The following is a 72,089-nucleotide window of genomic DNA, read 5'->3' as shown; positions in this document are numbered from 1 at the left end:
TATTTATAAGCTGTACTCCTAGATCAGGCAGATCTACCACTACATTAATCTATTCCCCAGCTATGAGATCCCTTGTTTCTTGTGGCTTCTCCAGGCTATGTGGTTCTGCTCTGCCTTTCTTCCACTTCCTTTCCTCCTTCCTTCTTCCTCTGCTCTCTAAAACCTCCAGCCTCATTTTCCCCTTCCATTCCCCAATCATGTGCTCTAGTCTTTATTTGACCAGTTAAAATGGGAAGAAGGTTCACATGAAATCACCTGAGTCTATGATCCACTCCTAGTTGGGGCAACCCACAAAACTTCCCCCTTATTGTCCAATTAAAAGGCTCTTTTCTCCCAGTCATAAATTGACCACAACCATTACAATTATGTAAATTATAAACTATAAGATACACTTAACACCCAGTACATCATATTTGTCAAATTAGATAAAGCACTCTACCGTCTGTCCTAACTTAAAGAGCTTACAATTCTATACCTAAATTATATTCTGGTTTTAGCTTGTATTACCATCTGAAAACCATTCTTTCAAATCTATATCATGAGAAAGTTCATGACTTAGCTGAGATCCTGGCTATAACAGTCTGAAAGGCTGGATGGGCTAGCTAGCTGTTCTGGAAATGTCCTAGAAGCAAGCCATGAGAGGAAACAGCTTCAATCTGGTTGAGGTAGAATCAAACAAGAAACTAGAATAGAAGGTCCCAGTATCTCAGCATATCAGAGCGTGGATCTTGTCAGGGCTGTCTTTCTTCTTTTTCATTCTGCAATATATAAACCTTACAAGCAACACATGCCTCTGTAAAGACATTTATATGGAGTGTGTAGGGTACACAGAATGAAGATCAATAAAGAAAGACAGCTGCCTTTCTTCATAGGTTAGTTTGATCAAATGTACAATATACATTTCCATTTATATCATCTTAAAGGATGGTATGTAATAACAAATCCTGAGAATTTGTACCCAATAAGTATTATTGGTTGTATTTAGACATTTAAGTCTCAACCGGTTCCAGAGTTGTCTCTGTGTACAGAGACATATACAAAACCGAATATACAGCATCTATCTTGTTGCTCTTGTGAGTCTTCTTCTTCTTGTCCATAGTCAAGGTCTTTAGGGGGTCTCCCTTTGTCATGTATGATTTTTATCAATTTGGAACCACAGTTTTTCTTTTCTTGTGGAAATATAGGCATGACCCCTCTCTCAGCGTAATGTATTTTCCATTTTGATGTCAGAACATCCTTAAAATAAACAGACTGGTTTAGTTTATCAATTTTCTCCACAATCACTGTTGGGATGAGCTTTGAGGTCTCTTATACTCCAGCTCTGCCTAGTATGGTACACAGTTTCTTTATGCTGCCTTCAGATCAAGGTGTAGAACTCTCAGCTCCTCTCTAGCACGAGGCCAGCCTGCATGCTGCCATGATGCTAACGGACTAAACCTCTAAAATTGTAAGCCAGCCCCAAATTCAATGTTTTTCTTTATAGGAGTTGCCATGGTTACGGTCTCTTCACAACAATAAAACCCTAACTAAGACACCATTCCTGGGCCATATACCTAAAGGACCACAGGGGCACTTGCATGGCCATGTTTATTGCTGTTCTATTAATAATAACTGGGAATTGGAAGTGGCCTAGATACCCACCAACTGACCCCTGAATAAGGAAAATGGGGCCCATTTACACAGTGGAATTTTACGCAGCTTTAAGGAAAAATGAACTCATGAAATCTCCAAGAAAGTGGGTAGAACTGGAAAAATTACATTGAGTGAGGTCGTCCAGGCCCAGAAAGACAATGTAGTGTCTTCTCAGTCATATGTGGACTGTGGCTTTGTATCTTTGGATGTAAGGATTAACTTGGAGTATCCAGAGAAAAGCTCAAGGGGTGAGGGGAAGGAGCACTTAAGGGTAGGGGGAGTAGAAGACATGTGATGTGATATGAATCTGGAAGAAGGGGGTGGATACTGAGGGTTAAACATTTAGCTTGAAACGAGGGAGGAGAATGTGGAAAGAAATTCAGGTTAGTTAGCTAAAACTAAGAATGTACGAAAAGGCCTATGGACTACTTTGTAAAAAAAAAAAAAAAATAGAGTGGTTGGGGCTAAGGAGATGGCTCAGGAGTTAAAAGCACTGGCTGCTCTTCCAGAGGACCAGGATTTATTACCAGTACCCACATGACAGCTCACAACTGTACTTCCAGTTCCATGAAACCTGATGTTCTTCTGGCCTCTGTGGACACCAGGCATGCATGTGGTACATAGATGTATATGCAGGTAAAACACCCGTATACATAGAATAAAAAGAGATAAAACTTTTTAAAAATAAAGTTTTAACCAGGGAGGTGGTCTACATGAGCAGACAACGCTGCTCGCAGAACACACAGGCTATTAAATGAAACTCTCAGTGCCAGACACAGGACACTTCCCTATGTATTGCTGCTCAGAGAGACCCCAACGGACCTGGAAGCAACACAGGAGATTACCGTAACTTTTGGCTGCCCACCATAAGGAGGTGGTAAGACTCTATTATGAAAGACACAACACACTTTGTGAGCAAGACATAGAGAAATCAAGCAAAAAATAATTAAAATACTCTGTCTATCTCTGTCTGTCTGTCTCCTGTCTCTGTCTCTCTCTGTCTCTCTCTGTCTCTCTGTCTCTCTCTGTCTCTGTCTCTCTGTCTCTGTCTCTCTGTCTCTCTCTGTCTCTCTCTGTCTCTCTCTCTCTGTCTCTCTCTCTCTGTCTCTCTCTCTCTGTCTCTCTCTCTCTCTCTCTCTCTGTCTCTCTCTGTGTGTGTGTGATTCTAGACTGGAAAAATGTCCAGAATGATCTAACTTATAAAGCCACGGAAGCACATTATCATCCTGAGGAACAATGTTACCATCCTGAGGAACAATGTTACCATCATGAGAAAGATCTTCATCACTTCATAAGGAGAGCTCTCGGGACTCAGGAAGGAAAGTGGAGCAGTTCAGTTTATGATCACAGGCATCAGTCTAGAGGACAGAGAACAGTTTATAAAACTATGCCCTTCCTCCCTCTTTGGAAGAGTCAGCAGAGACCCAGGCCACCTGGGTCTTCTCTCTCCTTCTGCTGGCTTATTCTGCCTTTTTAAAAAGAAAAAAAAAACCCTCAAATTATAGTGAGTTTATCTGTACATTTTACTTCCTGTTTATTGTAAAGTTGATCAGACAGCTGACCATGTAGATGTGGTGCTGGATAACGAGCCAAAAGTTCTACATCTGGATCTGCAAGCAGCAACAAGAGAGAGCGAACCACTAGGCCTGCTTAAACTTCTGAAACTTCAAAGCCTGTCCCCAGTGACATACTTCTCCCAACACAGCTACACCTACTCCAACAAGGTCACACCTCCTATTAGTGCCACTCCCTATGAGCCTATGGAGGCTGTTTTTATTCAAACCACCGCACTGACCTACAAAGAACCACATAGTAAACTTGGAGTTTCAAAGGCTGCAAGGTCTCTGACCCGGCAACACAGACACAACCATAGATATCATGAAAATCGGTGACTGTGGCTTGTTCCAGAAAAAACAGGTAAGACAGATTGCCAGGTTTGACCAACACAGTGTGAGATTTCAGACTCTTCATGGAAGGAGCATCATGAAGAGTTTAAGTTGGACTCATGTTGCCATGACGGGTCCATCATAGCAATGCTTGGAGAGAGTCTGCTCTGTGAGCCATGGCAGGTGGAATGGGCAGAAGACTGTATCATGGAGGATGGGCATATTTGCTTGCGATAGAATCTTGGGTGGGACTGGGACCAGCCCTTTATAACAAAAGCTCTGCTTTATTAGTGGAGTGTGTGACTCCTGGTGTTGGTCTGTCTCCCTCTAGTGGCTGACTAAGGTACAGCAGAGTCCCCTGTGCTCTGTTGAGGAGCTCAGCTCAGAAGTACAGGGCTCTCCCCGGAAGGGGAAAGCTGAGAAGCACTGGAGTCCAACACAGAGGGAGACAAGGACAGATGTTTTCTGGGTTCTTATTTAAAATTAAAAAAAATTGTACTGTGCGGAACTTGGAAGATGGCACAGTTAACATTGTACCTGCTGCTCAAGGATGAGGGCAGGATCCCCAGCAGGAATGCTGGTGACACTCGTGGTCCTAGTGCTGGTGGGGGTCAGGGGAGGCTGATTTCTAGAGGTCTGTGTCAACTAGTCTTGCCAAATCAGTGCTCCAGGCTAGACCCTGTTTTAAAAAAAAAATAGGATGGAGAGAGAAGGGACAATGAAGGAAGACACCCATTAGACTGTGTTGACTGGGGGTCATTGGACTTGTTCATCTGCCCTCCTTCCTACCGTGGCTACACTGAATAAATATCTTTCCTTTGCTTTCCAACATTACTAGTCTCTTTAATCAGGGTGATGGGACAGATGGGTGAGCTTAGCTAGTTGGTGGGGCTGAAGCCCAGGATTTTACCATGAGATATTAGTAACACATGAAGAAGAGTCAAGGATTTGTAACAGCCACAGTGTCTGAGAGCCTGTGTCAGGTAGCATGATTTTTAACTATCCCTAAGATAAGGTTAAATTTGTGAACTAGGGCCCAGCAAGAGATAAATAATATAGCTAACAGTGAATGAGAACAATTATATTCTTAGTGAAAACAGGGAACACGTGAACACCGCTGTGGCCACTGGTGATGGCTGAACTGGAAAATCAAGATGGCTCCCAAGTCTCTAACAGATGACAATGACAGAGCACGGACACACTGGACAAAGGATGGCAGACCCAGAATGGTGAAGAAGGCACAACATCAGCACTACTCGACTTAGGATGGCACCAACATTAAAACATAAAAGTAAGAAGTGATGTCATATGATCCCAGGGCAAGAGAGGCAAGAGGATTGTAAGTTCATAGCCAGCCTGGGATGTACAGCAGGACTGTTTCAAAAACCAAACAACCAACCACCACCACCATCACGAACAAACTTGAATGGTTTTCTTTCTGTCTGGAATTTTCTGTTTAAAACTTTCAGAACACATCTGGCTGTTCACTTATGTGTGACAGAGAATTCATTGTAGTCATTGATTAAAGGGTATCCAACAAGGTGGGGAGCCCCAGTTCAAAGGAGAATTCAAAGTACTGTGTAACAGAAGATATTTAGAAAATGCTGCCCAGTGCAGCTTGTTCACAGGCAGCTGCCATTTTCCCGATATTGTGACTCTGGCTATCTCGAAACACAGGTTCTGGCACCCACGAGATGCCAGCATAGCAGCTGGCTCTGCCAATCCACCACCACGCTGTCCACAATGCTCGGTTGAGCCTAGACCATTCCCGCTATGCTGGTGGTACCCAGTAGAATAAGAAGTCTTAAAGCTTAATGATTATCCAAAGGATTTATATATTTAGAAATGCTCAATTAACAAGATGCCCACACTATTAGAATTGTTACCCAATATCTAATCTTTTGATAAGTAGCTACCCAGGACTGCTCTCAAACCATCCATTCGCCGCCATGACGGATAGCTTTCTTCCTTTTTCTCCTCCCCTTTCCCTTTCCTCCTCTCCTCCCAACTCCTCACCCACCTACCTTTCATACAGCCCAATCACCGAGCCTTATTGCAAATGTAGCGGGAAAATATCCCACTACAGTACTGTGTTAGTAAAGACAACTAATCTGACAGAAGACATTTAAAGGAAGAAGGAACTACTTTGGCAAGTGGCTTAAAGCCTACTGTCCACCAAATAGGATGGCCTGACTGACTTCATGACAACAGGCAGTTGGGACTCCCACACACTGATAGACCTTAGCAAGCAGAGTGTAGACAGGAAGTAGGTTCAGGCTTATGATACCTCCAGACACACTCCAATGACTGACTTCCTCCAGGTAGGCTCTACAACCCCCAAGACATCACCAGCAGCTGGGCCAAATATTCAACCTCAGGAGGCTATGAGACTCAGTGCACTCCCAAACACAAACATCTAGTCAAGAGTGCTGAGCGCAATTGGTTAATAAAGAAAGGAAAAATGTCTTCAGGGAAGGAACCTATTTAATTCTTGGAAGATTCCTCTGTGTGTGTGTGTGTGTGTGTGTGCGCATGTATGTACAAGTGTGTATATTCATGCACATGTGTGCATGTGTTTACATGTGTGTGCACATGTGCATGCATGTATGTACAAGTGTGTATATTCATGCACATGTGTGCATGTGTTTACATGTGTGTGCACATGTGCATGCATGTATGTACAAGTGTGTATATTCATGCACATGTGTGCATGTGTTTACATGTGTGTGCACATGTGTGTGCATGTATGTATGTGTGCACATGTTTGTGCAGGTGTGTGCATATGTATACATGTGTGTGCATCTATTTTCCATGCTGGCACACATGTATGCATGTGAGTGCATACGGGGGCCTGAGGAACCCTAGTTGTCTTTCTGAGGAGGTACTTATTGAACCAGGCTTTCTCGCTGACCTAGAGCTTACCTGCTAGGCTGGCTGGCCAATGAGGCCCAGGAACTCCCACATGCACCTCTCCAGTTCTGGGATTACATGTATGTGTAAGGCCCCCACGAATGGAGGACCTCATCCAAGCCTCGGGAATTTGCAGCCACCCATTAACTGCAAGACACCTAACTTGATGTAATCAGCAAGAGGCATATTTTAAACAGTATACTGAGGTCAAGACCCATAACCCACGCAGGGGCAGTAGGGTCCAACCCCAGGGCTTTGGAGACAGAGAGAATTTAAGGCCCAAAAACCACAACTCAGGTGGGGAAACTACAACCCAGGGGGAGTAAAGGAGCGCTATTGGAGAGCACCTGTGGAAATTCCCATCCCATTTTTCAGTTTGTGACAGGGTACAAGGAACAGGCTATTCTCTAAGAGTCTATACGTCAGCCAAGTTCCTGGTATCCAGGGTGCACAGGCACGTTGAGAACTCCCAACTCAAACCCTATTCAATCTATCTTATGGTCAGTTTTTAGTTCCTGGTACCCATAGCGCTTGGTCAAGCTGTCCTGAAATCCCAGCTCTGAACTCTTATCTTATTTATTTTGTCTTGTGAATAGCTAGTTTCCTAGGACCCAGAGCACAGAACAAGTTGATCTGCACTCTTGACTCCATCTGTGGAAGGTTTAAAAATTTTTAACTCTTTCATATGTACCACGACACCTGGCTTTTATGTGTGGATCCTAGGGAATCAACTCAGATCTTTATGCTTGCAAGGTTAGTTCTTCACCATCTGAGCTATCTATAGCCTGGTTCTCTGGCATATCTATGGACAAAAAAATTCTACACAACAGGTACAGTGTGTAGAGCTATGTAACCCTTTTCAGACAGAAAGGTCTAGAGACTCACCCCAAGCTGTCCTACCCTCCTGGGGTCTGTGTCCTCTTAGGTGTGGAGCAAGCACTGGTCGTCTCACTCAGGATGGTGCTTCTAGTAATTTAGAGGCCAGTCCTTTCTCTAGATGGAGCAAAGATAGAGAGGCTTCCTGATGCCCATCTGTCTACCAGCTGAGTCTTGGCCCTCCAGGTCTCCTTCAGCTGCCCCACTCCTCCTCCTCCTCCTCTTCCTCCTCCTCCTTTTCCTCTTCCTCCTCCTCTTCCTCCTCCTCCTTTTCCTCTTCCTCCTCCTCTTCCTCCTTTTCCTCCTCCTCCTCCTCCTCCTTTTCCTCTTCCTCCTCTTCCTCTTCTTCCTCCTTTTCCTCTTCCTCCTCCTCCTTCTCCTCCTCCTTTTCCTCTTCCTCCTCTTCCTCTTCTTCCTCCTTTTCCTCTTCCTCCTCCTCCTTCTCCTCCTCCTTTTCCTCTTCCTCCTCCTCCTCCTCTTCCTCCTTTTCCTCCTCCTCCTCTTCCTCCTTTTCCTCTTCCTCCTCCTCCTCCTCTTCCTCCTTTTCCTCCTCCTCCTCTTCCTCCTCTTCCTCCTTTTCCTTTTCTTCCTACTTCTCTTTTACCTCCTCTTCCTCCTCCTCTTCTTATTATCCATATTTGTTTTTCTTTTTACTTGAAATAAAGCACTCAGGATGTATGATCTACCATCTTAATACATTCAGTTATCCAATTCAGAAATGTTAAAAAGATGATATGTAAATGCCACGGCCCATCTATAGGGCACCTTTGATCTTCCAAATTGAAATTCTATGCCTACAGAAACATTAATTTTTACCTTTCTCACCCCCAACTTTTGGCTCCCACTTTTCTTTCCGACTGTGAATTTGGCAGTTCTAGGGATCATGAAATGGCTGTTCATTTTGTGTCTGGCTCATTTCACTTTGCATAAAGACCTCATGGTGGTTTGGATGAGAATGGTTGCTGTAGGCTCACATGTTTAAACACTTGGTCCCTAGTTGGTGAGACTATTTGGGAAGTGTGCTCTGAGGCCTCCTCCAGATTTACTACATGTGTGCTGGCTTAAAAAGGCACCAACAAGATTGGGGCATCTCCCTTCTACACAGGCCTCAACAGTAGATCTGATACAATGTCTGCTCAATGGTCTAGCTCTTACTGGACAACCTCCCTCAGTCTTAGCTTCTGTCAGGAAACCTTCATTTCTCCAGCCAGGAAACAGAAGATTCCTACTCTGCTAACCCTGGCTTGGCTCACAGCAGTGTTGGTGAGCAGACACCTCCCTCCAATCAGAAACTAACTCAGAAGGAGATTATGGGACTCACAGGGTTCTCCTGGGGCTTTATAAGCAAGAACCAATTGCTGAGGGAGGGGAGACTCTCTGGTGGAGCTGTCTGCAAGCTGTGTAGAGAACTCCAGGGATTCAGCTCCCCCAAGTCGTCACCCATGTTGGGTGGCTTTATTAGTGATGCAGCTAGTCAACCATGCTTATACAAGCCCAATAAAAATGTCTCTCCCCTTCACTGGGCTTGAAATCACTTAGAAAACACAGTTCTGGGTGGGTTTGGGAGTTTTGAGAGAAGCTTAAGAACAGATTGAAGAACCACCCTGAATGTAATGGCTCCCACAGGTGGCCCATCTCAGGCAGAATGTGAGAGGAACACCTTTCATCTCCCTCTGGTTTGGACCACAGATGCAATGTAACAGGCTACTTCCCACTCCCAACACTGCCTCCCTCTCCCACCTGCATCCTCCTCCCCACCTGCCTCCTATTCACCCCGAACAGCCTCCCAATTGTCCCTACTGCCTCCCTTTCCCCATCTGCCTCCCACTCCTCCCTAGCTGCCTCCCACTCATCCCTATCCTGTCTCCGACTTCCCACCCTGCATTTCCCAACGGGATGGACTTCCAACAAACTATGAGCCAAGATAAACCCTTCCTTTCCATACTTCTAAAATACTTTTATAATCCTACAAAAGCCCCAGGAGAACCCTTTGAGTCATAACCTCCTTCTGAGTTAGTTTCTGATTGGAGGGAGGTGTCTGCTCACCAATCCTGCTGTGAGCCAAGCCAGGGTTAGCAGAGTAGGAATCTGCTGTTTCCTGGCTGGAGAAATGAAGGTTTCCTGACAGAAGCTAAGACTGAGGGAGGCTGTCCAGTAAGAGCTAGACCATTGAGCAGACATTGTATCAGATCTACTGTTGAGGCCTGTGTAGGAGGAAGATGCCCCCACTCTTGATGGTGCCTTCTTAAGCCAGCACACATGAAGTGATTAATTATGGAGCAGGCCTCAGAGGCCTGATCTCCACTCATAAGTCTGCCAACCATTTTATTTCTGTGTGCTGTCTTCAGGGAAACTCATGGCTCAGAGTGAAGGATTAACCCTGATAGGAATAGGCAAGACTTGAACCTGGTACCTATGAAATATTAGTTATTAAACTAATCCCTGATGCTGGAGAGATGGCTTGTTGGCTAAGGGCACTGACTGCTCTTGCAGAGGTTCTGAGTTCAATTGCCAGCAACCATATGGTGGCTCACAACCATCTGTAATGGGATCTGATGCCCTCTTCTGGTGTGTCTGAAGACAGCTAGAGTGTACTCATATAAATAAAATAAATAAATAATTTAAGAATAATGTAAACTTATCCCTGTCTAACTTTAAAAGAATGAGATTTAATCTATGATTTTTTTTTATTAGACTCTGTGCAATTGCTGGGGTACGACCCCTAATCAAAATCTGTAAGTGCTCCACTGCCGGCTGGCTAAACTGTTCTCCACAAATAATTGCTATTTGAAATATACTGGGTTATTTCTGCTCCTGCAGTCTGGCATCCTGGGAAACATATCATTCTAACATGTGCTATTGGCCCATCATGAGTCAGGAGGCCTCCTCTTTTCTCCTGATCTTACACTTCCTATTTTGCCTACTCTTTGTGGAGCCTACCTGTGATGCCTAGCTGAGTAACTCAAAACCCACCTCCCTGTGTTCTCCCAAGCCCTGTAATTGGCTGTTGCCTGTTTTATTTAACCAATAGTTTAAATTGGAGAGATAGTTTACATAACATCACCTGGTGTACATTAGGATCTGCTATGGGGGGCAACAAGTTCTTCAGAGGCTGCAAATAGCATTTCAACACAAGTAGCACCAGACAAGGCCTACAGGTTCCTACTTAAGTCCTCCAGTGCTGGGGAGGAGGTAGCTCCTGTATAATCAGGCTCACCTGCACATTCAACCTTTTCAGATATCCACACTAGTTATCAACAGCCTGGGCCCTAATGAGAGATGACCCACCTGTATCGTCACAGGTGACCTCCATGGTACAGGAAAGAGTGCATTGTGGGAAGCATGGCCAAGCACAGTCGCACACAGGTAGCAATCTGAGAGGGAAAGAGATGGTCCTCTGTACAAGGCCTCCAGAAACATTCCAGCATGACATCTGAGGACACTGACCCCTCTTCCTCAAGCAGGAGGTGTACATGCAGGTACATCACCACTGTTCTGCAGATACTAGGAACATCACCAGCTTCAGGAATACATGCTGGGTCCAGGCATCTCCAGGGTGTGACCTAGTACTCCTCTGTTCTTGTCATTTGTGAAACAGAAACCACCAGACACTCTGTGGACAATGGTATCACTATCAGCAGCTCCAGGTGTCAGGGTGTATTCACATTTGCAGTGAGGGACAAGCATAGGCTTGGCAGGATGGTGTCCAGCATGGTGAACAGGATGGGCAACCCCTATGTGTGCACTTGGAATTCTGTGGACAACACATTTCATCTCACATATACTTTAAGTTTCATTTTAGAAAGTCCTCCAACAGAAATAATGTTTAAATTTATGCTAAGCATCATTGCTATTGTTACATTAAATACCCTAACAAAAGCAATTTGGGAAAGAAAGGGTGACTTTACTTCACAGTTCCTGTCTATGCTTCCTGACTGGATGATGTCACAGTGTCAAGAGCCTGAGACAAGAGTTCCCCCTATCCAGAGTCAAGAGCAAGAAGTGCTCACAGCATGTGGGCTAGTGCATACTTCTCTTCTCCATTGTTATACAATCAGGGTCCCTGCCTAGGGAATGGAGCCACCCTCTGTGGTGACTCCCTTCACCTTAACTAACATAACTATCACAACATCCCACAGATATAGCCAGAGACTAACCTAATTCAGATGATGTCTCCTTGAATCTTTCCTCAGAGGTGGTTCTAGATTGTGCCACGTTGACAATGAAAAGGATCCATCACAGCCTCACCTTTCTTATGGTAGCTGAGACAGACAAATAAAAACATGTTTTTTGGGATGTGGACAACTTGAAGTCCTCGTGCATGGTTGAGGGATCGTGAGAGGATCCCATATCTATAGAAATTGGTATGGTGACTCCTCCCACACCCCCAAAAAACCCAAAAAACTAACAACAGAATTAGCATGGAAGACCACAGTTATGCTTACAAAGAACTGAAAACCAAATGTCAAATGTCATATACATTTCCCCACCCAGGCCCAGCACATCTCTATTCTCAAGAACTGGAAGTAAAAGCAGTCAGAGTTAAGACTTTTTTTTTTTTTTTTTTTTTTTTTTTTTAGATTTTAGAGGATTAAGAACTAAGACAAACATGCTGTGTGCAGACAACAGAATATCAGTAATTACACCTGCCTCAAAGTAGATGAACTCTGAAGTCTCTTGCCCGGAGCCAACCCCTGGCTTGGGGGTAAGAGAGATGCAGCTGCTTCTTCTTTCTTCTCCTTGTCCCACCATCCGGTTCTTCTGGAGGCAGCCCCTATGCTACTGTAGCTGACCTGCAGTCAGCATCCTGGTCCTAAGACCAGCAAGGAGTTAAGTAAATAGCCTTGTACTATCCTAAAAACTTCTGAGGATTAGAGACTGCAGGCTATGGTGATTAACACCTGTAGCCTAACAGCAGAGGATTAGGCAATGTGGCCTTTGTTCTATCTCAGCAGGAACTGCTGGGCTCTAACTTGTGGCTGGGTCCCAGGAAGAAAAGACACTTAGAAAAGTTACTATAGAGTTTATTAAGTGTAAAAAGTATCCTATGAGAACTATCTGAAGGGAAACGTGGAAAGGTCCTGAGTGGGGAAGAAGAGAAGATTCTAACAAAGTAAAAAACCTAAGGGAGAAAAATTCTAGGCAGGGGGAAAGGAAAGGGCGATGGGGTCTAACTAACTGACTAGTCTAACTCACCATTCTAACTGAACTTTCATCTCTTTGTCCTCAGAACTTATACATCTTTCAGAGTACATGGTCACATGTTACAAGGTTCATCACAAGTTCACACCAAAATTCAAGTCATAAATTGAAATAGAAGTTTACAACACAGAATGTTTACATGAATATCCATTAGGAGTAATTATCTAACTAGACATTCATCACCTGTCTAGCTCCACAGGTTCGCAGAAAGTTTGAAACTATAACTTAAGAAATTAGTGAAGTTTTGTATAGATAAACCCAGGCAATATTTTCTCATCTGTCCTGGTACCTATAATAAATTGTGGATTCCCTCTAGTAACCTAGGCTAATTGTTTTATGACCTCTTGGAATGTGCTCTGAGCAGGAGAAGGTCCAGTTACTATCTCTCTTGGGGCAATTAACTGATAACACTCAGGAGACTGGCAGAGTTCTCTTTGCAGTTTCGACTATGCCTGAGGGACTTAATAGCAGTCCCGTTATAAAAGAGCTTAATAATCACTGATATAATTTTAGGAATTCTTATAGGATCATCATTAAGACTTAAGAAGTCATCTATTTGCCTATATAGTATCACTACAAGACAGTACATCTTCGTGGATCTGCAGAGATCTGCTACAAAGGGGAGTGCTATTGCTTAGTGATAGTAGCATATGTATAATAACAATAATAATGGGAAAAGCATATTAATAGCAGGAATCTTTCCTAAAATCAGGTCCACCACGGCCTTGCTAATGGGGCACACTCGTCGCAGATTATATAATAATCCGAGGCAAGCATTTCAGGATGATCATCTGCCCATTATTAGCTTGTCCCATTATGGCCCCTGACAGTCTCTATAGTTTGTGTGTGTGTGTGTGTGTGTGTGTGTGTGTGTGTGATAAAATACAATAGCAAAAGTGAGAAGTTTATTGGAGACTTACACTAGCAGAGTAAGTACAGTAAGAGCTTGTGACCATTGTTGCAGAATATTTGTTCACATGGGGAAATCAGTATGTGAACTGGAAAAACCTTTCTTCTGCTGTGCTTCATCCCTAGCACACTCCTTTAATTCTGAGAGATTTCTGTAAACAGGATTAAATAAACTTGATCATAGGTCAATAGGCAGAGCAAGCTGACAGTCGAGAAAGAATGAATACAGGAAGTGGAAAGGAGAATGAGTTGAAGGGTATTTAAGACAGCTTGGAGTAAGAGAAAGGGCCCTTTACTTCTGTGACATTGGATGAGGAGCATGTTCTGCAGGGTTCTTTCTCTGCCTCTCTGATCCAGAAGGCTTTCATGACATCATTGGCTTCCAGAATCTTCTATGGTATAATTGAATGACTGGGATAGGGATATTGTGTTTAATAAAGGAAACAAGCAAACAAAAAACAATGGACCATCATGGCAGAGAATATGACAATGAGCAGGTTGCATGGTGTTGCAACAGTAGGTAAGAGATTGCACCTTCATCCACAATGAGTAGTTAGGAAAAAACACTCAGGAAGGTTTGAATTTTGCAAACCTCAAAGCCTTCCTGCCCCCAGTGACAAACTTCTTCTAACAAGGCCACACCTGCTAATCCTTCCCAATTTTTCCCACCATCTAGGGACCAAATATTCACACATATGAGTGTATTGCAACAGTTCTCATTCAAACCACCAGGAGGTTCTTATAAAAAGTGGAATGAGCCAGCCACAAATGAATGACAAATGCTTCATGATCCTTAGAGCTGTCAAATACACAGAGGTAAAATTAAGAGGAGGAGCCAAAAGTTGAGTGAGAAAGGTGAAAATTAATGTTTCACTAAACACAGAGGATAAGTTTGGAAGATCAAAGATGCTCTGTAGTTGGGCTGTGGCATTTATACATCATGTTCTGAACTGCTGAACTGGATACTTGACTGTGGTAACATGGTAGATCTTATATCCTGTGCATTTGACTGCAGGTAGAGGCACAGGAGGAACATTATGAGGAACAGGAGGAGAAAAAGGGGGAAACAAGGAGGAGAAAGAGGAAGAAGAGCAGGAGGACAAGTAGGTGGAGGAGAGTAATGGGGATGGAGATTGACGCCAGGTCAGCCAGGACACAGAAGTTAGACAGATAGATGACAAGAGGCAACCCTAACTTTGCTCCATCTGGAGAAAGCACTGGCTTCTAAGTCACTAGAAGCACTATGTTGACTGAGGAGACCAGAACTTGCTCCACACAGAGAGGGCATAGACCGCAGGAGGGCACAACAGTTTGGGATGAGTCTCTGGAGGAAGAGACTTTCTTTCTGTCCGAGGAAGGCTGCATAGGTCGAAAAATTTTCCAGTTGTGTAGAATGGAATGTTGTTCAAAGATATGCAAGTGAACCAGACCATAAGTAGCTGAGAGGAAAAGAATTTACCTTGTCTGACCGTTTGTATATGCTTGGCCCTGGGAGTAGCACTACTAGAAGGTGTGGACCTGATGGAGTAGGTGTGTCAACATGGGCATGAGCTTTAAGACCCTTATCCCAGCTGCCTGGAAGCCAGTGCTCTGCTAGCAGCCTTTAGATGAAGATGTAGAAAACTCAGCTCTTCCTGTACCATGCCTGTCTGGATGCTGCCATGTTCCCTCCTTGATGATAATGGACTAAACCTCTGAACCTGTAAGCCAGCCCCAATTAAATGGTGTCCTTTATAAGACTTGCCTTGCCATGGTGTCTGTTAACATAGTAAGTGTGGGGAGCAGGTGTAGCAGCCAGCTAAAATGGCGCCTAATCTTATCAATGGCACCCGCCTAAGCTTATGAATGACACCCGCCTAAGTTTATAAATGGCACCTGCCAGGTTTTGTGAATGGTGAATGGCGCCCGACTTCCTCACACAACCCGGTCAGAGCCACATCTGCAGAACTACTGCGCAGACTCACTGCCACGCAGAATCAGGCCATTTGACATGTTCCAATGGTGTGTGCCCATGTGGCAGGCTCTGAGTCACCAAGGCATAGGGATAAAAGGGAAAGTGGAACTGGGATCTGGGGCTTCCAGAGAGATATTGTAAAAAGGTTCCTGAGTAAACTGCATTGGGAAAAATCTTGTGTCGTGTTGCTCCTTTCTGTGGGTCAGAACAGGTAGCCATAAGTCGTGGCCCGTACGGGGATTGAATTCAGAACCCAACGCAGTCAGGACAGCTAGCTGGTAAGTTCCCAGGTAAGTGGGACAAAAGAAAGCTCTCGGTTTAGAGACTATAAAGTTCCCATGCAAGTGGGACAAGTTAGGTTCTCGGATAGGAGACGATATAAGTTCCCGGTTTTGGGACGAGTTAAAAGTGAAAAGTGAAAGTATATGAGTTAAAAGTGAAAGTGCTAAAAGCGAAAGGAAAAAGTTCTTACAGGCCGTGGATAAGGTTTCAGTTTCGGGAGAGGACCTTAAGATGGTCGAGGATGGAAATTTTGGTATATTCTTATTTGTGTTTGGCAGCTCTGTGTCTGTGTGTCTGTGTGTGGGGGTGGGGGTTTGGGAGAGAGAGAGAAAGAGAGAGAGAGAGAGGAGAGAGAGAGAGAGAGAGAGAGAGAGAGAGAGAGAGAGAGAGAGAATCTTGACACAGGCAGAAGATGGCGATGAGGCTGCTGACACTACTGTTAGTGTTTAATGGTAGTTTTAATAGTACAATAATAGTTGCTTTTATTTTTATAGTACAATAATAGTTGCTTTTATTCTTTGTGTTGGAATGCCTCTTTATGTCCTTTTGCTCTGATTGCCAGTATGCCTTGCTATATTCCTTGGCCAGTAGAGGCCCGTTCTACAATGACTTTAAGGTGGGCCTTTTATTGCATAATTAAGTTGATCTTGTTGAGGAACAAGTATGGAATTGGCCCAGTTGAGTTGCCAATGGAAATACACAGGACTGTGTGTTATATCTATTCCGTTTCATAATGCAAGCTAACCTCTCCTGGAGTCTTTCTCGATATCTCACAGGAAACTGGTCTGGGGAATTTGACAAACTGATGAGAGAACTGAGGCAGTCATCGTCCACATCACTTCAAGCAATGTCCCACATTGGGGAGTGGGTGGGAACCGGGGAGGTTGCTATGTGCCTGGTCCCCATCAGTTGCCTAGCATTCTGTTGTCTGTGTCGCATGAGAGTTGGACATGCCCGTGATCAAGCTCTGATGGTACAGGCATTTGCAGCAGTAGAGCTGGGACAGTCGCCACAAGTATGGCTACAATATGATTGGACATGGATATATGGTTTGATGAGAAGGATGCTTGCCCAGCAGTTTTGAGGAGGGCTCTGTGTACCAGTAATCACAGGGTGTCAGGTGGCACTGCAAGGGATGTCCTTGAATTATATCAAGGTAGATTCCCTGAGGGATATGACTGATTGCATGGAGGTTGACTCCAAAATCCTTCCCCCATGAAAAGGCGTTGGGACAGGTATGATTAGTGGACCTACTGCACAACGACAGAGGTCTGAAAATCATTACAGTGTCCCATATTTGTCATCCTAATGGGGATCAGGCCTCTACCCCCTCCCCATTAGAAAATGGTAATGAGTACCCTATCCTCTTTTCGTCTGAGGTCGATGAGACTTCTCATCAAATCAATAAAAAAAGAGGAATTTGTGGGGAGGTGTGGCGGCCAGCTAAAATGGCGCCTAAGCTTATGAATGACACCCGTCTAAGTTTATGAATGGCACCTGCTGGGTTTTGTGAATGGTAAATGACGCCTGACTTCCTCACACAACCCGGTCAGAGCCATATCTGCAGAGCTACTGTGCAGACTCGCTGCCATGCAGAATCAGGCCATTTGACATGTTCCAATGGTGTGTGCCCATGTGGCAGGCTCTGAGTGACCAGGCATAGGGATAAAAGGGAAAGTGGAACTGGGATCTGGGGCTTCCAGAGAGATATTGTAAAAAGGTTCCTGAGTAAACTGCATTGGGAAGAATCTCGTGTCGTGTTACTCCTTTCTGTGGGTCGGACAGGTAGCGAAAAGTAAACCCCCAACTAAGACACCTTACAAGCATGAACACCTGAGTTGACCACTAACAACAGGTAAAAGAGTTTGTCCCCAGATAGATATATAAGTCTGCAAGGAGGTCGAGTTCACCTTGAACCTGATAAACTACTGTTTGCGAGGTAGTTGTTATGAATTAGAAGCTGTGAGAAATCTTCATTCTGCTTGCCTTTAAAAGATGCTGAAGAATTCAAGGGAGTATACAGTGGTGCACAGTTCCTCTGCATCCCGTGTCCTGATTCACCCCTACCCAGAAACCCCATTAACCCCAATAGACAATGACAGAGATGAGGAGGTAGAAGGCACGTCCAGAAGAATATAGAGACCCGGGATAATGGAGGCACCCAAGAATCTGTGGAGGTGATCTTAGCTATGAATCACTATATTGCAGAAAATAAAACCTGAAGAGGCCAGAGAGGAACCCCAGTGGAGTCATAGAGACACCAACCCACCCAGTACTTTCAACACACATTTTATTCTGTCTACAAAAAAATGTAGGCATGGGGGTTGTAGCAGAGACTGGGGATATGGCCAAACAATTACTGTCTAAGCTTGAGACCCATCCAATGGTGAAGCACTAATCGCTAACATTATTATTGATACTCTGTTGTACTTTCAGACAGGAGCAAATTGTCCTCTAAGAGGCTCTACCTAGCAGCTGACCAAACAGTTGCAGCAGACCAGCCCTGGTGGGGTCTTCTTTCTTGTAGGTTCTTCTTGAGGCAGTGGAGGGGGAAGAGCATCAGTTGATGCTCTTTGTCTTAAGAGATATTTAGGGTTGCTGTATGACAATAAAAAGTTTACTTATCTAAGTCTAACTTACTATGCTACTGTAGCTGACCTGACTTCTGTGTTCCTCTGAGGCCAGAAACTGCTGTCTCTGGCCTTAGCACCTCATCCTAAATAGCAGGAGATTAAGTAAAGGATTAAGTGCTAGATCCTTTTCCCTTTTTCCAGATGTCTCTTTCTTGTCTCACTAGGGAAAATTTTGGAGCAATAAACTTCTATTGAACTGGGAGAAGTAAATAACACTCACAGAGGGAGAAAGTTTTACATGAGCCAATGCATAAACTCACACAAGTTCATGTACAGATCAACACATGCATATTTATTCATTTCCATTCAAAGCATTTGAGCCCAGCTTGCATGCATTCTCAGAATTACATACGCATACACACACATACACATATGCATACATTCTCACAATTTCATACATACATAGGAACATCCATACTTACATATGCATATGGAACAGTAGATCAGGTACCAGTTCAGAAATAACTCACACATTCTGGATGAAAAGTGTCCTCCAATATTTACTGCATAAAGAAAGAAAAAGCTTCTACCCTTTTAATGGTAAATGACTTAAATCCAAGTTCATAAGAAGTCAGCTTTGTTCCTTTAATTTCTTTTTTCTTTTTCTTTTTTGGTTTTTCGAGACAGGGTTTCTCTGTGTAGTCCTGGCTGTCCTGGAACTCACTCTGTAGACCAGGCTGGCCTCGAACTCAGAAATCCGCCTGCCTCTGCCTCCCAAGTACTGGGATTAAAGGCGTGCGCCACCACTGCCCAGCTTCTTTAATAACTTCTAAGCCTTCCTTATTAGTAAGAAAAAACCTGTTCTGTCCCATGGTAAGAAGAAGCTTGCCTGCTCCTTTTGCTCTCTTTGTAGCTTCTTCTTTTTCCTTTTCCCCTCTGCATTCTTCACCTTGCTGTCTTAGTTTTTTATGTTAACTATATTTTCTGTTATTCCACTCTGCATTGTTTTTGTAATCTTGTTCCCTCCTCTTGCTCTGATGTCACAATAATGGTCTTACTCTCAATTCCTTTTTCTCTCAATGCTATGTGTGTTCTAAGTTCTTCTGGAGTTCAGTTCTATCTAAAATTGTTCTAAAAAGTTCTTCTCAACTCAGTTCCTCTCAGCTCAGTTCTTCTCACCTCAGTTCCGATTTTTCTCTTTGTCCTGCACACTTAAAACATCTTTCAGAATATACAATAACATGTTTAAAAATTCATTACCAGTTTACACATAGAAGCAAAGCATAAATTGAAACAGAAGTTTACAACAGAGAATGTTTATATGCATATCCATTAGGAGTAATTATTTGGCTAAATGTCCGTCACCTATCGTAGCTCCATGGGTTCACTGAACTTTTAAAAGCATAACTAATTTATTAGTGAAGTTTTGTACAGATAACCCAGTGAATATTTTATTGTCTGTCCTAGCACTAATGAAAATAAATCATCAGTTCCCTTTTAATGACCTTTGGTTAACTGATTTACAGCATCTTGGAATGGGTTCTGAGTAGAAGTCTAGTTACTATCTAAGAGGCAATTAACTGGTGATACATGGGAAACTGACAGAGTTTTCACTACAGTCTTGACTATCAGAAAAGGACTGGATATCAGTCATACTATCAAAGAGCTTAATAACCACGGCTATAATGTTATGTAGAAATCCTTATAAAATTATCATTAAGACTTCAGATGTCATATATTTGTATGTATAGCGTTACTATAAGGCATTACATCTTGTAGACCTATAGAGATCTGCTCAAAAGGGGTGGGCTAATAGCTAGTGATTGTAATATATGTTAAGTAATAACAGGAAAAGCATACTAATAGCAGGAATCTTTCCTAAAATAAATTCTCCTGGGCCTTGGCTGTGAGAACGAATCTGTCTCAGATTATATCATAATCTAAAGCAGAATATCTCAGGAAGCTCACCTGATAGTTATTGACTTGTCCTAATATTGTTCTGTGAAGACAGATGCAGAAACCCACAGCCAAGCAGTGGATGGAACTTGGGTACTCTTATTGAAAAATAGGAAGAAGGATTGTGGTCTCTGAATTCCTGGATAGGAATTCTACAGGAGGACCAACAGCATCAACAAACCTGAACCTTTGGGACTCCCAGAGTCTGACCCAGCAACCAAAGAACATATATGTGCTGGACCTAGTCCTCCCAACACATATGTACCACACTTGCAGCTTGTTCTTTCTGTGGGTACTGAACAACTGGGACTGGGCCTACCCAAAAGTTGTTGCCTGTACTTGGGATATATTCTACTACCTGCACTGCCTTTTCTGGCCTCAGTGAAAGGAAGTGACTAGCCTGGCAGAGACGAGAATTGGCAGGGTATGGTAGGGGTACCCATGTGGTCCCACATGCTCAAAGGAAAAAAGGAGGAAAGAGAGGGGAAAAATGAAAGGTCGAGGGAGGGGGTGAATGGGAGGTAGCACTGAGTGGGATATAAAGTGAGTAAGTAAAACAAAAATATTAAATTTAAAAAATAGGATTCTTTGTACAATGGAATACTACACAAATATTTAAAACAAGAATGGCAAATGTATGGAACTATAAATTATCACCCTGTATAAAGTAATACAGTGTAAGCATATGCAGAGTATGTACTCACTTATAAGTGGATCTTACCCACAAAGTACTGGAAAACCAGGGGACAATCCAGAGACCTAAATATGCTAAACTACAAAGAAGGCACAAGGGAGGATAACTGAAACACACTCAGCAGGGGAAATAAGTCTTCAGGAGTGGATGGAGGGAGGAAACTGTGTGGAAGAGGGGAAGGTGAGGAGAATGTACGAAGAACCTGTGTGCCAAGAGAAGGTGGAGAGAGTGAAGGAGAATCAGCAGCAGGTTGGGGAAGGACATTTTTAGGATGTGTCAAAGACATGGAATGGGGAAAGCTCCATGGAGTCTATGATTTTGATTGTAGCTGAGACTCACTTTAAGGAGTGTGTGGTATGGAGCCTGAAGTGATGACACTCCTGTAACCAGGCAGGACCCGCAGTGAAGGAATGATGATACTAACCCATCTACAAGATCTTGCCTATAGGAGGAGCAGGGATAATGAAGGCTTGGTGTCTGAGGGAATTGCCTACCAATGACTGACCCAACTTCAGACATAGCCCATGGACAGGAATCATTCCTTGACACCATAAATGATACTCTGCCATGTTTACAGACAGGAGCCTAGTATAGTGCTCCTCTAAGATTCAGCAGACAACAGCTGTCCAAATGGAAGTTGAGACTCACAGCCAAAAGTTGGAGGGAGCTGGAGGACTCCCATGGAAAGTTTGCAGGGTGGACTGAGTAATGTGAAGGGGAAAAGAACTTCACAAGTAGACCCACAGCGTCAACCGGCTTCAATCCTTAAGGGTTTCCTGAGACTTAACCACAAACCAAAGGTCTTTAATTGGCTGTACCAATGCCACCACCTGGAAACACGCGTAGCATATGTGCAGTTTGGAGCTCGTTATTCAGGAAGTTCTCAAACAACTGGAGCAGAGACAGTCTCTGACTCTGTCGCCTGCCTTTGGAGTCTGTTCTCCTAAGTCTGTTGCTTATTCTTATGGAAATGGCAATAGGAAAAATAAAAAGACTTGCTATCTTACAATCTGAAAGAAAGACAATATTTTACTAATGTAATATTTCAGTTAATTTTATTTCCATGTCAGCAAGATGGCTCAGTCGGAAAGGTCTAGAATATGCAGTGCTGGCAACCTGAACTTTATTACTGTATAAACAAAGTCAAGTAGACCCTACAATGTTGTCATTCAGTCTTCACATATCTTTCTGGCCTTAAAAATCCATAACACATTACACACACACACACACACACACACACACACAGAAATACTTATTAAATCCATGTCATTGCTGTTACATTACTGAGCATCTCTAGATAATCCCCGAAGATGGCATACTCCAAGATGAAGTACCAGATGTAACTAATGGGAACATAAAGAGCTGGCAGGCAGCCTCTACCATCTATCTTTGCCTCTGCTTTCTGAGAGGCCTGTTTCTTTAGACAGCACCTCAGAGCTCAAACTCGTCGAAAAGGCCAGAAACCTTTGAGGAGGGCTCATAATGAATCCTTACTACTCAGGTTGTCTGGGTCAGCTTTGGTGATTTTGCTATGTTTCAGCTCATGCCATGAACCCCAGAATTATGCATGCCAGTTCAACTCACCTTTTGTTCTAGTTGGGAACCTGCAAAGCTTGGTGAGGAACAACATGGCTCCATCAAAACCAGCAATGCTGCTAAGAATACAATTTTCATTAACTCCTAATCTCACATCACAGCAGGTATTTTCCATTTGAGAATCTCCAAATAATTTTTAATACTGAGTTCAATCCTAAAGATGAGACACATTCTGTAGAGTTAGTTGGTTACTGTGCTCTACTATAGGATGCTTTGCAAATGCTATGGATTCTCAAATAAAAGACAAACACACTGAGCTTTATTTAATGTGCCTAAATCAGCTCATTGGCTGGGCCACTCCCCAACTTGCACATTGCTAATGCCTCCCCTGTGATACTCCTGAACTAATACCTACTAAAATCTCTAGCCCACCTCTGCTACCACAGATTCAATAGGAGGAGGGAACACTGGGGACACTCTTTCCTGGCTCTTTCATGGCTGGCACTCTGTCTTTTGCAACTCTCAAGCCTGTATCCAATTCCTTTACTGGCATGGCAATCCTCTTTGGTCTCCTTGCCCTTTAATCCTAAAGTCTTGCCTGTGTCTTCCTACCTAGTCATTGGCTGCTGGCAATTTTTTTTTAACCAATGAGAACCAGCTTGGGGCAGGGAATCTGACACAAGAAGCATTAGAACCAATATAAAACAATTAGGAATAAACAGAAAACAAAACAAAACCCCACTCCTTAAGTACTGCCTTTTTGTTATCATCCTCCATTTAATTACATGGTGAAACTTATGTTCATGCTTCCAGGCATGGGGGAGTTAGGGACTTCCCAACCTGGACCACCATCCTTTACTCATCTTTTTTTCTTGAAAACATCATGACTGTCTCTAACAATGCCTTCTGGTATCCATCTTGTGTTCCTCAAAATATATCACTTGTTCTTTATCACCAAAAAAAGAAAAATCAATGATTGTTTGAACTGTAAAACCCACAATCTATAACAGTTGACACTGTCACCTACATAAACCTCTATCCCTAAATCCTGAATGAAGGGAAAATGTAGTTGTAACTTGGCACAGAAGCTTTTGGTTTTCTCTCCTTATTTTTATAAGTTTCTTTTTTTTTTTTCCTTTTCATTTATTGTCCAATCTTTTTACAATCCAAATTTTATACTCCTCCCAGTCCATCCTCCAACTGATCCTCATCCTATTCCTCCTTCCCCAGTCTCCATTTAGATGTCTGGATGCACAGCCCCCACCCACCAGACCTCCTGACTTCCTGGGGTCCCAAGTATCTAGAGGGTTACTTGCATCTTCTCTGACTGAGTCCAGACCCAGGAGTACTCTACTGTATATCAGGTGGTTTATGATACCTGGTTGGTGACTCAGTGTTTGAGAGATCCCAGGGGTACAGGTTAGTTCAGACTGCTGGTCTTCCTACAGAGTTGCCCATCTTCCTCAAATTCTTCCAGCTTTCCCCTAATTCAACCACAGGGGTTACCAGTTTCTGTCCATTGATTAGATGGAAACATCTGCATCTGACTCTTTCAGTTAACTATACATCCTCTTGGAAGTCAGTCATGACAGGCCTGTTTGTAAGCACACTATAGCATCAGCAATAGTTTCAGACCTTGGGGTATACCACTGAGATGGATCTCAATTTGGGCATGTCACTGGACCTCATTTTGCTCAGGCTCCTCTCCGTTTTTGTTCCTGCAGTTCTTTCAGACAGGAATAATTGTGGGCCAGTTTTTTTTTTTTTTTTTTTTTTTTTTTTTTTTTTTTTGACTCCAGGATGGCAGCTCTATAGGGTTTCTCTTTCATGATGATGAAGACTTGGGAAATTTGAAAAGGTATCACAATATTAAACGTATTCATAAATTCTACACAGTATATATTAGCTTCATGGTGATGAAGAATATAGAAATGTGCGAAGACTTTATCATAATAAATACACTCACAGGTTTTCTGTACATTATGATTTCTTTCCTGTCTTGAATGACTGAAATATGAAAGGTTTACCGCATTGATTACATTTGTAAGGTTTCTCACCTGTATGTCCTCTTTTATGTATTTGAAGATGATTGCAAGGTACAAGGGATTTATCTTATAGGTGACATTCACAGGGTTTCTCTTGAGGGTGTCTTCTTTTATTTACTTGGAGAGTACTGGTACTTGCAAAAGGTTTACCACATTGCTTATATTCATAATGTTTCTCTAGTGTGAATTCTTTGATGTGCTAGGAGATGACTCTTCTGTGCAAAGGCTTTACCACATTAGTTATATTCAGAGGCTTTCTCTCCAGTACCTGTTCTTTTATGTATCTGAAGATGATTGGGATGCAGAAGGGCTTCAGAGCATTGATGGTACTCATAGGGATTATCTCTGTATATGTTCCTTTATATATTTGGAGGACACTGCTTTGTGAAAAATGTTTAAAACCACATTGCTCACATCCAAAAATTTCTCTCCTATATGTGTTCCTTTATGATTTTGTTGACCACTGCATTGTGCAAAAGATTTACCACAATGGTTATACTCAAAGGGTTTCTCTCAACTGTGTGTTATTTTATGGATGTAAAGACTATTGAATTGTGAAAAAGTTTTACCACATTGGTTACATTCATAGGAGTTCTCTCTTGTATGTGTTTTTTCATGATATTCGAGACCACTGCTTCTTATAAAGGCTTTACCACATTTGTTACATTCATAGGGTTTCTCTCCTGTATGGGTTCTTTTATGATATTCGAGACCATTGCTTTGTGCAAAGGCTTTACCACATTGGTTACATTCATAAGGTTTCTCTCCTGTATGTGTTCTTTTATGACATTTGAGATCACTGCTTCTTGTAAAGGCTTTACCACATTGGTTACATTCATAGGGTTTCTCTCCTGTATGTGTTCTTTTATGATATTCGAGACCATTGCTTTTTGCAAAGGCCTTACCACATTGGTTACATTCATAAGGTTTCTCTCCTGTATGTGTTCTTTTATGACATTGGAGGACACTCCTTTTTCCAAAGGCTTTACCACATTGGTTACATTCATAGGGTTTCTCTCCAGTATGTATTCTTTTATGATATTGGAGGTCACTGCTTCCTGCAAAGGCTTTACCACATTGGTTACATTCATAGGGTTTTTCTCCTGTGTGTGTTCTTTTATGACATTGGAGCACACTCTTTCCTGCAAAGGCTTTACCACATTGGTCACATTCATAGGGTTTCTCTCCTGTATGGGTTCTTTTATGATATTCAAGACCACTGCTTTGTGCAAAGGTTCTATCACATTGGTTACATTCATAGGGTTTCTCTCCTGTATGTATTCTTTCATGATATTTGAGAACACTGCTTCGTGCAAAGGCTTTACCACAGTGGTTACATTCATAGGGTTTCTCACCTGTGTGTGTTCGTTTATGTTTTTGGAGGTCATTCTTTACTGCAAAGGCTTTACCACATTGGTTACATTCATAGGGTTTCTCTCCTGTATGGGTTCTTTTATGATATTCGAGACCACTGCTTTGTGCAAAGGCTTTACCACATTGGTTACATTCATAGGGTTTCTCTCCTGTATGTGTTCTTTTATGATATTCAAGACCACTGCTTTGTGCAAAGGTTTTACCACACTGGGTACATTCATAGGGTTTCTCTCCTGTATGTGTTCTTTTATGATATTCGAGACCACCGCTTTGTGCAAAGGCTTTACCACATTGGTTACATTCATAGGGTTTCTCTCCTGTGTGTGTTCTTTTATGACATTGGAGCACACTCCTTCCTGCAAAGGCTTTACCACAGTGGTTACATTCATAGGGTTTTTCTCCTGTGTGTGTTCTTTTATGACATTGGAGCACACTCTTTCCTGCAAAGGCTTTACCACATTGGTCACATTCATAGGGTTTCTCTCCTGTATGTGTTCTTTTATGATATTCAAGACCATTGTTTTGTGTAAAGGTTTTACCACACTGGTTACATTCATAGGGTTTCTCTCCTGTATGTGTTCTTTTATGACATTCGAGACCACTGCTTTGTGTAAAGGCTTTACCACATTGGTTACATTCATAGGGTTTCTCTCCTGTGTGTGTTCTTTTATGACACTGGAGCACACTCCTTCCCGAAAAGGCTTTACCACAGTGGTTACATTCATAGGGTTTTTCCCCTGAATGTGTTCTCTTATGATATTGGAGAACACTGCTTGTTGCAAAGGCTTTACCACATTGGTTACATTCATAGGGTTTCTCTATATTATGAGTTCTTTCATGCCTTTGAATACGACTCTGACATGCAAAAGCTTTACCACATTGAGTAATCTTAGAGGGTTGCTCTCCAGTACAACTTCTTTCATGCCTGCAAATACAATTGGCACATGTGAAAGCTTTCTCACATTGATTATAATAATGAGTATTTTTATCTGTATGAAGTCAAATACAATTTGGTTTAATTGTCACGAGCAATCTAATCTTAACATAATATCACTTTGTTCACATTCAAAGGTGTTCTCCTTCATTATGGGTTGTTTTACATTTTTAAAGGAGTATGGAATTGGAAGAGTATTGATTACCTGACTCACATTTACAGTATATTTTTTATAATAGATTATTTACATATTTGAAGAAAACAGGAAGAACTTGGAGCTTTTGCACACTGAGTGCATTAATAAATTTTGATACGATGTGTGTAATACTACATTTGAAACATGAAACAATGCTTGTGTGTACACACTGGATAGTGACCTTTAAGTTTCACACCTTGCCACTCAGAGCTTTACAGACCCTCCCTGTGAGTCCACACTCAGGAAGGGTCAAAGGACAAGGGCCTCTGCTATGATCACCACATGGAGCAAGAGAACCACACTCTGACCCTCAGTCCCTCTTAGTACCAGCCGATCTGACTCTGATACCTCAGCAGACTTGCTCCTCCTATCCTGGCAATAAAAATGAAATGGCAAACAGAAAAAATCTCTACTTCCGTAATTCTCAGAAAGATGTTCAGCAGTTTGAGTAGGTAAATGTCCTCAGTAATGTTAGAGAACTAATTATTTATAAACTTAAAACATATTTAGTATGTCTACTCAAAGTGGGGTGTACTGCATATCTGCTAATTGTTCTGGAAAAGAGAAAGGTATGTTGCTTCTTTCAATATCCCTATGTTCACATGTTTTGTATCCTTAGTGACCTATGACATCCCTATTAAAAGTAAAATAACAAGTGAAAGGATTCCACATTACATTCACACAGTTTTACTTTTTTTCCTCATAGAGATGTGGTATAGGGATTAAAGTTTCTTGACAAAACCATTCTTGAATCTCATAAACTGTCTGTCTCTCTAAATTTAGCAATGTTATTACAAGTATACCATTATGCACAGAACTACTATGGATTATTTACTTATTACAAATTTTTGGACATATACATATCACCTAATCAATACATTTCCCTTTTACAATAGCTAAGTGGTATGAGACTGAACAGACTGGCGGTTCTGGAGCATGGCTCTACTGGGCTTGATTCAAATAGTGACATGTCTGTAAAGCTCTTGTTTCTGTGTTTTTGAACTTAATGGAATTCCTTGCAAACACAAATTGGATGCCTGCTATCAACATAAACGGTTTTATGAGATTTAATAATCATCCGTAATTTAAAGCAGTGCTAATTTTACCCTATTGCTATACTTTACAACTTGTAGCCCATATTAAACTTTCTTTATAGGCATTATCTTATCAGCTTGCACCTGAAAATTACCTTCCATGTCTTCTAGAACTTGGAAAACCGTCAGCAATTGTATGGTCTTCCCAAACGTAACCTAAAATATGGTACCAGAGAAAGTAGGTTACATTATTGGAAAACAGGCAACATTTAAGTTACTAACTTGAGTGAACTTTAGAACCATCTCTGATTTATTCACCTCATTCTTCCTCATTCTCAACTGAAATTACAAAAATAAATAACAATAACTAAACAGATGTGCCTACATTTTACAAAGTAAAAAAAAAAAATCACTGTATTACCTATGGCTGTGAGATTCCTATAGGTCTCCAACATCACATCTTCATAGAAACTCTTCTGAGAAGGATCCAGCAAAGCCCACTCTTCCAGAGTGAAGTTCACATGCACGTCATCATAGGTCACTACATCCTAAAAGGTCCAGTATATATGTACATAAGAAAGAATGATTCCAGCAACAGTGTAAATGTGTACTTCAAAATGAATAGTTGCTGACTGGCCTGCCCATCCACATAGGACTTTTTATCCAATAAGCAAGCAGTCTTTCACAGTTAAGAAAAACAAAATCATAAATAAATTTAGAAGCAAATAAATGATCTTTGGGAACCTGATGCCTCTATATGAAGAAGTTGGGTATGGAACCATGTAGCGTCCTGCCAGACCATCCTTACTTTCTGTTCCCTAAGACCCAGTACACAAGGGTGCCCTTAGACTGCAGTTTCCTCTCACCTGTCCATGCCTCCTGTAGATGCAAAAGACCATTTCCATCTTCCCTTCTCTTTTTGCCCCGTTTCTGTGTCTGAGCCCTGAACTATGGGCAGAAACCCCCTACTCAACCATAGGCCAGCCCTGCAGAAGACTAAGCAGGCTGTCTAAAGACCCTTCTCACTATCTGTTACCCAAGGCCCATTTCTCACAGTTGCCTAAAGCTCTGCAACACAATATCAGAGAAACCTTCCTCTGCCCATTTCCGGGACCAGTTTTCAAGTCCTCTTCAAAACAACTGAGGGAACTACACCAGGAAAAATGTGAACTTGACCAATGTTACCTGTGCTTGTACACAAATAAAATAAACACAGATTTCATGACTTCTACAAAAATAACTGAAGTGGCCCCTAAAATGTTATATTTCTGACCCTCAAGTTACTACTGATCTGTCTTCCAAACAGAGAGGCCTGATGGTACAGAGTTCTGTCAGTAAATCTAGGTGATCAGAAAGGTGGTCCATGGCTCTGCAGCTCTTCATGAGCCCCAGTGATTTCAGGTAAAACTAGCTCCAGTGAAGTCTAACACAACACAATATTTAATATTAATTTAATATCTCTTTCCTACCACATGGATTATGTTACAAGATGTGGAATCTGTCCTAACCACCTACCCAGCACTATACAAACCTGGGAAACTTCTGTATCTCAGAAACTCCTTTTGTATCCATGAACTGAATTTTTGTGTATCATGCCATGGCTATTGGAGGTAATAGAAAAGTTAACAGATTCTAATTTCTGAAAGATGATTGCTATCACTGCTTTTCTACTAATTTCTAAACTCTTTATAAAATTAGTCACACAAAACTCAATATAGAAGTTTCAAAAATTCTATAAATCCAATCTTCACTTTTGCAATGTTTTCCTACTGCACACCAAAAGCAATGCTTGTGTGTACACACTGGATAGTGACCTTTAAGTTTCACACCTTGCCACTCAGAGCTTTACAGACCCTCCCTGTGAGTCCACACTCAGGAAGGGTCAAAGGACAAGGGCCTCTGCTTTGATCACTACATGGAGCAAGAGTACCACACTCTGACCCACAGTCCCTCTTAGTACCAGCTGATCTGACTCTGATACCTCAGCAGACTTGCTCCTCCTATCCTGGCAATAAAAATGCCCAAAATCACCTGGGCACGGCTTGTTGTCTTCCTCACAGCTTGTAACATATGCATCTGAGGTGAATTCTGTAAAGAAGTTGCAAGCTACCTTCCACTAGTGCTCCTTATTGACAGGCCTGCCAGAGTCCCTCATTAGCTTGGAAAACTCAGCTGGGCATCAGGACAGTAAGTAGCGGTGCCTCTACTTGGGGACCACAGAACAAATGACTCAGACACCTGAAACCATCTAAGCTGTGCTGTTCCACCCTACATGCAGACATAGCCCTAGTCTGGGAAATTTGCATTTAATAGAATGTTCCAGTCTCCCAGAACACTTATTTTCCTTTTTAAAAGCACAAGGTCCTTTCTTTGCATATTCAATTGTACATGCAATGTCCAGTGCAGCCATCTCTGCTTCATACCGGGGAAGACCTGCAGCCAAACTGCAATCAAATTCATAGAGTAACAACAATTAAAAAGAAAAAGTGCCTGTGAATTTTAAAGCTAGGGGTGATTAATGGGCGAAAAAGGGGAAAAAAGAAGAAGAAATAGAAAGGATAAGATTTCACTGCTCCTAGGTATGGTGGAGTAGAAAATTTATTATACACAAAAGAGAGAACATAAGCAGACTCAGTTATATCTGGGATGGTTTACAGTAGACATAACCTTGAACCTTGTACAGAGAGGAAGGAGAGGAGAAGCAAGAGCCAGACCAAGAGATCAGAATGATTAATAAGAGATGAAAAAGACCAGTCCACAAATGGTTGGCTTACAAAAGGAATGGCAGCTGGGAGACTGGCAGCCCTACTCCTGGGCTAGAGGGGGAGGTATGCCATCAATATTCTGTAACAGGTAGGGACTGTGGTCTGATGAGAGAACTAGAGAGCCAGGTTTGCTTTCATTTGTTCAATAGGACCCTCAGGCATTGGTCCCAGGGTTTCAGATTTAGCATTAGGGAGAAGAAGCAGTAAGAAATGATTCAACTATACTCTTAAATATTATTTTTTAAAGTTAAAATACTCAGCAGTGCAGTGGTGGTGCACACCTTTAATCCCAGCACTTGGGAGGCAGAGGCAGGCAGTTTCTGAGTTTGATGGAATCTGGTCTACAGTGTGAGTTCCAGGACAGGACAGTTCAAGGATTACACAAAGAATCCCTGCCTTGACCCCCAGCCCCCCCCCCCCCCCAAATAAGGTACTTTTTATCAAACAATATTTTTCAGGGACTACACATATGCATTAGACAACACAAAGTAGCACTCAAATCTTTTCTCTTACACTGTGTATGTTCCAACAGGGATGATAACATTCCTGTTAGGTACAGCCACACCAATTTGTCTAGATCTTATTTTGTTTCAACTAGTGAAAAATACAGAAATTTGGTTTCTAGATATAAGTTCTGTTCCTCATTTAGATTCCTCATTATCCTGATCTGAGAAGTCAAGATGGCCAGTGTGGAATTTAACTCACTGTCTAAAATTGCTTACTTGACTGCCCATGGCAAATGACAACTACTGCAAAAGCAAAACAGCCTCACCTTCCTTCTTCCTCCTCCTTGTCTGTGCTGCAATTATTCCAGCTTCATCTGTGGTCACTGAACTCAGTTCTTATACAGGTCCCTCTTTATTTGTAATTCCCTCACCCCTAATCCGGGGAGGTTGGACAACACTCATTCCCTGGTGGTTTGTCTCACTGATCAATCAGAAGACAGACTGAAAGGAGTTGTAGGACTGTTTTCCAAGCACTGGGCAGCAGAGGCAGGTTCAGGAGTTCAGAAGTCTTAACTACATGGCATAAGGAAAGCCTGAGCTACAGGGGTTGTTGCTCTAAACAGACAGATAGGAAATCTCTTTAGAAAAAAGAATGACATTCTTAATTTCTGGGAAACATAGGAGAATAGAAACAAGTAAGAGATCAGAGAAAATGAAATTTAAAAACTAATAACAAAAATTGAGTTTTTTAAAAAGATAAATTCAAATAAAAAAACATATTGTGCTTCCCATAATTTTAGCTAACTCAGACATTCCGGATTTCTGACGGGGTTGAAAACTTATAGTCTCATAGCCAATCCTGGCTACTTACCTTGAGAGAAAAGATTTGAGTGGATGGTTTTCAGCTGACATTCATTCTAAAGCCAAGGAAAAAGCTAGGTTCAGAACTAAGTCTTTTATTTAGGAGAGATGACAGAGGTTCTGGTTAGTCAACAAAATGATGGACTGGATATTAGGCTATCTTATACCTCACTGGTACAAATTGGCATAATTATGCTCTAATCGTATTTTGAGAGAAAAGTTTTATTTTAACAGGAAGGGTGATATGTAGGAAGAGCTAATGTGGGAGGAATACCGAGAGGAAGAGAAGGAGTAAGAAGAGGAGGAGAAGAAGCTATGTGATGAGAGAGAGAAAGAGAGAGAAAAAGAGAGAAGGGGGGGGAATATTGAGGCAGATGTTCACGTGTCTCCACCAGTCAAAGATAGTTGATATATCTAGGTTGGGTATTGGGTTACACTTCTGATTGAGCATTACCAAACTTATAAAGCCTTTGATTAACATTTTTAAAAAGTGTATAAAAGCAAAAAGGAAAAGGGGGCATGGGATAGGGGTTTTTGGGGGGGGGGGGAATGGGAAAAGGGGATGGCATCTGAAATGTAAATAAAATATTCAATTAAAAAAAGAGGTTTCCTTCTGGTCTGGTCTGGTCTGGGCCCAGGAACTGAGCAGATACAATACGGCAGCTCTGCCCCCAATCACACAGAACCCAGAGGAAGCGGGGATCCCAGGTGCTCTAACTCAGGCAGCATCTTAGGTAAGCAGACAGCAAGGCCCGCCCCAAACAGGGAGTTACTGGGACCCACAAGGACCCAGGAAGTCACTCCTGGTCCAGAGCACTGGTTCCTTCTGGTTTGGGCCAGAGCACTGAGCAGATCTTGGGTGGCAGCTCTGCCCCCAATCTCTAAGAACCCAGAAAAAACGGGACTCCCAGAACTCTAACCTGGGCAGCATCCTGTCTGTGCTTGAGCACTGAGCAGATTTTGGGCCCCAACTCTAACCCCAGTAGTTACACCCACCCTACAAAATTCTGATACAACCAAGATAATAGGAAAGACAGGCTCCAGTCAGGGACAGGGCAGGTAGCACTAAGGAGACACAGATGGCAAAAGGCAAGCACAAGAACATAAGCATCAGTGACCCAGGGTACTTGGCATCATTAGAACCTAGTTCTCCCACACTAGAAAATCTTGAATTCCCCATATCACCAGGAAAGCAAGATTCAGATTTAAAATCACTTCTAATGATGATGATAGAGGACTTTAAGAAGGACATAAATAACACTCTCAAAGAATTTGAGGAGAACACAGGTAAACAGGTAGAAGCTCTTAAAGAGGAAACACAAAAATCCCTTAAAGAATTACAAGAGAACAAAACCAAACAGGTGAAGGAATTGAACAAAACCATCCAGGTCATAAAAATGGAAGTAGAAACAATCAAGAAATCACAAAGGGAGACTACCCTGGAGATAGAAAACCTAGGAAAGAAATCAGGAGTCATAGACACAAGCATCACCAACAGAACACAAGAGATAGAAGAGAGAATCTCAGGTGCAGAAGATACCATAGAAAATATCAACACAACTGTCAAAGAAAATGCAAAATGCAAAAAGTTCTTAACACAAAATATCCAGGAAATCCAGGACACAATGAGGAGATCAAACCTAAGGATAATAGGTATAGATGAGAGTGAAGATTTCCAACTTAAAGGGCGAATAAATATCTTCAACAAAATTATAGAAGAAAACTTCCCTAATCTAAAGAAAGAGATGCCCATAAACATACAAGAAGCCTATAGAACGCCAAATAGACTAGACCAGAAAAGAAAATACCTCCCGTCACATAATAATCAAAACACCAAGTGCACAAAACAAAGAAAGAATATTAAATGCAGTAAGGGAGAAAGGCCAAGTAACATATAAAGGCAGACCTGTCAGAATTACACCAGACTTCTCACCAGATACTATAAAAGCTAGAAGATGATGGACAGATGTCATACAGACCCTAAGAGAACACAAATGCCAGCCCAGGCTACTATACCCAGCAAAACTCTCAATTGCCATAGATGGAGAAACCAAGATATTCCATGACAAAACCAAATTTACACAATATCTTTCCACAAACCCAGCATCACAAAGGATAATAACAGGAAAGCTCCAATACAAGGAGGGAAATTATACCCTAGAAAGAGCAAGAAAGTAACCCTCTTCCAACAAATCCAAAAGAAGATACCCACACAAAGATAACTTCACCTCTAATAACAAAAATAACAGGAGACAAGGAGACAACAATCACTGTTCCTTAATATCTCTTAACATCAATGGACTCAGTTCCCCAATTAAAAGACATAGGCTAATGGACTGGATACATAAATGGGACCCAGCATTTTGCTGCATACAGGAAACCTACCTCAGTGCAAAGACAGACTCTACCTTAGAGTAAAAGGCTGGAAAACAAATTTTCAAGCAAATGGTCCTAAGAAACAAGCTGGAGTAGCCATTCTAAAATCTCCAGTCCGAGAACACAAAAGGAGGGACTCATGGCTCCACCTGTATAGGTAGTTGAGGATGGCCTTGCCAGGCATCAGTGGACGTGGACAGCTTTGGTATCTGAAAGTTTGGATTCCCTGATGTTTGGAAATTTGAGAGCAGGAAGGCAAAAATGGGAGGATGGTGGAAGCATACCCTCATAGAAACTCCCAGAATTATATGGATTAGACATGACAGAGGCAGGCCACCAGACGACTAGATTCCAGAATTCAAACAAACAATTATCTTGATACTAAAATTTGTTTTGAGAATTGTATATTGCAGAATACATAGCCTTGGTGTATCTACTCATCAGGCAAGCTGAGCACACCTGCTTGAACCTCTGATGTCCTGGAATTCCAGCTGGATGCAGTGAAGACACAGTGTCAGAAGCTTATCAATTTACTCTTCCCCCAACCCCTCTTCTAATATCTCAAAGCCTGTAATCAGCTTGAAGAAGTTAATGAAGAGCAGGCGCCCCTATTCCCTGGGCTTGGGGACTGAGGTGGTTAATATTGGGCTGTCTTTCTAAGGAAAAGTAGTGGTTTTGTTGGAACAGGGAGGATTAGCTAGGATTTATTGCATAGCCATAACCTACTGGTAGAAATATGTATAATTGTTATTAAGATGAAGTTATAATTTCTTAAATGGCACAAAATTTACTTTGATTTCAAATTTAAGGTTTTCATTGGTACGAGCTTCTTATTAATATAAAAGTGAGATGAATATTGTTACTATCATAGGCATTGTGCCTGTATAACACATTTAAGAATACAAGGCTTAGACCCAGTCCTTCTTTAACTTTTCTAACTTATTTGAGATGGGTAGCCTGAGTTAAGGACCTATAGCAAATTCATGGCTTTGAGTTTATTGTTAGGGTGTTTTCTATATTTTCTTTAGAAATAGCTGAGAGGAGTTAACAGATAACAGTCCAGATTGCCTTACACAAATAGTTGGCTTTCTTTCTTTCTTTTTTTTTTTTTTTAAAGAATTATTTGTTTATTTTATGTATATGAGTACACTGTAGCTGTCTTCAGACTCACCAGAAGAGGGCATTGGATTCCATTACAGATGGTTGTGAGCCACCATATGGTTGCTGGGAATAGAACTCAGGACCTCTGGAAGAGCTGTCAGTGCTCTTAACCACTGAGCCATCTCTCCAGCCCCAAATAGTTGGTTTTCAAAACATCAGAAATCCACAGAATTGACATTACAAACATTTCTGTATTAATGTTCATTTTGATTAGAGACCTGTCTGCTCCTGACAGCTTCCTGTCTTGGATTCTAAGAAGAAATTGAGCATCTTTGGATGCTCAATTCCAATTTCTATTTCAATTGTGGTGAGTCAGCCACTAGGCAAGAATTGCCTCTTTCCATCTACAGACAAATTACTGTCCAGAAAAGGACACACATGCAGAATAGTCGACTGATTATGTCTACCAAGACAGAGTCATCAGCCCTTAATAATTCTGCATCACAAGGTCTGTCAGATGAAACTGGGCCAGAAGGCTGAAGATCGGATGCTCCAAAGTTCTGTAGTATAGGGACTGTCCAGGTGTTCAGCGGTCTCTATAAATTGGCTATGTTTTAGAAGCTATGCTTTGTGCTTCCCATAATTTCAGTTAACTCAGTCATTCTGGATTTCTGATGGGGTTGAAAACTTATAGTCTCATAGCCAATCCTTGCTATTTGCTTTGAGAGAAAAGATTTCAGAGGCTGGTTTTCAGCTGACATTTATTCTAAGCCAAGAAAAAAGCCAGGTTCAAAACTAAGTCTTTTATTTAGGAGAGATGACAGAGGTTCTGCTTAGTCAAGAAAATGATGGACTGGGTATTAGGTCTATCTTGCACCTTACTGACATAAATTGGTATAGTTATGCTCTAACTGTATTTTGAGAGAAAAGTTTTATTTTAACAGGAAGGGTGATATGTAGGAGGACCTAAGGTGGGAGGAGTAAGAAGAGGAGGAGGAGAAGGAGAGGAGGAGCTAGGTGATAAGAGAGAAAGAGAGAGGGGGTCCAGACATGGAGGCAGATGTTCACATGTCTCCACCAGTTAAAGGTAGTTGATATATCTAGGTTGGGCATTAGGTTACACTTCTGATTGATATTGAGCATTACCAAATTCATAAAGCCATTGGTTAACATTAAAAAAATTGTATAAAAGCAAAAAGGAGAAGGGGGTATGGGATAGGGGTTTTCTAGGGAGGGGAGATGGGTAAAGGGGATGGTATCTGAAATGTAAATAAAATATCCAACAACAACAACAACAAAAAAAGTGTGGGGAAAAAAATAAAAAGAAAAGAAAAAAAAAAAGAAAAACCATATTGGTATACTCACTTAAAAAAGAGCAGACCCTTCCTGATAAAGGGAACAGCATTAATAAGCTGGTGTTTGACCTTGCTCCTATGTGCCCTGTTAACTATAATGTGACACACACAGCTACATCTAGTGGCATGTGTTTTAAATTTCTGAGCTGACATAAATATGTCAGCTAGGGTTGGTCAGATCTATATAATACTGGTCCTACAAACAAAATTCATTATCCAATGGCTCAAGCTAAGCTGCCCAAATTAAACACTCACCAATATAGTTTAATTTAATCATATGTAATATTAAATATATACTGTGAAATTAAAAAATTATTCACCCTACCTGAATCAGGTCCTACTCCAGAATTCTGACGCCTGCAACTGACTCTCATAAACTTTAGTCTGTGATCCAGCTATTGCCTGGCCTGTGTCACCTGACAGTGAATAAAGTAAACCATTCCTCCTGTTCTCATCTGAAAATGGAAGAAATGGACAGTTCATTATATGATTCAAATGAGCACATTTACAATGCTGTTGTGCTGCATTCTTTTAATTCAAGAATTTATGAATTTTTATCAAGCAAAAAGCAAGGTCATTGAGCAACAGACAGAGATCGAGGCCACCTGAGTCAACAGAGCTTGTCTTAGAAACATCTCTATTAAAAGGAAGAAGATGCAGCTCTCCCAGAATTAATATATCATCCTAGAAAGAAATCACTCCACATACAACATTAACACATTAATCAGGAAAAAAATCTCCTTAATGACAGCAGGAATCCAGCTCTGACTAATGCTCAAAGAGGAGCCAACCAAAAACAGTTTTGGAAACTGTCATCCATAAGTTTGTTTCTGGTTCAGGCCCCAGGTTATTTTGAACAATTTAAATATGGGCTAGAGATTGTAAGTCCTACTTAAGACAGCTATGAGATCTACACAGCAAAGATCCCCAGAATCACTGATTAACTGCATCAGAGCCCTGAAATAGCAGGTCAGTTTTCAGTGATGGGCTCCTGAGTTGGAAGTGGAGATGAGAAAGATAGGAAACGTAGAAGGTAGAATGCACAGCAGCTGTGGTGGGGAGACCTTGCACAAGCTCTGTCTATGTCAAGTAAGCTTCTTAATAGTAGCATCTTGTGTATTACTTACAGGGGATAAAGGGAACAAGATGGAGACTTCTAGGAAGGCAGCAGTGACTATCATACACTGGGACAAACTCAGGAGAAGTGGAATAAAACAACTCTGCACAAGGGAATCCATTACTGACCAAGCACACAGTGGACTTGGGACTGATACCCATATCACCCTATGCTGGAAAAAGTTGGAAGCTCAGGATCTGAAGCTTCTCCTCCCCAAACACCCTGGTTGCAAAGCATCCAACCTCTGCCAACCCTAACCCTGGCTTAGGAGAAACAGCACTGCTTTCTATTCAATACCCCAGGTCCTTAGGTAAAGCTCCTGAAGCTTAAGGCTCCAGGCTGTTAAGGGGATAGACTTTAGGAAGGAGATATGCAATTCTCCATACATTAGGACCAAGACTTATTTGATTGGACCAGCCCAGATCATACAGTGTTGTCCTTTTCAAAGAGATGTCACCAAGTGTAGTTCTGTCCTTGTGTCAAAACTATGCTTTTCCGAAGAAAACTGGATCTTCATGGCATACCAGGCCTTAATGTTGGCTGTGACCCTGTAATGCAGCATTGAGCAGCTTGTCAGGGGCCTGTTCTTTGATATCATCATGAGCCTAATGGCTGACTGTAAATCAGATTTGTCCCCTTTGTTAAGGTTTGGAGACAAGTGTCTGGACAATGCTGGTAGGCAAACATGTATACTACAATACTGAGTTTTAACAGGACTGCAGTTTTAGCATACTACATACCTGTCAGGTGTTTACAGGCAGTGCTTCCTCGGATAAATTCCACTTAGTGTCACTTTATATTCCCTAAATGTTGGTAATTCCTTATATCATCAGTTCCACACTTGTACATCACAGCTTAATATTGGAGTGATACCCAACACACTGAGATTTCTTTTTACAGCCTTCACAATACCAACTCCAAGTGGAACTTACACCTACAACTTCATTGCTAAGAGCAGAACTTAGAGAAGAAACTGGAGAAACCAGGGCTCTCAGGTTTGGCATCATGCCGAGTATATTTCTACACACAAGCCACTGCTGCCCAGTTTTGTGCAGATGCTCCCATAACAAAGTTATTCAGAGGCCACAGCCGGGTACAAGGAGAGACCACAAAGGACCTCACAGGAGGCTGCACGTGTCTGGCTGCTGTTTACCATCCAGACACCGGGAAGACCCACGACACATGCGTACTTTGCTAAGCCGCTTCCGCCTCCCGGTCGTGGGAGATGAGCTTGCACTTACCATGTCTGCAGTTCTGAGCTTGCCGAGCTCCGCTCACAGCACCCAGCAGAGTCACCCAGAAGGTTTCACCCAGAAACACTCAAGCCGGCTGAGTTACATGAAAAAACTTGCAAGCCTGTTAACCGGAAGTGCCGCCTCCTCTTCTGACTGGCAGGTTCATGTGGAGGTTCTGATTCGCTAGCGAGACTTGAGTGAAATGATCACCACCCTTAGAGTTAGAGTGTTTTAAAGAGACAGAGCATAGTGGTTCCAGCTTTGGCCAATCGTTTTCCAGATCTGCAGATTTGAAGTTCAGTAGCACAAGTGCCTCTCCTCCAACAGCTTACTGTCTGTCCTCCCATCAAGCTCCTGGGACAAAGTAAGAGTTCACAACCCTGCATCTCAACTGCCTGCTTCTACCCATGTGGGCAGTCACACTGTGTTCATTGCTTTGCAAATTTGGAGCTTTCCTGAACTCCCATCACAGCACTCAGGAGGTACTTCCACTTCATCCTGGATTCAGGTTGGATGGTTCTAACAGTCAGTAAGTCAGATTACAATGGAGTTACTAATCTGTCCCACAAGTGGACAGGTGCCCAGAATATTAAAAATTCAGAGCGATTTTAGAAAACTTCTTTTTTTTTTTTTTTTTTTTTTTTTTTTCCTTCAGGCTGGGTTCAGGTAAACTGCAAGTACTTTTCACCTGATGTTTATGAGACAGGCCTCAGAGCAAAGCAGGAAATAAGTGACAGACACCTTGGAGCACTCTTCTTCATCAGCTGAAAGTCCTCAGTAAGTCTGTAAAATGAAAATAACAACAACAACAAATCCGCAGCTATATTATATGTAGTAAAGTTTCTCCAGATGAACAGAGCTGATAGAATGAGTCTCCCTTATGTAGGAAATGCATTTATTAGATGGCTAGAGGCTGCAGTTCAACTAGTCTAACAATGACTGTCTACAAATGGAAAGATTAAGAATCCAATAGTGGTTCAGTCCATGTGGCTGGATGTCTCAGCTGGTCTCAGTAAATACCTTAAGTTTGTAATGTAAGTGCTATTGCCAGAAAATAAAACAAATAAACAATAACAACAACAACAACAAAAAGTTGCTAACCAGAGTTAGGGAATAAGACAAAGAGAAAGAGCTACCATCTTCCATGTCCTTCATGTGTGTAGGCTGTCACCACACAAAGTGTCCTAGATTAAAGATGGATTTTATCACCCCAAATGACCCAAATTAAAAATACTTTCCGAAGATTGAAAACTTTAATTACAAAAAATCCTGCACAATACCCAACTCTTTGAGTTTTATTTTATTCCAGATGTGTTCTTTTTGAGTAGCAAAAATAGCTAGCACCACAGACAAGACAGAACTGCTGGGAAAGATTTTTTTTTAATCAGGTAAGGATACCATAGGAGCCATTTCCAAAGCAATGCCTTTCTTCAAGAAAGGGAGCATTGAGATTTTCCTTAGGTGTTCTGCATACATTTACACATAGGTTTGCCTACTCCTATGAATGTTAAGTTAAATCCTTTTCTGAACATGATCAAATGTGAAAGCTGAGATATTTAAGGGCATTCTTACCTCAAAGTCATCCAGAAATATATGTAAACTATAAAAATGGTGGACACAAATGCATCTGGAAAGTTCATCTTATATTAAGATCTTAGCTGAAAATTAAGGGACATCTGATAACTCATATTTTGAACTCCAGATAAGAGGAAGCTAGCAACATGGACATGGTCAGAAGATATTAAATCCTAAAAATGCACCCATGTGTCACCCCTCTTCCAAAAAGGCCACACCTGTGCTGCTTCTCAAATAGTTCCACAAACTAGGAAATTTGTATTTAAACATATGAGTCTATGGGAGCCATATTTATTTAACAGCCACATGTTTCCTGAAACCAACTTTTTATCTGATTTCACTGTACCATATCCTTAAGAAAGACTCTTATGTTTTCAACATACAATGTTAAAAATGAAACAACCCTTACCAGAAAGAATCACAGCATTGTACAGAATGAATAAACCAAACGAGGACAAAATTCAACAGGGATAATATCAAAACTCATAGCTTCTTGTTCAGCAACTTGAGATTATGATGAAATTGCCTTAACCACAAGGTCTTAGGCATTTCCAATCTTCTAGCTCTGTCACCTGAAACACACACAGCTTCATTACCAGAAACTCCACCATCTTCCTGCAGCTTTTCTCAAAGCTGGTCTTTGTATCTCAAGTCTATTATGTGTAGTATTCTCTTTTATTTTATTGAAAGTGGGTGAGTGGACTACAGGGACCATTCAGTTGTTAAGAGCACTGTCCAATCCCGTTCATATCCTCCACTCAAATGGCAGTTCACTAGCTACACTTCTGTTAAATCGTTGGATATAAGCTGGTACCTGGCATTGACTTGGATTGTTACATAAATGATACATCTTCTGTAAGTTCTCACATCTAAATGTAAAAATTAGTGATATCAAAGCAAACCTCTGTTGCCAAGGACCAAGCCTGGGCTTGAAGGGGGGAAGAGAAAAGGAGTATCTGGGAGCAGAAAAACAAAGGACTGGCAGTCACATTGTCAGTTCAAGCTATCCATCTATGCTCTGTGGAGACAGCTTTCCAGCCTCTCCCTATGTTCTGCTTTCTCTATGATCTGTTTGCTCTGGAGAGCTCCAGACAGCTCTCTGTGTATGTTCTGCTAGAGACTGTTCACCAAGCAGTTCTCTCCTGCCATTCTGCAAAACTCACTCCATAGCTCCTCATTTGCATACCATAAAAGCAATCTGTCATTTTCCCTATCACCCCAACAGTTACTCCTTTTATTAGCCTCCCCTGCACACAGGCCCTTAATTCTTAGGAGACAGCAAGCACACCTTTTCTTTTAACTTTGCAAATGCATTCAGTTATCTGCCTGCCTCTGTTAAACACAAATGCTAAGGTGGCTGGGTGGGACCCAGTCCTGAAATTACCATTTCTACCTCACCTGTCCTAAAGTTGCTCTGTCCCAGGCTGATCCTGAAGTCAGTAATCTGTCAGCCTTTCTAAGCATGAAAACAACAACAGCAACAACAACAAAATAACCATTAGTTGAGTGGGTTCTTCTATAAACACCACTCCCCACATCTCTCTCTCTTTTTTTATTAACAGATCTTTCCTCAAGTTTATTTGTAACAGCATAGAACACTAGTCATCTGTGAATAGTGTGTGGGTAGGTGTGTCACAGCAGTCCATCTGTATTCTCGTTGGTAGGAGCCTTTTCTATGGGGCCTTCTCAGGGGCCTGGGCACCTTGGGAAGCCTGGGCTGGAGCAGAAACCTGAGCCTTAGCTGGAACTTTGGCCTCTGCCTTGGTTTGAAGCTTGGGCTTTGGTGGCAGAGCCTGTACCCCTTGGCCATGTAGCTTCGAATCCACTTCCCAAGCTTGGAGTGAGCAATGAGAGCCAGACAGCTGAGTTTGCAGCTTGGGCCCTATGGAATCTTGGGCTTGATGGCTTTCACAAGGGCCTTGATGGCTTCTGCGCATGCACTCACTGCCTTTGCATTGTTGGCCTGCATCTTCTTCAGGCCTTTCTTGTTGTGCTTCTTGGCGAAGTGCATGTTCCCCAGGAACTTGAGGTCAACCACCTCAAGAGATTCATATCTTTGTGTTTCTTGATGCCATTTCTGCACCATTTGTGGGGCTGGTTGTGTGTGGTGTGGTTGTTGGACTTGGCCATGTCTGCTGGTAACCTGTGGCACCTGCAGTGCCTGGGACAGAAGAGCTCCCCACATCTCTTTATCTCCTTCCTCCATGTCTCTCTGAGAAGCTGACTTACAGCACACCTGCTTTTGTTTTTTTATACTCCCGAAGTTCCTCATAATTTATATTACATCATTATTTATTGAGAAAAAATTTTTTGAAGCCATGTCTTCACAGGTCTTTTCCCCAGCTTTAAGGGCTGTCCTGAGGTTGCAGCATTTACCATTTTGATGAGACATTAGCCACACCTTTGCCTGTAGTACTTGTACTGTGTCTGATCCACATGGAGTCATTCATGTTGACATGGAGAACATACGTTAAGGGAGGAACGTAAAATACGTACATTAGTTTGCAAACAAGCCTATGCTCATAGCTGCCATTGACACTCTTGAAGGCCCACATCCACTGGTCCTGTCCCAGTGGCAGGAACCATGTCATTCTGTCCCCACTAAGTCCATGGTGTCCCTGGCACTCTGTCCTAAAAGGGAACATGAAAATATTGTTTGGTGATTACGGTCGTTTAACTGTCAGTTGAAACATGTGATATAAAGAATGAAAGTATATTCTAATAGTATATATAGTCAGGAGAAATAGTCCATTATGGTAGGCAGCTTTGGGGACAATGTTGGGAATCTAGCTTGATAAATGGGTATGAGGTCAAGAATCAGACATGAAATAGAAACATAAGATGGCTATTAAACTTGAGTACTTGGAAGCAATCTATTTCTCAAAGGAGGCTCCATTTCTTATAAGCTGCACACATCTTCAAAATAGTACTGTCATTTTGGGATCCATGATTCTTGAAACACATGGACTCTGGAGGATTGAGTGGTGAAACCTACACCATCTTAGGACTGGCTTCTATCTTAAAGAAAAGACGAAAATCCTGAGAACTTGACCTGCAGTAAAACGCAAGCTGTACCCACATACCAGAAAGGACCTCACAGCTTTTCCTTGGTCAGAGTTGCTCCCTAGCTATTTCCTAGCATCAGTTAATTAAAGATTAGTGTTGTCGTTTGTGATATACTTTCAGATCATTTGTAATTTTATACAATCTTGCTTCAGAGGACCTACCTTTTGGCTCATGTCATTCAATTAAATGGATCACAGGCTGTGGTTCAACTAGTCCAACAATGGCCGTCTATCAATGGAAAGATGAAGAATCCAATAGAGGTTCAGTCCATGTGGCTGGATGTCTGGGATGGTCTTCAGTACATACCTGAATTTTGAAAAATTGGCTCTAATGCCAAAAAATACAATAAAAAACTCAAGCAAACAAACAAACTGACAAATGATAACAAAAAATTCACAGAGGCATAGGTAGGGCAATAAGACAAAGACAACGAACTACCATCTTCAGTGTTCTTTATATATGTAGGTTGTAACCACAAGTCATGGCCTATATTAACATTAAAGGTCGATCGTATCATTCCAAAACTCCCAGATTAAAAATAGTCTACCCTGATCTAAAAGTATGATGAAGAAAAATTCCTCACAGTACCCAACTCTGACTTACGCAGGAGCAGAGGAATTGACAAAGCGCCCTGGGGAGAGGAGCACTTTTAAAGGATAAAACCACAAACCAGGGGGATGAGGGGGTAACCAAGGGAACATACCATAAAAATAGTGGAAAGTCCCAGCCCATAATTCAATCAGTCATGTGGGAAATATCCTGTATACACATTTTTCTCAAGAATGCAATTGCTCAACCATTCATCTTGTGGTCAGCTAGTTCCTGGAACCACCCAGATGGCTTGCATCTTTCTTTATGGTTAGCTAGTTCCTGGAACCACCCAGATGACTTGCGTTTTTATTTGTGGTTAGCTAGTTCTTGGAACCAGCTGGCCTAAATTCTTGGCTCAGCTCTAGGGGACATAGAGAAAACATTTTATACCTTTTAAAGAATTTTCTATACTTTTCATTTCCCACTCCTAATGCATAGTTTTAATCATAAAACTAAACTTCAGTATCATCATAACCCTCATTTTCTGGGCTAGGTAAAGTTTGATATTGTTGGCATAGCATTAAGATCTGGACAGCACTTATTCTTTCTCTAACAAAAGTTACTAATCTATTTAATAAACAGGGGCCTATAGTCAAGAGCAAAAGCAGGATTAAAAGGGGTCCAGCGAGGGAAGATATCAGAGTAGTCATCCACAGAGATCTGTTAAACCAACTTTCAAACCAATTTTGTTGTGCCTCTCTGTCTTTCTGTCTTGGTCTAATCTCTCTCTGAGTTTGTTCATAGAGTCTCTAATCACTCCTGAATGGTCTACATAAAAACAGCATTCTTCTCTAAGAGCTGCACAAACCCTCTATCTTTTAAAATCAGTAAGTCTAAACTCCTCTTAGTCTGTAGAACGACCTCCGAGAAGTCAAGGATTCTTCTAGCTAGAGAGTGACTGTTCTAAGGCTCACAGGTCTTTAACCATAGCGGACCTCAACTGGTGAAAACATTGAGGCACCTGAATGAGGGCAGCGGTTCCAGTACTTATTCTTGCAGCCGCTCCCAAGCCCAAAAATTTGTTGGCTAACCAGAACCTCTGTTGTCTCTCCTAACTAAAACACTTAGTTTTGAACCTGTCTTTTTTCTTGGCTTAGAATAAATGTCAGCTGAAAACCTTCCACTCAGATCTTTTATCTCAAAGTAAATAGCTAGGATTGGCTATGAGACTATAGGTCTTCAACCCCGTCAGAAATCTAGAATGACTGAGTTAACTAAAATTGTGGGAAGCACAAAGCATAGCTTCTAAAACTTAGCTAATTTATAGAGACCTCTGAACACCTGGACAGCCCCTCTACTACAGAACATTGGAGCATCAAATCTTCAGCCTTCTGGCCCAGGATCATCTGACAGACCTTAGTGATGCAGAGTTATTAAGGGCTGATTACTCTGTCTAGGCAGATGTAATCAGTCAACTATTCTGCAAGTGTGTCCTTTTCTGGACAGTAATTTGTCTATAGATGGAAAGAGGCAATTCTTGCCTTATGACTGTCTCTGCACAACTGGAGTAACTCCAAGGATGCTCAATTTCTTCTTAGAATCCAAGACAGGAAGCTGTCAGGAGCAGATAGGTCTCTAATCAAAATGAACATTAACATAGAAATGTTTGTAACGTCAATTCTGTGGACTTCTGACGTTTTGAAAACCAACTATCCATGTAAGGTAACCTGGACTGTTGTCTGTTCACTCCTCTCAGCTATTTCTAAATAAAACATAGAGAACACCCTAACAATAAACTCAAAGCCATGAATTTGTTATAGTCCCTTAACTCACAGGCTAACCAACTCAAATCTGTTAAAAAAAGTTAAAGAAGAACTGGTTCTAAGCCTTGTATCCCTAAATGTGTTATACAGGCACAATGCCCATGAGAGTACCAATATTCATCTCATTTTTATATCAATAAGAAACTCATACCAATGAAAACCTTACATTTGAAATCAAAGTAAATTTTGTACTATTTAAGAAATTATAACTTCATCTTGATACTAATTATACAGATTTCTATCAATAGGTTGTGGCTATGCAATAAATCCTAGCTAATCCTCCCTGTTCCAACAAAACCTCTACTTTTCCCTAGAAAGACAGTCCAATATTAACCACCTTAGTCCCCAAGCCCAGGGAATAGGGGCGTTGACACTTCGTTAACTTCTTCAAGGTGATTACGGGCATTGAGATATTAGAAGAGGAGTGGGGGATGAGTAAATTGATAAGCCTCTGACACTGTGTCTTCACTGCATCCAGGTGGAATTCCAGGACATTGGAGGTTTGAGCAGGTCTGCTCAGTTTGCTTGATGAGTAGAAACACCAAGGCTGTGTATTCTGCAATATACAATTCTCAGAACAAATTTTAGTATCAAGAAAAAACATTTTTTTCCTAGAGGTCTGACTTTTTTTTTTTTTTTAAAGATGTTGGTTCTAACAACTTTTCTTTTTTTCCTTTTTTAAAATTGGTTATAACATTTATGTTTCAAATTCTATTCCCTTATCCCATTCCCCCCACCACCCAGGAGCCCCTTATCCCATCCCCCCTCCTTGTGTTTCTATGAGGGTGTGATTTTCCAGTTTCTATGATGCTGTTTCCATTAACATAAACTGCCTCCTAAATTTCTAAATCCTTCCATTTTTGTTATTAAATCTCCTATTTTTTCTTTCTTTTTTATCTTTTCCCCTTTTTTCTCCTTTTTTTAAATCTCTTTTTAAAAATTGGGTATTATATTTACCTTTCAGATTTTATCCTCTTACTCCACTTCCTCCCACCACCCAGAAACCTCCTATCCCATCCCCCCTCCTCATGCTTTTATGAGGCAGTGCCTGCACCTGCCTCACTACCCCTCCCCACTTTCACTCCCCCCCCCCCACATTCTGTGTTTGTTTTTTATGGGACCAAGAAATTCCTCTCCCACCTATGCCCGACAAGGCCATCCTCCCCTACATATACTGCTGGAGTCCTGGGTCCCTCCCTGTGTGCTCCCAGCCTGGTGGTTTAGACCCTGGGGGCTCTGGTTGTTTGGTATTGTTGCTTTCCTCCTGGGGTCACAAACCCTTTCTGCTCCTTCAGTCCTCTCACTAAGTTCTCCATTGGGAAACCCTTGATCATATCAGTGGTTAACTGTGAGCATCGTCCTCTGTGTGTTAGTCTTTGGCAGACCTCTAAGTAGACAGCTATATCATATTCTTGACAGCATGCACTTCTAGCCATCCACATCAGTGTCTAGCTTAGGTGACTGTACATGGGATGGATACCCAGGTGGAATGGTCTCCTGATGTCTCCTCCTTCAGTTTCTGTTCCATGTTTTGCTCCCTTGAGTATTTTTGTTACTCGTCCTAAGTAGAACTGAGGCATCTCCTCTTGGTCTTCTTCATATGCTTCATGTGGTCTGTGGGTTGAGTCTCCGCTATTCCAAGCTTTTGGGCTAACATCCACTTAACAGTGAGTAAATACCATGTGTGTTCTTTTGTGATTGGGTTAACTCACTCAGGATGATAATTTCTAGATTCATCCATTTGCCAAAAAATTTCTCAAATTCATTATTTTTAATAGCTGAGTAATAATCCATTGTGTAGATATACCACATTTTTTGTATCCATTCCTCTGTTGAGGGACATCTTGGTTCTTTCCAGCTTCTATTATAAATATACATAATATATTTATAATATTATAATATATTTAATATAATATATAATTATATTATTATATATTAATATCTATTAAATATTATTTATTTATTAAATATTTAAATTTATTAAATAAAATATAATAAATTATATAATATATTTAATTATGATATATTATATCATATTTAATTATGAGATAACATATCATAATTAAATATATTATATAAAATATTAATATATAAATAAATAATATGATATATAAATAATATAATAAATTATAAATATATAATATATTATTATGTAATAATAATATAATATATAATGGCTATTATAAATAAGGATGCTATGAACATAGTGGAGCATATATCCTTGTTATATGTTGGAGCATCTTCTGGATATATGCCCAGGAGTGGTATAGCTGGATCCTCAGGTAATGCTATGTCCAGTTTTCTGAGGAAACGCCAGACTGATTTCCAGAGTGGTTGTACCAGCTTGCAATCTCACCAACAATGGAGGAGTGTTCCTCTTTCTCCGCATCCTCGCCAGCATCTACTATCACCTGAGTTTTTGATCTTAGCCATTCTGATTAAAGAATTTTCTATACTTTTCATTACAAAAGAAACCGGCCTTACCAGAGTCAGAGCATAGGAAAAAATGAGTACACCAAACAAGACCAAAATTTAACAGGGAAAACACTAAAACTCATAGTTTCTTGTTCAGTAACTTGAGATTATGAAGAAATCGCCCTGACTCTAAGGTCTTAGTTATTCTCACTCTTCTAGCTCTGTCTCCTGACGCACACAGAGCTTCTTTTCTACAAACTCCACGATCTTCATGCAGATTTCCTCAAAGCTGGTCCTTCTATCTGGAGTATCTTGTGTATAGTATTCTCTTCAATTCTATTGAAAGTGAGTTAGTGGGCTGCAGGCATCATTCAGTTGTTAAGTGTACTCACTGTTCAAACCCTTTCATTTCTTAGCACTCACAAGGCAGTTGACCACAGTCTGTAACTACACTTCCATAAGAACTAACAATCAAAATAGTTGGGTATTAGCTGGGGCCTGGCATTGACTTGGATGGTTACATAAAATAAATTTTATCTATAAGTCCTGACATCTAGCTTTAAAAATCAGTGATATCAAAATATACCTCTGTTGTCAAGGACCAAGCAGGGGTTTTTGAGAGAAGGGGTATCTGGGAATAGTGAAAACAAAGAACTGGCAGTCAAATCATGGGTCTAATTTAGTGGCCAAGGCTCTGCAGGAGACAGCTTTCCAACTTGCTTTCTCTCTGTTCTGCTTTCTTTCTCTTTGATCTGCTTTCTCTGGAAATGTTCAGACAGCCAGCTCTCTCTCTCTCTCTCTCTCTCTCTCTCTCTCTCTCTCTCTCTCTCTCTTTCTCTCTCTCTTCTCTCTCTTCTTCTCTTTCTCTCTCTCCTTCTACCCCCTCTCTGACTTCTCTCTCCACTCTTTCTCTGTTCTTCAAGCAGGTCTCTCTTATTATTCTAAAAATTCTTTGTATAGCTCATCTAGTGGAGGGTACAGATCCAGTCTGTTATTCTACATGTCAAACCAGTCATTTACTCCAAGTTTCTTTTTAATTTTCTTATCAATCAGAATCCCATTATCCAGATGATTAATTCTTAGGAGACAGCAAGTACACCTTCCCTTTTAACGTTGCAAAAGCATTCAGAAATTTGTCTGCCTTTGTTATGTACTGATTCTAAACTAACTGGGTTGGACCATTTTCTGAATTTTCTACAACACTTAGGTTTAACCTTGCTCTGTGCCAGTCTGATCCAGAACTCAGGCATCTGCCTTTCTAAGCATAATCAAAAAATACATTAGCTGAGTGGGATCTCCTGTGATCACCATTCCCTAAAGGTCTTCATCCCTTTTCTTGGTATCTTTCTGAGTAGTTGTCTACAACACACATGCTTTTCTTCTTTTATATTTGTTGAGCCCCTCATAAATCAATTTGCATAATTATTTTTTGTGGATTATATATTTTTGAGCCAATGTTTTAATAGGTGTTTTCCACAGTTTTAGAAAGCAGTCCTGAGTCAGACAGTGGTGGTGCATGCCTTTAATCCCAACACTTGGTAGGCAGAGACAGGCAGATTTCTGAGTTCCAGGCCAGCCTGCTCAATAGAGTGGGTTACAGGACAGCCAGGGCTATACAGAGAAACTGTGTCCTGAAAAAACAAAACAAAACAAAACAAACAAACAATCCTGAAGGTCCCAGCATTTTCCATTTTGCTGAAACATTAGCCACACCTTTCCCTCCTGGACTTGTGAGCAACATGGCATCATTAACATTAACAGGGAGGACATTCCTTAAAGGAATATGTGCATTATTATACAAACAAGCATTATGCCCATGGCAGACAATTTTACTCTTGAAGGCCTGCATTGAGTGGCCTTTGCCCAGGGGCCAGAACCCTGTCATCTAAATTCCAAGAAGGCCACTCAGAATCTGGTACCATGTCCCACAAGAAAACATGAAAAGGCTGTTTACTGATTACTGACTTATGACAGTAACTGACCAGATCTGATATAAAGAATGAAACATATATTCTAGCAGTATATATATCCAGGAGAAATATTCCTTTATGATAGGAAGGATTTGGAGACAGTGTTAGGAATCTAGCTTGATAATTGGTTCTGAGGTCAAGAATCAGAGATCAAATAGAAACATGCAATGGCTATAAAAAAAAAAAAAGCAAGCACAGAAATCCATTTCTCAAAGGAGGCTCCATTTCTAACAGGTTGCAGAACTGCAAAAGAGCACTGTAAGCTTAGGATCCATAATCCTTAATGGTAGACATTTGCTTTAGATGTCCGGGTGCAGCTCAGAAAAGACCACTCCAGACCACATGGTTGGAGGGAGGGTTATTCAGGAAACAGGGCAAAGGTGGGGGGAAGAAGATGGAAGAAGACAGAAGAAGAGAGGAAGAAGAGGGAGGAAGAAGAGAAGTAGAGGCCGGCCATGACCATGTGAAGAGAGGGGGAAGGGAAGGGAGGAGGGGAGAGGGGACAGAGAAGCTAGGGGCAAGAGAGCAAGAGATTAGGAGAGAGTAAGAGGGGGCAAGCAGCCCCTTTTGTAGTGAGCCAGTCCTACCTGGCTGTTGCCAGGTAATTGTGAGGAGGAGCATACCTGGCTGTTGCCAAGTAACTGTGGAGGTGGAGTTTAGGCGGAATACTAACACTTAAAAAATGCCCTGGCCCACCGGGATTCGAGGAGACCCTAGGGAAGTGGGCAAATGAATAAAGGGACAAGAGACACAAAGAATGAGAGCTAGTCTGAGGTTCTGATCAAGCTCTGAAACTTTAATTTCTAGGGCAGGTTATAAAACACAGCAAACCAGGAAGTTTTGGTGAGGGTCATTGCTTAGGATTATCTCACCAAGACTATCCCACTGTCATATCCTTATTGCCCTAGACCATCCCACAGTCCTAACTGGCTCCCAGGGAATGCCAGATGTTCTTTAAGTTCCTGGGACCTAACACCTGCAAATGGTCCTTTCTTAATCTTATATTAACTAGGTTTCCCAGAACAGCAGGTAATTTTCTGGGTTTGGCTCCTGGCATCTGCTCCCTTTTAACAATTTTAAATGAGGCTGGCAGTTGAATGTGGACATTAAGAAATCTCATTGGCAGATAAATGGCCATTGACCAGAGGTGGAAAACATTGATCTGATCCTCCCAGTATCATTTGTAATGGGGTCTTTTTTGGGAGGAGAGTGTTATTTGTCTCCTGGGCTATGTAGGATATCGAGGGTCCTAGCTGGCTGTTTTGAGACACAGGAAATTAACACCAACATCTATGCAATTTGCTTTTCAGGGGACTCAGAAGTGAACAATTTGGGTCGTTCCCCTGTGGTACCTCCTCACACACCCCTTGCAGGTACCCACATTGTGTCCATGCCATTCTGAACCAATGTGCATAGATCTGAGTTCTCTGCAGCTCCTAAAGGAGCTATGTCAATGCAAAACTCAGCCAAGCCTCTATCATCCAGGCCAAGTTTATGATAATGTACTTGTAGAGGTTTAGATGCCGTGGAGTCAATTTGTTGTTTTATAAAGTCAGTGAGTCTGTTAAAGGTCTAAGGGCCGAAAGCCAAAAGGAGAAGGAGACCACTGGACCCAGGTTGTAAGATAAGAAGAGGCAGAGAACCAGTTTTTAAGCCACCCTTCCTCTTGTTCCTGGTGTTTCTTTTGCCATTCTAATCTCTCTCTGATCTTGGCCATAATATCTCTACTTACCCTGGTGTGGTCATTATAAAAACAGCATTCTTCCTTGGGGGTGGCACAGACCCCCCTTCCTGAAGGAAAAGCAGAAAGCAGATGAGTGATTTTTCCAGATTACTGATGCCAATCTCTAGCTGTTTGATGTCCTTGTCAATGGTCTTTCAAGTTTTTCAGTAGTGCAAGTCCAGAGGTCAGCATCGGGATCAAAGATTCTAACAGCTAGCAACACAGGTGATTCATTTTTAATCTGGAAAGGAAAAAAGAAGAGAATTCTCAGGAAGATCTCTTTTCCTGAATCTCAATTGTTTTTCATTTTATCTACAATTGGATCTGGCTTTGTGGAGATACCTATTTGTTTCACCAATCTTTCTGGCACTCATCTAGCCATGCCTTCTTTGGTATCAAACAGACATTTCGACCCTTGGCCCCATATGAGAACTGAGTTTTGGCCATTCCATTTAAAAGTAAGAAGGTCCTTCCACAAAACTGTGGCATAATTTTTATTAGTCTCAGGATGCTAGAGGTGATCAGCAGCAGATTTGCCATAACTGTCAAGATTTAGAAAATTGAGAACAACAAGGCATGATGGAGAATATTTTTTAGGGGACCCTTTCTGGGTTTATAACTCCCACTCCTTTGTTTTTTAAAAGCCAATTTTTGTTCCTTGCAAAACTAAGGCAGAAGCACCAGTTGATGCTCCTCCCACACTCAGAGAGTTATGAAGATATTATTTTAAAGTTCCACAATACCTGTTTCACAATACCTTCTCCTTGAGGATTATAAGGAATCCCAATAACATGTGTAATATTAAATTGCCAACAAAACATCTCAAATGTCTGACTGCAATAGCCAGTGCCATATTATATCTTAATCTATTATGAAACACCATTCAAAGAAAGGTAATGTAGGCAATAACTAATTACATTTTTAGTAGCTTCTCCTGTTAAAGCAGTTGCAACTAGAAAGCATGAAAATGTGTCAAGTCACATGTACATGTTTTAATTTTCTAAAATCAGAATTGAGTAACATCCTCTTGCCATAATTGATTAGGTATAAGTCCTCAAGGATTACCACCATTATGAAAAAAATGAGGATACACAAAACAAGTTTTTGCAGTTTGACTTGCACTTTCTAGAAATATCAAATTATTGTCTCAAAGTATTATTATTTTGATGATGTAAAGAATAAAATTGTATGGCCAATTGTTTCTGTAAGGCTTATACTCTGCCTGGTATACAAATCTGCTGTGCCAAGGACAGACAATAGACAGAAAAAAACAGAACTAAGGATCTCCCCCATAAGAGCCAGAGAGAATGCAGGGTATATCCTGATTTCTTTTCGTGCTCACAGGAGGGCTCTAAAATAGCCTTCTTCTTCTTCTTCTTCTTCTTCTTCTTCTTCTTCTTCTTCTTCTTCTTCTTCTTCTTCTTCTTCTTCTTCTTCTTCTTCTTCTTCTTCTTCTTCTTCGCTAACAAGCTGGAGAGCAGAAAACTGCTTTAGCCCTTTCTTTCCCTCATCCTCAAGGTTTAACTTTTTTATCTCCTCCTTAGGAGGTTTAGCATTTTTCATCAATAATCTCCTTTTGGGGAAACATCAGCAATGAATTTTTTTAAAGATCCTTTTTTTCTTAACCCTTAATCCTCATGTCTTGAGGGACTCCTTGAGACCCTTTAAGGACAAATCATGTTTGCTTATTGCTTGTCCCAATGACTGTGTTGCTCTATATTACCTTAACTGGATCAATTTCACAGCATGGCTATTCTGTGGCTATCACAAAGCAGGATCTTCTCTCTTCACCGGCCTTCATGTTGAAGCCTTTATGGTGAAGCGTTGATCCTATGCCTGATGGATGTCCACATGGGAGCATTGTTCAATTGGACCCCAACCCAAAGGCCACATGTCTGGTGCAAACTGCCCTGGCCTGTGTGGATTATCGAGACCCTGGGGAAGGGGGTGAAAGAATGAAGGGACAAGAGATACAAAGAACGAGAGCTAGTCTGAGGTTCTGATTAAGTTCTGAAACTTTAATTTCAGGGGCAGGTTATAAAGACACAGCAAACCAGGAAGTTTGGGCAAGGGTTATTGTTTAGGGATATCCCAACAAGACTATCCCACTGTCATATCCTTATTGCCTTAGACCACACCGGGTCCTAACTGGCTCCCAGGGAATGCCAGATGTTCTTTAAGTTCCCAGGACCTAAGACCTGCAAATGGTCCTTTCTTAATCTTGAATTGACTAAGTTTCCCAGAACAGCAGGTAGTTTACTGGGTTTGGTTCCTGGAAGAAAATCATGAACTCTGAGTGGATTGAGAAGCCAAAACTACTCCATTTTGTGACAGGCCTCCATCTTAAAGAAAAGAAAAGAAAAGAAAAGAAAAGAAAAGAAAAGAAAAGAAAAGGAAAGGAAAGGAAAGGAAAGGAAAGAAAAGAAAGCCTGAGAACTTGAAGTGCAGCAGATCTCAAGCTACACCCAAGTACCAAAAAGGGCATCATAGCTTGTCCTTGGCAAGATTTACTCCTTGGTTACTTCCTAGCAACAGTTAATTAAAGATTAGTCTGATTTTTTTCAGATGTACTTTCATGTTGTTTATGATTTTATACCATCTTCTTCAGAACAAGTACCTGTTGGCTTATTATTCTATTGGATGCTTAAAAGAGTGGACAACCCCTCCCTCAACCCCCTCACTTGCTCTGATTTTCCTGTAAAAGCTTGTCTTGCTGAGGGTTCCTTCAGGGCTGCTCTGACTTTTCTTCCTGTGCTGCTGTGTCAGGTGGTTTGGAGGAGAGCCTAAGCCAGAGCTTGTAAGAAAGAAAACATAATCATCAGAGACACCATCTTGGTAGTCTTTTGGGGTTCACAAAAGCTTGCTGGCCCAATAGGATATTTCAGATTCAAAATAAAAAAAGTTAGTTCTGTAGGCAAATGTCAGTGCTCATGACCTAGTAAAACAGATTAGATTACCACACATCATGCTATTATAAAATAACAGTGTCATTGTGACTTTTTAATTTACAATAATAGAACAAAGGAAAATATGAATTGAAACATTTAAAATATACTAGTGGAAGCTTGACATATGTGTGCTACATCAAACTGGGGAAAACCCTCTTATACACTTCAGAGTGGACGTCATGACCATGTTAGTCTCTCTATGGGTGAACACTAAAGTAGAATGTCCATGGGGACTATGATCTTCTTATGAGTTATACAGATCTCAGGACACACAACTTTCAATGTCATCATGGAGTTCAATGTTTCCTTACTTCTTTGTTGGCTTGGCTCACTTGTAAATGGAAAGATCATGTGAATGGATTACGCTTTATATTAGTGACAAATAAATAATTTCTTTTCTATTTTAGAAAGGAAGTCTAGGTGGAAAATTATTTTTTAACCAGGGTAACATCAGTACTTGTTCCCTTAATTGGTGGCCAGAACGTTATGTAGAAAAAGAGGAAGGCACTTTATTTTTATGTTATCTATATCACATTATAATCAGTGGATATGATTATAGCCAATTTAGATTGTGGCAAGATTAAAGGGGTGATTCCCTGTGAATTTAACAGACATATTTCAAACACACTAGATGACTTTTTAAAATTATCTTTAATCTTATTTTACACTCCAGTCATTATCACACTCCCATTCTTCCCTCTGAAAATTCCTCATTCAATTCTCCCTCCTACATCTCCAGGAGGATGTGCCCACACACACATCACAGCATCCCTCCAGTCCTCCTTAATCCCTGCAACCTTGAATCCCTCAAGGATTAGGTGTGCCTTCTCTCATTGAGACCAGACCATGCAGTCCTCTACTGTATATATGTTGGGGTCCTTGGACAAGCTAATGTATGCTACCGGGTTGTTGGCTCGCTGTCTGAGAGTCCTTCAGGGTCCAGTTTTCTTCAGGCTCCTGGTGTTCCTATGGGTCTACCTTCTCATCCTTTTCCAGCGTTTCCCTGATTCAACCACAGGGGTCCCTGACTTCAAACCATTGGTTGGGTGTAAGTATCTGCTTCTCTCTCAGTCAGCAGCTTGTTGGGCCTCTTGGGAGGCATTCTTGCTAGGCTTCTGGCTGTACACTCACTGCAGAATCAGTCAGTGTCAGGTGTTGGAGCCTCCTCTTGAGATGGGTCCCAATTTGTGATGGTCAGTGGACCTCCTTTCCCTCAATCTCTTTTCCTTATTTTCCCTGCAGTTCTAATATATAGGAACAATTCTAGGTCAGAGTTTTTGACTGTTGCATGGCAATCCCATCCCTCTGCTTGATGCCCTCTCATTCTACTGAAGGTGGATGCTTTTTACAAGTTCCCACTCCCCACTGTAGGTCATTTCATCTATGGTTTCTTCTTTTGAGTCTCGATATTCTCTCAGCTCTATCAGATCTCTGGTACATTCTAGAATGTCAAGCTTCCTTGATTATGGTGAATGATCATTGTGATGTGTTGTAAAATGCTTATTCTAACTGCCTTTTCTTATATACAGCACAACCTTTGCATTGTGGAAGGTTCTATATGTGGTTAATGCATCTTCTCCAATTTTGATGAGAGAAGGAAGCAACACAAATACTTTTGATAATCATACATATTCTTCTGCCTCTATGATTCATTTTGAGCAAAAAAGTTTGATCATTGTATTTGCTTTAAAAATACTTTAGAGAATTCCTTTACAATACAATTATTTGAACAAATGTTAGCATACAGTTGGTGGTATTTGATCAAAATAAAGCACTGAAAATAAAATATCATGAGCTGGGTCATGTGGTAGTACCATTTTGAGTTTTCTGAGAAACCACAAAAATGATTTCCAGAGTGGTTTTAACAGTTTGCGATCCCAACAACAATGGATATTTGCCCTCTATCATATGTAGGGTTGGTGTAGATACTGTCTGAATCTCTGGCCTGTAGATTTGTCCTATTGACAGTGTCTGACGCATTACAGAATCTTTTGATTTTCATGAGGTCCCCTAATAATTATTGATTTTGGAACCTGAGTTATAGGTGTTTTTCTCAGGAAATTGTCTCATGTACCAATGTTTTCAAGAGTATTTCCCACTTTCTCTTCTATGAGATATAGTGTGTCTGGTTTTAGGTTTTCCTTCATCCACTTAGACTTGAGTTTTGAATAGGGTGATACGTATGGATCTATTTTCATTTTTCTACCTTTAGTTACATCAGCATCCTTTATTGAAGATGCTTTTATTTTATGGTTTTGCCTTCCATATCAAAATCAATTGTCCATATGCGTGTGGGTTTATTTCTGGATTTTCAGTTGAATCCATTGATCAACAAGTCTGTTCCTGTACCAATAGCATGCAGTTTTAAAAAATAACTATTGCTGTTTAGTAAATACAGCTTGAGGTCAGGGATGGTGATTTCTCGCAACATTTTATTATTCAGGATTCTTTTGGCTAACCTGGGTATTTTGTTTTTCCATATGAAGCTGAGAATTGTTCTTTTAAGTTCTATAAAAAATTTTGTTGGAGTTTTAATGTGGATTGAGTTGAATCTGTAAATTAGTTTTGGTAAGATAACCATTTTTATCATGTTAATACTACAGATCCATTAGCATGGAAAATATTTTCATCTTCTGATATCTTCTTCAACTTTTTCTCAGGACTTGAAGTTCTTCTTATGCAAATTTCACTTGCTTGTTTAGAGTTACACCAAGATATTTTGTATTATTTGTAGCTATTATAAAGAGTGAGGTTTCCCTAATTACTTGACCCTTTTATCATTTATATAAAGGAGAGATACTGATTTTTTTTTTTAAGTTAATTTTGTATGCAGCCAGTTTCTGGAGGTGTTTAACAGCTCTAGGATTTCTCTGGGAAATTTTTTTTTGGAGTCCTTATATATGGTATCATGTCATTTGTGGGTAGTGATATTTGACTTCTTTTTTTCTAATTAGTATCCCCTTTAGTTCTTTTATTGCTCTAGCCAGAACCTCAATTACTATATTGAATAGATACAGAGAAAATGGGCAGCTTTGTTTTGTCCCTTATTATAATTCTCTAATTTTCTCTTTAATTTTATGTTGGGAATTGGCTTGCTGTATATTGCTTTGATTATGTTTATGTATGTGCTCTGTATCCTCTATTTCTCTAATATTTTCAACATGATGAGGAGATTTTATCAAAGGTTTTTAAGAGTCAAATGAGACAATCATGTGGGGTTTTTTGCAGTGTTTTTATGTGGTGTATTATGTAGATGGATTTTTGTTTATTAAAGAGTACTGCATTCCTGGGATGAAGCCTGTTTGTTCATGATGAATGATCTTTTTGATATGCTTTGAATTCAGTTTGCAAGCATTTTGTTAAGTATTTTTGAATCTATTTTCTTATGAGAAATTGGTCTGAAGTTCTTTTTCTTTGTTGAGTGTCTGTGTGGTTTAAGTATCAGAGTGACTGTGTCCTGACAGAATGAGTTTGACAGTGTTTTTTCTGTTACTACTTTTAGGTTGAGTATTGGAATTAGCTCTTTTTGGAAATTCTGGCAGAATTCTGCACCAAAATCATCTGTCCCCAGGTTTTTATAGATTGGGAGACTTTTAAGGATTGCTGCTTGTATTTCTTTAGGGGTTATATAACAGTTTATATAGTTTACATGATCTTAATTTATCTTTGGTAAGTGATTTCTGTCTTGAAAATTTCCATTTCATTAGGATTTTCCTTTTTTGTGAGGTACAAGGATTTGAAGGAAGACCTAATTATGCTTTGAACTTCTTCAGGGTTAGTTGTTATGTCTCACTTTTCATTACTGACTTTGTTTATTTGGATACTGTTTCTCTGTCATTTGCTGTCTTTGGCTAAGTGTGTGTTTATCTTGTTGATTTTGTCAAACTAGCTCTTGGTTTTGTTGATGTTTTGTATTGTTTTCTTTGTTGCTAATTGATTGATTTCATCTCTGATTTTGATTATTTCATGCCTTTTACTCCTCTTTGGTGTGCTTGCTTCTATTTTCTTTTCTTTTTTATTCTAGAGATTTTAGGTGCACTTTTAAATTGCTGATACAATAACTCTTTTTTTCTTTATGCAGGTACTTAGTGCTATGACCTTTCCTCTTAGGACTGCCTTCATTGTGTCCCATAAATTTGGGTATGTTGTGATTTCATTTGTACTGAATTCTATACACTCTTAATTTCTTTATTTCTTCCCTTCACAGAGATCATTGAGTTGTTCAACCTCCAAGTATGTTTAGGCCTTCAAGATTTGTTGTTGTTGGTCAAATCTAGTTTTAATCCATGGTAATCTGATAAGATATAAAGTATTAGTTGAATTTGCTTGTATCTGTTGATACTTGCTTTGTGGTTGACTACACGGGTCATTTTGGAGAAGAATTCATAATGTGCTGAGAAATTATATTGCTTTGTGTTTGGGAGGAATATCGTATAGATGTTTGTTAAGTCTATTTGATTCATAGTGTCTGTTATTTCATTATCTCTATTTTTTTTTTAATGTTCACATGCATGTAGGAGTCAAGGTTGGGTGCCTTCTTCATTCACACCCCTCCTTCTATATTCAGACACTTCTCTTTCTGAACCTGACTAGACCAGTTTACAGGCAAGCCCTGAGTGTGCTTTTGTGTCTGCCTCTCCAGTGCTGAGATTACATCAAGGGCTGCTGCTCTGAGCTTTTATGCGAATTCTTGGCATCTGAACTTGGGTACCCATGTTGATATTTGAAGTGCAAGAGCTTTATATATTGAGCCATCCAAATAGCTCCAAAATATTCTGTTGTGCATAACGAATGCCTAATCTCTGAGAATACTTCAAGATAAGAAAAAAAAAGCAAAATTCTAAATATCATGTAAAAAAACATAAACAGGGAATTGATAGACAAGAATTGCAAATGTATTTTCACAGGAAAAAATGATCATTTTGTTTATCATGTAAGAAGCTCATGTGCATAGGGAAGTCAGCACGCTCTAATGTGTGGGTGCAGGAAAAGCCAGGATTGTTTGTACAGGTAAAGATATTTGAGATGAAGAAAGGAACTAAAGACTACAGTTAAGTATGGTTTACCCACATATGAATGATTGGCTCTGTGGGGTTTGCATAAGCTTGGCTCAGGAAGTAGCACTGTCAGGAGGCATGACCATGTTGAAAGAAGTGTGTCACTGTGGGGATGGGCTTTGACACCATCCTCCTAGCTGCCTGGGAGACAGTCTTCTTCTGAATAATTTCAGTACAAAATGGGTATCTCCCAGCCCTTTCTCTAGCATCATGTCTGCCTGCATGCTGCCATGCCTCCTGCAATGATGACAGAGGACAGAATCTCTGAACCTGTAAGCCAGCCTCAATTAAATGCTGCCCTTTATAAAAGTTGCCTTGGTCATGGAGCCTCTTCACAGCAATGGACACCATAACTAAGACATCATTTATACTGAATTCATGACACTATCACATTAGGGACTGAGGAGGAGTCTTAGCAACAAATACAAAAAAGGCTTTGACAAAATGAAGCCCATGTTCACACCTGAAAAGAACCATGCGGCACACAGTGAGCAAATGGGAAGGTGCCAACTAAAACACAGGTTTTCATTACTCTGTAAGTAAATGGGAGGCTCCTCAGTTAATAGAACAGAGGACATTTGGGTGTCAATAGGAAAGCCTGGTTACTACTCAGATGGTGTCAGAGATGACAGGCTGCCCACATGCAGGGTGAGGGCATACTGGATATTTTGGAACTCTCTGTGTAGACCAGGCTGTCTTCAGAATCACAGATACCCACCTGTTTATACCTACAGAGTGCTGAGATTAAAGAATGTGGCACCATGCATGGCTGGATGGTTATTTTTATACTACTACAAGAACAGAGAGAGATGGATTGGACAGCAGGATTCAAATGTTTTAATGGATAAAGAAAAGCCCAACAGCACTTCTACTGTCCTACTGCTATTTCATCCCACATGCCCATGATGGCTAGTCTCGGTTGTCAGTTTGACTGACAATGGAATGAAGTATAATCCAGAAATGGAGGGCATACCCGTGATCTAGATCTTGAGACTGGAAGATGCAAGTTTTTGATTGGATCTTGACATGGAGTGCTTGAAATATAGTGGCCAAGAAAACTTTATGCCCTGGAAAAAGAGTGCATGCCTTCAATCAAAGTAGATTGAGGCAAGCAGATCACTGAGGTTTATGGTAGATTCAGGTGTGCTGGTATACCCCTTTAATCTGAGCCACATGTTTTCTGGAGGTCTACATAAAGATATTTTAAGAAGTCTCCCTCTTCTTTACCTACGTGACATCACAGCTGTTTGTTGAGGACCTTGCTGCCAAATGTTGGAACCAGCACTGCCCCAAGCTTTGGGGGCCAAATTGTCAGAGCCCGCACTGCTGCTCTGGTCCACAGGTCAGTGCTCAACAAGAGAGAGAGGGCAGACGTGAAGAATGGAGACCAGATAGCGTGATTTAGTCCCATTTATTCTCAAGTCTCTTTTCTTCTCTCTTTCCAAGTTTCTTGTTCCTAGTCCAAGTCCCAAGTCTTGAGTTCCTAGTCCCTAGTTCCTAGTCCCCAGTCCCCAGTGCTTCCAAGTTCCAAGTTTCCAGTCCCTCTTCTGTCTGCCTCTTGCCTTTTATAAGTCTCACTTCTTAAGTCACACCTTTAAGTTATGCCTTTAAGTCACACATACCCAAGGGAAAATCCTGGGTATATAAACCAAGATGTTATCAGAGTGTGCTCAGCTGTTGTAGGCTGTTGAAAACAAGTCTCTTGTCAGGGTATATGGCTCAAGATGGCTGCAGGATGATAGCTGCCTTCTGTTGGCTCCCCACAGTTGTTCAAACCTACTTCTTTAATATGATAGCATATACAGAATACCAGATAAAACAACTAGCTTTGTGGGACTGAACAAATCAAGTTACCTGTGGTGTTCAAATCTTTCTTTTCTATAGCCAAGATCTTTACAGGGTCTTCTACTGTCAAACTTGATATTTATCACTCTGGAAGGGGTCCAAATCATTTGCTCCTTTCCTGTCAACACAAATATAGAGCCTCTCTCCCAAAAATAGCATATCCTTGGTACAAAGACAAGAAATCACTAAAGGAATATATTGGAGTAATTTTATAACTTGACTCCTCTCCCATAAGAATTTTAATATAACAAAAACCCCAAACAACATGAATTTTAATAATCAAAACAATTTAAAGAAATTAAATGAATCTAAACAAATATTATCTGTTGACATTGTGCTCCCCCACGAACTCATGCCCAGACCTACATGCGATCAAGACCTAAGTTATTTATTCATCTATATACTTAAATTCTCCCTTCTATAGAGAGTAATATATCTGTCACTCAATATGTTCCCTTTATGATTGTAAAACTTGAAGTAACATATGTTTTTCCTATCTGTCTGAGATAAGGTTTTCCAATTATTTCCTATCATTGGACCTATAATTTAAGAACACATGCTTCAAATTATTTATTCATCCATTTCCTTATTTTATAACTCTACTTCCAGTGTCTAAAGTTGTCATATGTGGTCAAACAATACCAGAATTTTGTGTGAATTACATTCAAAAGAATCAAAGTGTTTGCTCTAGTATAAAATTTTTCAAATTTTCTTTAAAGGATTTTTTTTCATCCAATCTCCCTTTTATGTGTATGTCTTTGTTTCTTACATTTGAGATCAACAGCCAGGATTGCTTTTTCCATGTATACTTAAAACTATTTAAACAATGACTTTTATATTTCCTCTTATGCTCCAAAACAATTAAATCACATTTCATTGATTATTGTTGTTTATCTGGTTTCAGGAGTCAGGCAGCTTCTACCTTGTGTCTCTCCTGGAGAAATTTTTTTCTTTTTTGGTTTTCCAGACCAAAAGTTGAGAGTGGACCTTGGGGCTGCTTCCCCAGATTCTTACATGAGAGCCTTTAATTTTGATTTCTCTGTTCTCTTGTCCTGGCAATTCTGTCTTCATCCCCTTCAGTCTCTCACCTGTGCAATCTAAAAGTGCCACCACCATCTCTCTGTGCAGTCATTGGTTATATGGCAATTCTTTATTACTAATTAAAGACAGTTGAGGTGAGGACTCTCAGCATATGAAAGCATGTATTAAGATGAAGTATTAGAATCAATATCAAACATATCACTTTATCTGTCCAATAAAAAAGTCTCTTCCCTCAAACAAAAATTGAGCACAACCATAACAATTATCCAAATTACAAACTGATAAGCAATTAACATCTAGCTCATCATATTGTCTATTAAAGCCTTCTACCAGCTATGTCGACTTAAAGAGTTTACAATTCTAATCCTGAATCTTGTTCTAACTTTAAGTTGTATTACCATCTGAAAACCAAACTTTATTGTTTTATTGGACACTTTCTTAATTTACATTTCAAATGTTTTTCCATTTCTAGGTTTCCCCTCTGGAAACCCTTTATCCCATTCCCTCTTCTCCTGCTTCTATGAGGATGCTCCCCCACCCACACCTGCCTACCCATTTTGACATTCACCTACACTGAGTGTTGAGGCCCGCACTGCCCCACACTTTGGGCTAAGTGCTCTGGACTGAGGGGATCAGACAACAGGGCTTAGCAAGAGAGAGAGTGGAGGAAGAAGGGGAAGAGACTCGAAGAATGGGGACAAAACAGAGTGTGTGACCAAGTATCATTTCTCGTTTATTTTCTTGTCTATTACAAAGAAATCCTGGGTATTTATAAGCACAAGCAGGGGAACACAGCTGAAGACTCTTTACCCTCTAATGGATATATTAGCCCTCTAATGGATGTAGGATTGGTAAGGATCTTTTCCTAATCTGTTGATTGCCATTTTGTTCTATTGACAGTGTCATTTGCCTTACAGAAGCTTTGCAATTTTATGAGGTTCCATTTGTCTACTGTTGATCTTAGAGCATAAGCCATTGGTGTTCTGTTCAGGAAATTTATCCCCTGTGCCCAAATATTCAAGGCTGTTCCCCACTTTCTCTTCTATTAGTTTCAGTGTTGCTGTTATGTTCAGGATATTTTCCCCTGTGCCCATGTGTTTGAGGATCTTCCCCATTGTCACTTTCACCATTGTCCTCCTTGCAGCTGCCTTTCCAACTTGGACAGACATATCCAATGCCTGTACTGAGGTAGGATGCTGGCTCCATGGTAGGGAGAACTCACATGATGTCCTGGGAGCTTCTCAAGTGGCAAATATCGAAGAACTTGTCTTTAGGTCAGGAACTCACCCTGGACTTTGATTACAGCAAGTGATTTTTGCAGTGTTTGTTGTTCTATGATTCCTGGGGAAATGTGAAAAAACTTCTGTTCCACCCAGAAAGGGCATGTTGAGAGACAGGAGATGGCTCCACCCAAGTATTGCTTGGTGCATCGGTGACTTTTCTTGTTGCTGTGTATAAATACCTAATGAAAATATTTTAGAAGTATGGGAAGGAACAGGTTATCTTGTATCATTGTTTTTTTTTTGGAAGTCTATGGTGAAAAAGGCAGAGTGGAAAATGGGAGACAGGATGGGCAGGACTGGAAGGCAGGTGGGGGGGAGTGGGAGGCAGGAGGGGAGAAAGAAGCTAATGGAAAGAGGGTGGCAGGTGGGAGAGGGAGGAAGTTGAGGATGAGTAAGAGGCAGGTGGGAGTAGGATGCAGTGTAAGGGAAAGGTAGGCAGTGTTGGGAGTGGAAAGTAGCCTGTCAAATTTCATCTGAGATCCAAACAAAGGGAGACAAAAGGTGTTCAACTCATTTTCTGCCTAAGTGGGTCCACCAGTTGGAGCCTTCCCATTCAGGGTGGCTCTTTAATCTTTTCTTAAGCTTCTCTCTCAAATCTCCCAAACACACCCAGAACTATGTCTCCTAAGTCATTTAAAGCCCAGTGATGGGAAGAAAATATTTTATTGAGCTTGTACAAGCATAGTTGACATAGCCAGCTAGCTGCATCACTAACAAAGCCACCTAACATGGGTGATTGTGGGGCAGTGGGCTGTGAGAAGCTGCTGGGTGCCTGGGGGAGCACAGGCCTTGAACCACAGACCCTAATGGGACAGTAGGTGTTTGGCCTTGATCCTGAGTCCCTGGTTCCTTTCACTTAGCTTCAGCCTTCCACAACCCTTCCTGCAGAGAGGTCTATGGCCATCAGTCTTGTAGGAACAGTGCCTCAGGCTCTCCCACATGTAGATGAGGTATCTCCAAGCTCTCAGACTAAGCCAATAGGGGTTGTCTGCTGTTAGACCCTAACCTGCCCCCAAACTGTATATAACCTTTATACAGACCCTGTTTGCAAGAAGTAAAGGTGTGAGAGAATCATGCCGTTGTCTGAGAGTTTCTGTAGCAAGAGCTTTAACACTTGGGAAGAGATCTGCTCACCCAAAGCACCTTCAGGCCCTCCTCTCCTTTCTAGCTAGTCTGCTTTTCACCAGCCCAGCCCAGGCTGGCTCAGCACAGAGAGACAGGTGCCATTCTTGGGAGCAACTGGGTGTCAAAAGCAGAGACACGAGTACAGGTAACTGAGGTGATTCCCCCTCCCTGCTCACACTCTATCTCACTTGGCCTGGACCCTGCACCTGCCAGGGCCAGAGATCTTTGTGGGAAACCCTCCAGAACAGGGACCACAGGTGATGACTTGGGGGAGCTGAATCCCTGGAGTCTGTTATACTCCTTGCAGGCAGCTCTTCCAGAGTCTTCTCTCCCTCAACAATTGATTCTTGCCTACAGACCCTCATTAAGAACTCTGTGAGTCTTATGAACTCCTTCTGAGTTAATTGCAAATTAGAGGTAGTATCTGCTCACCAACACTTCTGTGAGCCAAGGCAGGGTTAGCAGAGTAGGAATCTGCTGTTTCCTGACTGGAGAAATGAAGGTTGCCCGACAGAGGCTGAGACTGAGGGAGGCTGTTCATCAAGAGCTAGACCAGTGAGCAGTCTTTCTATCTGATCTACTGTTCTGGCCTGTGTAGGAGAGAGATGCCCCCACTCCTGAAGGTGCCTTCTTATGCCAGCACATGTGAAGTGATTGGTTATGTTCCAGGCCTCAGAACACACTGCCTGATCTGTACCCATAAATCTGGCAGCCATTTTATTTCTGTGTGCTGTCTTCAGGGGGAATACATGGATAAGAGAGGACTAACCCTTAGAGCCATGGCCAAGATTTGAATCTAGTACCTATAAAATATTAGTTATTAAATTTATCCCTAACTTTACAAGAATGAGATTTAAACTATGATATTTGTTTTTTAGGCTCTGTACAATTGCTGGGTGTCACGTCTAATCAAAATCTCTAAATGCTCCACTGGCTATTGGCTGACTGTGCTCCACAAATACTTGCTGTTTGAAATTCTCTGGGTTATTTCTGCTCCTGCAGTCTGGCATCCTGGGAGGTATATCACTCTGACATGTGCTATTGGCCCAGCATGAGTCAGGGAGGCCTCCTTTTCTCCCAGGCTCTCCAACTCCTCTGCTTCTTCCTTCTTCTCCTCCAACTCCTATCTCCTCTCCTTTTTGTGGAGTCTACCTATGGTGCCTCACTTAGTAACTCAAACCCCACCTCTCTTTATCCTACACCCTCCTAATTGGCTGTTGCAAGTTTTATTTAACCAGTAGTTTTAAACTGGAGAGCAAGTTTGTATAGCATCACTTGGTGCCCATTAGGATCTGCTATAGGGGCAGCAAGATCTTGAGAGGCAGTAAATAGCATTTCAACTCATGTAGCACCAGATCAACCCCTACAGGTACCAACTTAAGGCCCCCAGTGGTGTGGAGGAGTAAGCTCTGTATAATCAGGCTCACCTGCACTTCCAAACTTTGTTGATATCCACACTAGTTATCAACAGCCTGGGCTATAATGAGAGATAACCCAACTGTATCATCACAGGTATCTCCATGGTACAGGAAAGAGTGCATTATGGGAAGCATGCCCAAAGACAGTTTCACACAGGTAGCAATCTGGGAGGGAAAGTGATAGGCCTCTGGACAAAGCTTCCAGAAATACTCCAGTATGACAACTGGGGACACTGACCCCTCTTCCTCAAGCATCATATGTACATAAAGGTACATCACCACTGTTCTGCAGATATTATGGACATCACCAGCTTCAGGAACACATGCTGGGTCCAGGCAGGTTAAGGATGTGATCTAGTAATCCTCTGTTCTTGTCATTTGTGAAACAGCAACCACCAGAAACTCTGTGGACAATGGTATCACTCTCAGCAGCCCCAGGTATCAGGGTGTGTTTCTACTTGCAGTGAGGGACAAGCATAGGCTTGGCAGGATGGTGTCCAGCATGGTGGGCAGAATGGGCAACCCCTACATGTGCACTTGGAATTCTGTGGACAACACATTTCATGCCACATATACTTTAAAAAGTTTCATTTTAAAACATCCTCCAACAGAAATAAAATGTTTAAATTTATGCTAAGCATCATGGCTATTGTTACATTAAATACCCTAACAAAAGCAATTTGGGAAAGAAAGGGTGACTTTACCTCAGAGATCCTGTCTATGCTCCATTATTGGATGATGTCACAGTGTCAAGAGCCTGAGACAAGAGCAAGAAGTGCTCACAGCATGTGGGCTAGTGCATACTTCTCTTCTCCACTGTTATACAATCAGGGTCCCTGCTAGTGATGGACCTACTCACTGTTGTGACTTCCTTCACATTAATTAACATATCTATGACGGCATTCCACAGATATAGTCATAGGCTAATCTGATTGTGATGATATCTCCTTGAATCTTTCCTCAGAGGTGGTTCTAGATTGTGCCAAGTTGACAATGAAAAGGATCCATCCCAGCCTCACCTTCCTTATGGTAGCTGAGACAGACTAGGAAAACATGTTTTTTGGGATGTGGCCAACTTGGAGTCCTTGTGCATGGTTGAGGAATCTTGAGAGGATCCCATATCTATAGAAAATGGTATGGTGACTTTCAAAGGACAACTAACAAATGAATCAGCATGGAAGACCACAGTGATGCTTACAAAGAACTGAAAACCAAGTGTCACATACATTTCCCCACCCAGGCTCATCACAGCTATATTCTCAAGAGCTGGAAGTAGCAATCAGAGTTCTTTTAGAGGGTTAAGAACTAAGAAAAACATGCGGTATGCAGACAATAGAATATTAGTTATGACACTGCCACAAAATGGATTAACTCTGAAGTCTGTTTTGTGTGTGTGTGTGTGTGTGTGTGTGTGTGTGTGTGTGTGTGTGATAAAATACCACAGCAAAAGCAACAAAGAGAGTTTATTGGAGACTTACACTATCAGAGTGTAAGGACACCTGAGTCAACAGAACTTCTCTTAGAAATATCTCTATAAAAGGAAGAAGATGCAGCTCTCCCAGAATTAATATATCATCCCAGAAAGAAATCACTCAACATACAACATTAAAACATTAATTAGGAAAAATCTCCTTAATGACAGCATGGATTCAGCTCTGACTAATGCTCAAAGAGGAGCCAACCAAAAAGAATTTTGAATACTGTCATCCATAAGTTTGTTTCCTGTTTAGGCCCCAGGTTATTTTGAACAATTTAAATATGGGCTAGAGATTGTAAGTCCTACTTAAAACAGCTATGAGATTTACACAGCAAAGATCCCCAGAATTATTGATCAAGTGCATCAGAGCCCTGAAATAGCAGGTCAGTTTTCAGTGATGGGTTCCTGAGTTGGAAGTGGAGATGAGAAAGATAGGAAACGTAGAAGGTAGAATGCACAACAGCTGTGGTGGGGAGACCTTGCACAAGCTCTGTCCATGTCAAGTAAGCTTCTTAATAGCAGCATCTTGTGTATTACTTACAGGGGATAAAGGGAACGAGATGGAGACTTCTAGGAAGGCAGCAGTGACTATCATACACTGGGACAAATTCAGGAGAAGTGGAATAAAACAACTCTGCACAAGGGAATCCATTACTGACCAAGCCCACGGTGGACTTGAGACTGATACCCATATCACCCTATGCTGGAAAGAGTTGGAAGCTCAGGATCTGAAGCTTCTCCTCCCCAAATGCTCTGGTTGCAAAGCTTCACCACCTCTGCCAACCCTAATGCTGGTTAAGGAGAAAGGGCACTGTTTTCTATTCAATACCCCAAGTCCTTAGGTAAAGCTCCTGAAGCTTAAGGCTCCAGGCTGTTAAGGGGCTAGAATTTAGGAAAGAGATATGCAATTCTCCATACATTAGGATCAAGACTTATTTGATTGGACCAGCCCAGATCATACAGTGTTGTCCTTTTCAAAGAGATGTCACCAGGTGTAATCCTGCCCAAGATGATAACTGGATCTAAATGGGACATCAGGCCTTAATGTTGGCTGTGACCCTGTAATACCTCATTGAGCAGCTTGTCAGGGGCCTGTTCTTTGATATCAGCATGAGCCTAATGGCTGACTGTAAATCAGATTTGTCCCCTTTGTTAAGGTTTGAAGACAAATGTCTGGGCAATTCTGGTAAGCAAGCATGTATACTACAATACTGATTTTTATGCAGTTTTAGCATAGTACATACCTGTCAGGTGTTTTACAAGCAGTCCCACCTCAGGTAAATTCTACTTAGTGTCACTTAATATTTCCTAAATGTTGTTAATTCCTTTTATCATCAATTCTACACTTGTACATCACAGCTCAATACTGGAGTGATACCCAACACACTGAGATTTCTTTTTACAGCCTTCACAATACCAACTCCAAGTGGAACTTACACCTACAAGTTCATTGCTAAAAGCAGAACTTAGAGAAGATACTGGAGAAACCAGGGCTCTCAGGTTTGGCATCATGCTGAGTATATTTCTACACACGAGCCACTGCTGCAATGGTTTTATGCAGATGCTCCCATAACAAAGTTATTCAGAGGCCACAGCCAGGTACAAGGAGAGACCACAAAGGACCTCACAGGAGGCTGCATGTGTCTGGCTGCTGTTTACCATCCAGACACAAGGAAAACCCACTATACATGCATCCTTTGCTGAGCAGCTTTCTCCTCCCATTCATGGTTGATGACCTTGCACTTACCATGTCTGCAGTTCTGAGCTTTCCAAGCTCCCCTCGAAGCACCCAGCAGAGTCACTCAGAAGGTTTCACCCAGAAACACTCATGCCTGCTGAGTTACAAGAAGAAACTTACAGGCTCCTTACCAGGAAGTGCCACCTCCTGTTCTGACTGGCAGGTTCATGTGGAGGTTCTGATTGGGTAGTGAGGCTTGAGTGAGTTCATCACCACCCTTAGGGTTAGAGTCTCACAAAGAGACACAGCATAGTGGTTCCAGCTTTGGCCAAAAATTTTCCAGATCTGCAGATTTGAAGTTCAGTAGCACAAGTGCCTCTCCTCCAATAGCTTACCTGTGTGTCCTCCCATCAAGGTTCTGGGACAAAGTAAGAGTTCACAACCCTGCTTCTCAACTGCCTGCTTCTACCCATGTGGGCAGTCACACTGTGTTCATTGCTTTGCAAATTTGGAGCTTTCCTGAACTCCCATCACAGCACTCAGGAGGTACTTCCACTTCCTCCTGGATTCAGGTTGGATGGCTCTCACAGTCAATAAGTCAGATCACAATGGAGTTACTAATCTGTCCCACAAGTGGACAGGTGCCCAGAATATTAAAAATTAAGAACGATTTTAGAAAACTTTTTTTTTTTTTTGCCTTCAGGCTGGGTTCAGGTAAACTGCAAGTACTTTTCACCTGATGTTTATGAGACACACCTCAGATTAAAGCAGGAAATAAGTGACAGACACCTTGGAGCACTCTTCTTAATCAGCTGAAAGTCCTCAGTGAGTCTGTAAAATGCATTCTATTGCTCAGGTTTAGGGTAAAGAAAAAGCCTATATACATTTCATAAAATGGCCTTTATAATTTTTCACTCTACAGTCTCCTTTGGTCCTAGCTCCACCACATGCCTAATTCTTTCTAGTCAACTTCTTCCTACTTAAGCATGAGTGAATAATTATGTTCAAATATATGAATAAAGCATGTTGAGTCCATTTCTGTTGTTTGTGTGTCTATGGTTTCAGGACTGACCAGATTACATTGATTGCATTCAATCAGCACAGAGGGAGTTTAGGTTTTTCTGAGGGTAATTGTCCCACTTGCAGGAGGGTTCTACTCTTTAATGAGCAGCAGTTTGTTGCAGGCACAGAGGTTCTTGCAAACAGAGGTTACTAGGGAAACCAGGAATGTAAAACACACAGGGTCTGGGAGTAGTGAAAAGAAAGGACTGGCAGTCAAATCTTGAGTCCAATTTAGTGACCCATGCTCTGCAGGAGACAGCTTTCCAACTTGCTTTCTCTCTGTTTTGCTTTCTTCCTTTCTGATCTGCTTTCTTTGGAGATCTTCAAACAGCGCTCTCTCTCTCTCTCTCTCTCTCTCTCTCTCTCTCTCTCTCTCTCTCTCTCTTCTGATTTTCTTAAGAATCAGCATCCCATTATTCAGATGCTTAATTCTTAGGAGACAGCAAGCACAAATTTCCTTTTAACATTGCAAAGCATTAGAAGAACTGCCTGCCTTTGTTAAACACTGATGCTAAACTAGCTGGGTGGGACTGAGTCCTGAAATTACCATTTCTACTGAACCTAGGTTTAACCTTGCTCTGTGCCTGTCTGATGCAGAACTCAGGAATCTGTCTGCCTTTGTAAGCATAAACAAAAACTAAATTAACTGAGTGGGAACTACTGTGATCATCACTCCCTAAATCACTTTATCTCTTCCCTTAGTATCTTTCTGAGAAGTTGGCTACAACACACATGCTTTTCTTCCTTTAGATTTGTGAAGCCCATCATAATTCAAATTACATCTTTTTTTTTTTGAGGATTAA

At 41.2% G+C, this 72,089-nt stretch overlaps 1 protein-coding gene across 2 annotated transcripts; it reads right to left on the bottom strand.

The window, feature by feature from the left end:
* Nucleotides 1-21,912: 21,912 nt before the first annotated feature.
* LOC117704703 (uncharacterized) lies at nt 21,913-46,970 on the bottom strand. Of its 2 annotated transcripts, XM_034496955.2 has the most exons (7): nt 46,582-46,970; nt 44,052-44,217; nt 41,234-43,455; nt 39,256-40,032; nt 28,415-28,541; nt 28,149-28,209; nt 21,913-26,754 (listed from the first exon to the last, which is right to left on the bottom strand). In XM_034496955.2, the coding sequence occupies exons 4-7, from the start codon at nt 39,256-39,258 to the stop codon at nt 24,969-24,971; spliced, it is 1,977 nt and encodes a 658-aa protein (XP_034352846.1). In that variant the 5' UTR covers nt 39,259-40,032; nt 41,234-43,455; nt 44,052-44,217; nt 46,582-46,970; the 3' UTR covers nt 21,913-24,968. The 2 variants fall into 2 exon arrangements, with proteins under 2 accessions (XP_034352846.1, XP_076786462.1); XM_076930347.1 differs by lacking the exons at nt 39,256-40,032; nt 41,234-43,455; nt 44,052-44,217; nt 46,582-46,970 and adding an exon at nt 32,076-32,141.
* Between the last annotated feature and the right edge of the window lie 25,119 nt (nt 46,971-72,089).

Source organism: Arvicanthis niloticus, chromosome 2, assembly GCF_011762505.2.
Source record: "Arvicanthis niloticus isolate mArvNil1 chromosome 2, mArvNil1.pat.X, whole genome shotgun sequence".
Classification (NCBI taxonomy): domain Eukaryota; kingdom Metazoa; phylum Chordata; class Mammalia; order Rodentia; family Muridae; genus Arvicanthis; species Arvicanthis niloticus.
Note: the sequence above shows the minus strand (reverse complement) of the source record. Positions and strands in the feature narration are given on the sequence as shown.

Coding starts and splice junctions, on each gene's coding strand:
- LOC117704703 (XM_034496955.2), bottom strand. Junction 28,210..28,414: donor TAGGAATCTCACAGCCATAG/GTAATACAGTGA, acceptor ACCATATTTTAG/GTTACGTTTGGGAAGACCAT. Junction 26,755..28,148: donor AGTTCTAGAAGACATGGAAG/GTAATTTTCAGG, acceptor TTGTATTTGCAG/GCATGAAAGAAGTTGTACTG.